This window comes from Cetorhinus maximus, chromosome 25 (genome assembly GCF_964194155.1).
Source record: "Cetorhinus maximus chromosome 25, sCetMax3.hap1.1, whole genome shotgun sequence".
Classification (NCBI taxonomy): domain Eukaryota; kingdom Metazoa; phylum Chordata; class Chondrichthyes; order Lamniformes; family Cetorhinidae; genus Cetorhinus; species Cetorhinus maximus.
The window spans coordinates 4,313,807-4,385,895 of record NC_135903.1 but is presented as its reverse complement, the minus strand read 5'-3'; the positions used below and the strand labels follow the sequence as shown (position 1 = coordinate 4,385,895).

Sequence of the window (72,089 nt, the reverse complement as noted above, 5' to 3'; positions counted from 1 at the left end):
CTGGGAACTGTTTAGAGCCCCTCGGGCTGTACAGATCAAAATGAAAGGCTGTAAATGATTGTAATATTGTTTGTACTGATGCACCTGGTGATACATTTTGTAAAAGTTTAACCTGGATTGTACCCTTGTAATGTTGTTTTTGAAATGGTTTTGAATGTGATTGAAGATATTTTATGAATAAAGTATATTTTTACAAAAAAAAAGTTAAAATGACTCATAGCAACCAGCAGACGACAGCGTGAGTTGGTACTGTTGGAGGAATTCAAAAATGACTTATCTTCCAACCTGCGAATATAACGGCCCCGCCGCATTTTACAGCCCCACCCCCGCTGAAACAGGGCCTTAAAATTCTGCCCCATGTGTGAAAGTCAGTGAGCTCAAGATTAACCCTTTCATTTGTCTGTAGGCTGCTGACACTGTTCACATTCATACACATGGATTGTCCACTTGGTTGAGTTATCTGGAGAGCTACCATCACCTGTGAAATCATGGGTGTATCTTCCGGCTGACGTGCGAGTGACGGAGCCCGCACATCAGCGCTTAAAATGTCGCCCGAGTGTCCCGACGTCAGTGCGCAGCATCGCGATGTTTAGGTCGGCGGGCGCACTATACAGCACGACGCACACCCACCATTAATTAAAGGCCTTATTCAGGCTATTAAGTGACCAATCGTCCAGGATTTTGAGGGGCCCGTGCGAACTTTGAGTCGGTGTACAGGCCCAACGGGCAGGCGGGAAAGTGATTTTTTTCACAAACCTCATCCAGTGGCGGGATGAGGCCTAATTTCAGTTTTTAAAATGTTTACTAAAGCGTTTGTGTATTATATTAACATGTCCCATCTCGTGTGACATTTTCACATGAGGGGGACATGTTAATGATTTTTTAATTTTTCTATTTTTAATGTCTCACAGCCTTTCAGCGATCTCCCCGAGACACCACTTAGCCTCAGGGAGATGTGCACTCTTTCGTGTGCATGCGTGAATAGCGCAGTCTCGCAGTTGGGGAATCCCTCCTCCCCCCACCCCCGGCACAGGGAGTGCATAGCGCTTCCCTTCGGGTGACACGCTGGGTGGGCCTTAATTGTCCTGCCCACTCAAAATGGCGGCAGGGCCCGTTTCGGTGGCAGTGATTGGCTGCCCGCCGGCCACCGACTCGGTCAGCCCCCCACCCCACCCCCCCCCCCCCCTCCCCCCCCCCCTCCCCCCCCGCCCATCAAGGGCAAAATTCTGCCCCATGTACCAGCAAAGGTCACGTCTGTCATGAGAGAAAATTGGGAACGTGAATTAGAACAAGAATTGGGAAACATGACACTGAGGTTTTGTAACAGACCAAAAAGTAAGACCTGCAAGGGCCGAATTTTGCCCTTGCCGGGCGGGCAAGCCCAGGAGCGGTCGCAAGGCCGGCCGCTGACCACGATCGGGCCTTGACATCGACCTCTCCCTGGCTGGCCAAGTAACGGACACCCAGCATGAAACATGCGCTCAGAGCCCCAGCGCTGCCCGGGTTGGGGGCGGGAGGAGCGCATGCCTGGGGTTGCGCACAGTGAAAGCTCCCTGAAGGCACAGAGCTGCCTCAGGGAGCTGGAGATTTTGAACAATAAAGATAAAGAATTAGAAAATCTGTCACATGAGCAGGGACACGTTAAATAGGAGTTTTAAAAGTTTTAATCTTTTTTGTCACTGGTCGAAACCTCATCCCATCCGTGGATGACGTTTCACCAAAAATGCAAAGGCCGCTTGGCCTATTTGCCCGCCCATCAACCGGACGGTTGGACAGGCAGCGAAAAATTCAATTTACTTAACCGATTAAAGGCATTAATAGGCCGCTTAATTGCCAGCGGGCGCACCACCGCCTCTCGCACACGCCCACAGAGCGAAATATCCGAGGGACACTAGCCTGACGTCATCTCGCACTATTTTACTCTCGTTCGGTCCGCCCGACAAGGGAAAGATTGTGCCCAAATGTATCAATTCTACAACGTCATGGCTATGCTTTAAGTTCAAAACTGAAGCATTTTCTGCACAGAATTCAGGAATGTACACAGTAAAGAAAGTATAAGTTTAGGGGAGCAAGAAATTAATTTACAATAACATGTTGACAAAGATGAACTATTAAGAATGGTAAAATCACAATAAGATCTCAGGCTCAGAAATTTTGGAAATTTAGCTTTTGGATTGGCACAAAATGTAATTCTGATTGCTCTTGGAAGAGACTGAGTGCAAAGCACTGAGGGGCTTGCATATACTTGAATATTATTCCTCTCATTGTAACAAGATAGCACCATGAATCATCTTATACAGGGAGGAGATTTGACAGTATGGTAATATCAGCAGATATAACAGTGCAGCCTGGTTTAACTGCAATTGTCTGTTTTTTTCTATATAATTACCGGAAATCGACCAAGTGACATTTACAGTTCTACCTTGCAATGCACTGTTAACCTCTGGTTTGTCAGCGAAGTAACTGTTTCATAGCATTGAAGGTAGTTTCAGAAATGCAAGCCTGCCACAGATTATTACAGTGTTTCCGCAGTGTGTGAAACTATGGTCTCTGTCATATGTCGGGTGCTCTCTTCGAAAAATGTATTCTAGTGAAGAGTAAACAGGGCTAGCACTCCCACTGGTACCTTCAGTTCAGCCAGTTTAAATAAATCATTGCTGTCATAGCCTAGGTTCCTAAAGTTGGCTGTCTCCCTCCTCTCACTACAGGATGATAAATGACCTTCCTCAGCTCCCATTTTCTTCAGCTTTTCTTTCACCCACGTTTACTCAATTCATGATCGGGTATTTGCGATGCTTATTCACACCACTTATTGAATTACGACCACCCATTTCGGAACGGGCACGAACAGAAACAGTGGCAAATAACCCCAGAACCACCAGCCTCCGTCACATCTGGGATTTTTGCCAGACCTTGACTACATCTGCCAATATTTGCTGATTCAAATTGCATTCAAATCTGTCATTAACCCGTCATTCAATTAATTCCTTGTCAACAAGATCTGAGCAAAGTCGAGCATCGTCAATGACTTGCATTTATATAGCACTTTAACATACATCCCAAGACTTTTTCAAACAAAATTTGACACAGGAGGAGATATTTTCCACAAGGAGGTATTAGAACAGGTAACTAAAACTTGGTCAAAGAAGTGGGTTTTTAAAGGTGTCTTAAAAGAGTAAAGGATTGAGAGTCGGAAAGGTTTAGGGAGGGAATTCTAGAGCTTAGGCAGCTAAAGGCAGCCACCGATGTTGGAGTGATGAAAATCAGGGATTTTAAGAGGACAGAATTGGAGGAACACAGAGCTCTTGGAGGATTGTAGGACTTGGGGAGGGGGGATGGGGGGAGGTAACAGAGTTAATGAGGGGCAAGACCGTGGAGGGATTTGAAAATAAAAAAGAGAATTTTAAAACTGAGGTGTTGCTGGGTCAGAAACCAATGCGGGTTCAGCAAGCTCAGGGGTGAAAGGTGAATAGGATCTAGTCAGAGTTAGGATATGGGCAGTAGAGTTCTGGATGAACTGAAATTCACAGCAGGTGCAAGTGTAGAAACCCGCCCCGCTGCTGTGTCCCACCCACATTGCAAAAGCAGCCGAAGGGAAATCTTAAAAACGAAAGGGTTGCATTGCCTATTGCAATATATCGCAGATCAAAGCAGGTAGTTGGAAGACGAATTGTTTTTCTTCTTCAGCTGGTACCCCAGTCACACCACAACATCAGCCATTTTCTCAACCATCGCTCCCACCAGCCCCCACCAAAACCCTGTGCAGCAACATGGTGGTAGTTGAAATACTGCTGGGCGCACAGGCAAGTACATGAAAATAAGGCCAAACTCGGAAGATCCACAGGGATCAAGGTGCTGGGAGATGGATCTGCAGAGCTCGATTCCCCTGGATTGGAAAATTTAGACTTGCATGTTTCAGTCTGGCTGGTAATGGGTGCCATTCCCAGTCTGGTATCCCTCACCAACAGTTTGGTTCACCATACTATGGGGAAGATCATCAAGGGACTGTAGAAGTTGCAGAAAAGATTTACTCGAATGATATCAGGACTGAGAAGTTAGACCTGTCAGGAAAGATTGAACAGGCTGGGGCTCTTTTCTCTAGAAAAGGGACTGAGGGGCGACCTGAAGGAGGTCTTTAAGATTATGAAGGGGTTTAATAGGGTAGGTGTGGGGAAGATGTTTTCACTTGCAGGTGAGACCAGAACTCAGGACCATATTTATAAAATAGTCACTATTGGGAATTCAGGAGAAGTGTCTTTACTCGTAAATTGGTGAGAAAGTGGAATTTGCTACAACAGGGAGTAATTGAGGCAATGGCATAGATACATTTCAGAGGATAAGCACATGAAGGAGAAAGGAGTAGAAGGATATATTGATGGGGCTGGTTGAAGAGGGGTGAGATAAGACTCATGTTGGACATTAACAGCAGCTTGGTTCCTTTCGGTCTTCTTTGGTGCTACTTCTATACCAAAGCAAGGAGGTTAAACTCGTATAGAACACTGGTTCAGCCTAAGCTGGAGTATTGTGTCCCGTTCTGGGCATTACACTTTAGGAAAGATGTGAACGCATGAGAGAGAGTGCAGAAAAGATTCACAAAAGTGACTCCAGAGATGAGGGGCTTCAGTTACGTAGATAGATTGGGAGAAGTCGGGACAGTTTTCCTCAGAGAAGAGGAGGTTGAGAGGAGATTTAATAGATGTATTCAAAATCATGAGGGGTTTGGGCAGAATAGATGGAGGAAAAGCTGTTTTCATTGGTGGTAGCTTTGAGAACAAGAGGGCAAAGATTTAAGGTAATGGAAACAACAGCGACATGAGGATAAACCTTTTCATACAGTGAGTGGTTGGGATCCGGAATCCACTGCCTGAGAGTGTGGTGGAGGGAGGGTCAATCAAGGCATTTAAGAAGGAATTGGATTATTGTCTGAAAAGGAAGAATATGCAAGGCTACAGCGAGATGGCTAGAGAGTGGCACTGGGTAAATTGGTCTTTTGGAGAGACAGTGCAGACATGATGGGCTGAATGGCCTCCTTCTGCACTGTAACCATTCCGTGATTCTGTGAAATACCTTGTAACTTTCTAACTCATGCAGTATAACAATCAATATTACTTTCCCCTGTTCTCTAAAAACTCAGTGTGGGGATGGCGCATTTCTCCATTTCATCCCTCTGTGTCGCAATGCACACAGGGCAACTCCCACACGTTGGTTTCATTCTTCCTTCATATTCAGAAAAAATTTTAACTACTTTTCCTACACAAGCTGGCCTGGCTGCCTTTGTGCAACACAAATAGAATTTCTGACCTTCCATCAAACTGAGATTCCCAATGGCAGCAGCTAAAATGATTGCACTTTAATTGAGTTTACTTTAAAAAGACATGTGCTTTGACAGTAGATTGCTGCTGCACAGTGGCTAACAGAGAAGCAATTTGCTCTAAGTATGGGGAAATTGCCAAAGCATAAATGGGATAGTTCATACATAAAAGAAAAATGTTTAAAATCCTGAGACAGTGCGTACTGGGATCAAAAGCTTCAGAGGCTCCCATGGCAAGAATTAAAACACACAATAAATGTAACATATCAAAGTTAAATCAGAAACAAGCACCTTAAGATGATAAAAATTAATAGGCCCTTTGTTCATTTCTATCTGTTTACTGAATATCATGGGAGGTTCTTTGGTGCAGTGGGCAGTACCCCTGTCTCTAAACCAGAAGCTCTGGGTTCGAGTTGTGCCCCAAGACTTTATGACCAAGGAAGGTGCGTTTGTAAAATGATCAAACAGGTGAGCCTCATCCTGCAAATCCTTCCAACACACACCATAGGCAGGTGGTAACAGTGGGAGAGATTCCTGGTCAGCCATGTGATGGAAAGGGTGTTGGGGCCTCCACCATGACTATCCATAGTATGTAAGATTATATGTTACCACAGCAGCTCATACTTCCTAAGTGAACTGTAACGCACACACTGAGCACTGTTCCCCACTCTGAAATCATGGACTTAGCCTCTCTCCAAAATTGTCACTGCCACCCCTTCCAGAAAGCCCACCTGACAATGAAACTTGTGTGTCTTGTCCTTCAAAGTGCTACATGGGTAGACAATACTCAATGGAAATGGTAGCATAATGGTCATGTTACTAATAATCCAGGGGTCTGACCTGAAGAAAGGAGTTCAAATATTACTGCAGTAGCCGGGCAATTATTATAAAAGCAAAATGCTGCAGCAGATGGAAATCTGAAGTAAAAACAGATGTAGAGGAAAAACTCAGCAGGTCTGGCAGCATCTGTGGAGAGAGAAACAGGGTTAATGTTTCAAGTCCAATATGACTCTCCTTTGGAACTGGAGAATTTAAATGCAGTTATTTAAATAAATCTGAAATTAAAAAGCTAGTATCAGTAATAGTGACCATACCACTATCAGATTGTTGTAAAAACCTAAATAGTTCACTAATGCCCTTTAGAGAAGGAGTTCTGCTTGCTAGCCTATAGGAGATTCTAAAGCCACAGCAATGTGGTTAACTCTTAACTGTCCTCTGAATCACTCTCAGGCAGTGCATTCCAGATCCCAACCACTCACTGTATGAAAAGGTTTATCCTCATGTCGCTGCTGTTTCCATTACCTTAAATCTGTGCCCTTTTGTTCTCAATGCTACCACCAATGAAAACAGCTATTCCCCCATCTATTCTGCCCAAACCCCTCATGATTTTGAAACATCTATTAAATCTCCTCTCAACCTTCTCTTCTCTGAGGAAAACTGTCCCGACTTCTCCCAATCTATCTGCGTAACTGAAGCCCCTCATCTCTGGAGTCACTTTTGTGAATCTTTTCTGCACCCTCTCTCACGCATTCACATCTTTCCGAAAGTGTAGTGCCCAGAACTGGACACAATACTCTAGCTTAGGCTGAACCAGTGGTCTATATGGGTTTAACCTCCTTGCTTTGGTATAGAAGTAGCACCAAAGAAGGCCGAGCAAACCATTCAGTTGTTAAGAAAAGGCAGCTCATCACCACCTTCTCAAGGACAATTACGCGTAGGCAATAAATAGAAACATGGGGCTGAATAATACAGGTGGGGGGGGGGCTGTGGATGGCTCACCCCACCCCCCCCAACCTGATTGGCTGGCAGCTCCATCAGTCTCGGCAGTGCTAAGAGTGCGTTAGTGGCCCTGCCGGGGCTGCAAGAGGAAGAGGAGGAGGCCCAATAGATCTCTGGAATCAGGTAAGTCCGGGGTCTTGGGCAGAGGGTTCGAGCAGGCCAAGGAGAGGGGTGGGTGATGGGGGTGGGTGGTGGGGAGGGGGGGGGTGGGTTTAAGGCTGCAGGCGAATAGGAAGAAATGTGGTGGGGGGTGGTGAAGTCTTTGGAGGGCTGACCCCAATCCACGTAGGACAGCCCCCAAAGATAGAACCCACTCCCTTCTTCACCATCCATTGACAAAATTATTTTAAAATTGAGCTGCCCAATCCCTCCCGACCGCCCAAACCAAACATTTTATGGCGTGGGCAGCATATTAAACAGGGTCGGTTAGCTTAGTAACAAGCCTAATTGACCTCTGATCACCCATTTAAATATGGCAGGCGGGCTGCCAATTTCAGCCCCCACCCACTCCCTGTATCATGGGGTGAGCTCGGGAGTGAGTGGGATGGGCAACTGCCCTATCTCACATTCCCCCCTCCCCACCGCCGAAAACACGCCTGCTGGGGGCACATAAAAACGCGGCCCATAAGAACAATTCTGGCACAGAACGAGGCCATTTGGCCCAGTGTGTTCATACCAGCAACAGCCACACCCCTGAACAGATTAAAAAAAACAAATCATTAAAAACATTTTTTTTTTAACTGCTGTCCTATTTCTGCAACCTGACTTTTTAAATCGGAGATTTTAAGTTGCGAAATATGGAAGACCTGAAATCAACTTGGTAATGGGATGTATGGTTGCACAAGGTAAACTATATTGTTCTCAGGCCATTTTCACCAGTACTCATTGCCTTACACCATGAATGTATCTAAGCTGGGCACGTGCTTTATCTTCAATCACCCAGTCCGTGTTTTATAACAAAGCGTAGATACAGCTGTTCATACTGTATTCCTAATTACAATCTTAATCTTGAGGTGTGGCAGGCTTGCTGAGTGTCCTCCTCCTTTCTTTTGCCCCTGTAGCTGACCTCTGGTTGTCAGGATGAGGTTTGCCTGACAACTAGACTGATGAGAACTTGTTAGTCAGTTACGAGTTTCTGATTCCACGGTGAGTGTGAAATAAAAATTGCCCCTCTCAGATTTTACTATCAAGACGATTCATAAGCAACCGGCTCCCTCTGCTGTACATCGACAGCATTAGAAGTAAGATTTCCATTTTATCATACCTTTCACAATCTCAGGACACCCCAAAGCACATTACAACCAATAAAGTGTTTTTTGAATTATAGTCACTGTTGCAATGTGGGAAATGAAAACTTGCAGTTTATGCACAGCAAGATCCCACAAACTGCAATATGATAATGATCAGATGATCTGTTTTACTGATGTTGGTTGAGGAATAAATATTGCCCAGGACACTGGGGAACAGCACTTCATCTTTAGAATAATGGCATGGGATAATTACATTCACCTAAGAGGTTTAATATCCATCCCAAAGACTACACCTGTGACAGTGCAGTAGTTCCTCAGTTCCGTACTAGATTCGTTCAGACTAGATTTGTGCTCAGTTCCACGGAATGGGACTGAGAGGTGAGAGTGTTACCACTGTACTACAGCCATTACACTTAACCCAAAAACATGCTCATTGAACTGAAAATCTATAGCTTCAAAGTGCTGGGACTACAGTTTAGAAAGAGCAGTGCATACTCTGCACGATGAGGTTGCGATTGTCTGAAACTGTTGAACTTAATGGAAACTTTCTAAATTTGGCATAAAATTATACATTGAATCATATAAGTGACAACTGTATATGAAAATAACACTAGTTCTAAAATATACAGGTGGGGAAAGGAAATAGGAGACTTGGAATATGAGGGGAGCTGGTGTTGTAGTGGAAACATCACTGGGCTAGTAATCCCGAGGCCCAGGCTAATGCTCTGTGGACAATGGGTTAAAATCCCACCATGGAGTTTGAATTTAATCACTGACTGTCATAAAAACCTGCCAGGTTCACTAAAGGGAGGGAAATTGGCCATCTTTACCTGGTCTGGCCTACATGAGGCTCCAGACTCACAGCACTTTTGTTGACTTTTAACTGGCCTTTGAAATGTTCAGTCCAAGAGCAATTAGGGATAGGCAACAAATGCTGGCTTTGCCAGTGAGGCCCACGCACCATAAGATCATAAGACATAGGAGCAGAAATCAGGCCATTTGGCCCATCGGGTCTGCTCTGCCATTCAATCATGGCTGATAAGTTCCTCAACTACATTCTCCCGCCTTCTCCCTGTAACCTTTGATCCCCTTACCAATCAAGAACCTATCTATCTCGGTATTAAATACACTCAATGACCTGGCCTCCACAGCCTTCAGTGGCAATGAATTCCATAGATTCACCACCCACTGGCTAAATAAGTTTCTCCTCATCTCTGTTCTAAAAGGTCTTCCCTTTACTCTGAGGCTGTGCCCTCGGGTCCTAGTCTCTCCTACTAATGGAAACATCTTCCCCACGTCCACTCTATCCAGGCCTTTCAGTATTCTGTAAGTTTCAATCAGATCCCCCCTCATCCTTCTAAACTCCATCGAGTATAGACCCAGAGTCCTCAAACATTTCCCATATGTTAAGCCTTTCATTCCTGGGATCGTTCTCGTGAACCTCCTCTGGACCCTCTCCAGGGCCAGCACATCCTTCCTGAGATACAGGGCCCAAAATTGCTCACAATATTCTAAATGTGGTCTGACCAGAGCCTTATAAAGCCTCAGCAGCACATCTCTGCTTTTATATTCTAGTCCTCTCGAAATAAATGCCAACATTGCATTTGCCTTCCTAACTACTGACTCAACCTGCAAGTTAACCTTAAGAGAATCCTGGACTAGGACTCCCAAGTCCCTTTGCACTCCAGATTTCTGAATTCTCTCCCCATTTAGAAAATAGTCTATGCCCCTATTCTTCCTACCAAAGTGCATGACCTCACACTTCCCCACGTTGTATTCCATCTGCCACTTCTTTGCCCATTCTCCTAACCTGTCTAAATCCTTCTGCAGCCTCCCCGCCTCCTCAATACTACCTCTCCCTCCACCTATCTTTGTATCATCTGCAAACTTAGCCAGAATGCCCTCGGTTCCTTCATCTAGATCATTAATGTATAAAGTGAAAAGTTGTGGTCCCAACACTGACCCCTGCGGAACTCCACTAGTCACCGGCTGCCATCCTGAGAAGGACCCCCTTATCCCCACTTTCTGCCTCCTGCCAGACAGCCAATCTTCTATCCATGCTAGTACCTTGCCTCTAACACCATGGGCTCTTATCTTACTGAGCAGCCTCCTGTGCGGCACCTTGTCAAAGGCCTTCTGGAAGTCCAAGTAGATAACATCCATTGGCTCTCCTTTGTCTAACCTACTCGTTACCTCCTCAAAGAATTCTAACAGATTTGTCAGGCATGACCTCCCCTTGATGAAACCATGCTGACTTTGCCCGATTTTACCATGCACTTCCAAGTATTCTGAAATCTCATCCTTAGTAATGGACTCTAAAATCTTACCACCGACCCAGGTCAGGCTAATCGGCCTGTAATTTCTCGTCTTTTGCCTCACTCCCTTCTTAAACAGAAAGAATAAATTTTTTAAAATTAGATTGAGGGGGGGTTGGTGTGGAGTGTACACCATTGCCATCGGCCCGACCATCTTCAGCTGCCTCATCAATGACCTTCCTTCCATCATAAGGTCAGAAGTGGGGATATTCGCTGATGATTGCACAATGTTCAGCACCATTCATGACTCCTCAGATACTGAAGCAGTCCATGTCCAAATGCAACAAGACCTGGACAATATCCAGGCTTGGGCTGACATGTGGCAAGTAACATTCACATCACACAAGTGTCAGGCAATGACCATCTCCAACAAGAGAGAATCCAACCATCGCCTCTTGATGTTCAATAGCATTACCAACACTGAATCCCCCACCATCAACATCCTGAGGGTTACCATTGACCAGAAACTGAACTGGACTGCTATATAAATACTGTGGCTACAAGAGCAGGTCAGAGGCTAGGAACCATACCACGAGTAACTCACCTCCTGACTCCCCAAAGCCTGTCCACTATCTACAAGGAACAAGTTAGGAGTGCGATGGAATACTCCCCACTTGCCTGGATGAGTGCAGCTCCCACAACACTCAAGAAGCTTGACTCTGTCTGGGACAAAGCAGCCCCGCTTTATTGGCACCACATCCACAAACATTCACTCCCTCCACTAATGACACACAGTAGCAGCAGTGTGTACCATCTACAAGATGCACTGCAGGATTTCACCAAGGCTCCTTCAAAAGCACCTTCCAAACCCTCCACCACTACGGTCTAGAAGGACACATCAGTAGATAGATGGGGACATGACCACTTGGAAGTTCTCCTCCAAGTCACGCAGCATCCTGATTTGGAAATATATCACCATTCCTTCACTGTCGCTGAGTCAAAATCGTGGAATTCCCTCCCTAACAGCGCTGTGGGTGCACCTACACCACATGGACTGCAGCGGTTCAAGAAGGCAGCTCACCACCACCTTCTCAAGGGCAACTAGGGATGGGCAATAAATGCTGGCCCAGCCAGTGAAGCCCACATCCCGTGAATGAATAAAAAAATACACTAGCATAGTCCAATTGGGCTGAATTGCCTACAAGTTCTACGTAAACACCAAGAATTGGTCTTACCTCAACCATTATTTACTTTTACTTTCTCTCACACATTCTTTTCAAAATATTACTTAATAAAAGAAGACTTACATTTAGATAGCACCTTTCACAGTCACAGGCCATCTAAAAGCACTTTACAGCCAATGAAGTACATTTTGAATCGTAGTCACTGTCTTAATGTAGGACACAGGACGGGCAATTTGTGCACAGCAAGCTCCCACAAATAGCAATATAGTATGATAATGGCAAGATAATCCGTTTTTGTGATGTTGATTGAGAAATTAATATTGGCCAGGACACCAGGGATAACTCCCCTGCTCTCCTTCAAAATAATGTCATAGGATCTCTTACATCCACCTGATCTCATCCCAGCGACAGCATCTCCAACAATGCAGCACTTCCTCAGTACTGATATGTTAGTCATGATTTTGGTGCGCAAGTCCTGGAGTGGGAATTGAACCCACAACCTTCTGATTCTGAGGCAAATACTGACACTAATATAATAAGTAACATAAATAAGATGTTACCAGGGGTGAGGGACAGCAGCAGCGAAGAGAAGTTGTAAAAGTTAGCTCTGAAGAAGAGCCATACGGATTCGAAGTGTTAACTCTGTTTTTCTCTCCACAGATGCTGTTAGACCTGCTGAGTTTTTACCACATTTTCTGTTTTTGTTGTATAAGTTAGAACTATTTTCCTTGTAACAGAGAAGGTTAAGAGGCGATCTAATAGAGGTTATCAATATGAGAGACAAAACAAAGACAAAAATACTTGGAAAAACTCAGCAGGTCTGGCAGCATCTGCGGAGAGGAGCACAGTTAACGTTTCAAGTCCGTATGACTCTTCAACAGAACTAAGGAACAATAGAAAAGGGGTGAAATATAAGCTGGTTTAAGGGGGGAGTGGGACAGGTAGAGCCAGTGATAGGTGGAGATAACCAAAAAATGTCACAGACAAAAGGACAAAGAGGTGTTGAAGGTGGTGATATTATCTAAGGAATGTGCTAAAAAAGGGTAGAAAACAGGACGAGCAAGGTACAGATAGCCCTAGTGGGGGTGGGGCGGGGTGAAGGAATCGAAAAAGGCTAAAAGGTAGAGGTAAAACAATGGATGGAAATACATTTAAAAATAATGGAAATAGGTGGGAAAAGAAAAATCTATATAAATTATTGGAAAAAACAAAAAGGAGGGGGAAAATCGGAAAGGGGGTGGGGATGGAGGAGAGAGTTCATGATCTAAAATTGTTGAACTCAATATTCAGTCCGGAAGGCTGTAAAGTGCATAGTCGGAAGATGAGGTGCTGTTCCTCCAGTTTGCGTTGAGCTTCACTGGAACAATGCAGCAGGCCAAGGACGGACATGTGGGCATGGGAGCAGGGTGGAGTGTTGAAATGGCAAGCGACAGGGAGGTCTGGATAATGCTTGCGGACAGACCGAAGGTGTTCTGCAAAACGGTCACCCAGTCTGCGTTTGGTCTTTCCAATGTAGAGGAAACCGCATTGGGAGCGACGAATGCAGTAGACTAAGTTGAGGGAAGTGCAAGTGAAATGCTGCTTCACTTGAAATGAGTGTTTGGGCCCTTGGACGGTGAGGAGAGAGGAAGTAAAGGGGCAGGTGTTGAACCGCAGAAGATGCAACACCTGCCCCTTCACTTCCTCTCTCCTCACCATCCAAGGGCCGAAACACTCATTTCAAGTGAAGCAGCATTTCACTTGCACTTCCCTCAACTTAGTCTACTGCATTCGTCGCTCCCAATGCGGTTTCCTCTACATTGGAGAGACCAAACACAGACTGGGTGACCGCTTTGCGGAACACCTTCGGTCTGTCTGCAAGCATGACCCAGACCTCCCTGTCGCTTGCCATTTCAACACTCCACCCTGCTCTCATGTCCACATGTCCATCCTTGGCCTGCTGCATTGTTCCAGTGAAGCACAACACAAACTGGAGGAACAGCACCTCATCTTCCAACTATGCACTTTACAGCCTTCCGGACTGAATATTGAGTTCAACAATTTTAGATCATGAACTCTCTCCTCCATCCCCACCCCCTTTCCGATTTTCCCCCTCCTTTTTGTTTTTTCCAATAATTTATATAGAATTTTCTTTTCCCACCTATTTCCATTATTTTTAAATGTATTTCCATCCATTGTTCTATCTCTACCTTTTAGCCTTTTTCGATTCCTTCACCCCACCCCACCCCCACTCTGTACCTTGCTCGTCCTGCTTTCTACCCTTAATTAGCACATTCCTTTAGATAATATCACCACCTTCAACACCTCTTTGTCCTTTTGTCTGTGACATCTTTTGGTTATCTCCACCTATCACTGGCCCTCTATCCAGCTCTCCTTGTCCCACCACCCCCCCTTAAACCAGCTTATATTTCACCCCTTTTCTATTTTTCCTTAGGTCTGTTGAAGAGTCATACGGACTCGAAACATTAACTGTGTTCCTCTCCACAGATGCTGCCAGACCTGCTGAGTTTTTCCAGCTATTTTTGTTTTTGTTTTGGATTTCCAGCATCCGCAGTTTTTTTGCTTTTATCAATATGAGAGGTTTGATAGAGAAGACAGAGAAAAAATATTCCCTTTGGCATGTGGGTCAATAGCTAGAGGTTAAAATCATTTGGCAAAAGATCTAGCAGGGAAATTAGGAGAACTTTTTCATTAAGTTGTTATGATTTGGAATGTTCTATCTAAAAAGGTGGTGGAAGCTGGTTCCATAAATAATTTGGAAGGTCGGACAGGTACTTGAGGATGAAAAATTTACAGGATTACAGGGAAAAACAGGTGTGTGGGACTGAAGAAGAGTCATACAGACTCGAAACGTTAACTCTGACTTCCTCTCCACAGATGCTGTCAGACCTACTGAGCTTTTCCAGCCATTTTTGTTTTTGAGTGGGACTAAGGGTGGTTGTTCTTTCAAAACCCCAGCGCAGGCATAATGAGCCAAATGGCCTCCTTCTCTACTTCTATTATTCCAATATGACCATGATAGATATCTTACATTTTCAGTTGAGCTTGCACAGCAACAGAAAAGCAAAATACAGCAGATTTTGGAAATCTGAATTTAAAATAGAAAACTTGCTGGCAGAATCTATGGAGAGAGAAATAGAGCCAACAATTCATAGAGTCATTGCAGCACAGGAGGCCATTCAGTCTATCGAGTCCATGTTGGCTCTCTGTGGAGCAATCCAATCGTTCTTCATTCCTGCAGAAAGACTTGCATTTATATAGCACTTTTTATGACCACTGGATGTCTCAAAGGGCTTTACAGCCAGTGAGGTACTTCTGAAGTGTAGCCACAGTTGTAATGTAGGAAATGTGGCACGCAATTTGCACGCAGCACGCTTCCGCAAATAGCCCAGTGATAATTTAATGAACAGATAATCTATACTTTTTTTGTGATGTTGATTGAGGGATAAATATTGCCAGGACACCAGGGATAATTCCCGTGCTCTTCAAAATAGTGCAATGGCCATTTTTTACATCCACCCGAGAGAGCAAATGAGGCCTGTTTAACATCCTTCTCAAGGGCAACAACTGATGGACAATAAATGCTGGCCCAGCCAGCAAAGCCTACATCTCATCAATGCATGGAAAAAAAAACCTGACTTGGAAATATATCGCCATTCCTTCACTGTTGCTGGATCAAAATCCTGGAACTCCCTTCCAAACAGTACTGTGGGTGCACCTACCTCCACCACATGGCCTGCAGCGGTTCAAGAAAGCGGATCACCACCACCTTCTCAAGGGCAATTAGGGGATGGGTAATAAATGCTGGCCTAGCCAGTGACACCCACATCCTGTAAAAATCTTATCCAAAAGACAGCACCTCCAACAGTGCGAGATAGATAGACAGATAGGTAAGTAGTTGGGTAGATAGATAATTGATTTATTTAAAAGTCATCATGGCGACAGCCAAATTGTTTCGACGATGCAAAGAAAGCAAGCAATCATAATTCATAACATAGTTATAGACAATTGTTAATAGAAAAATAAAGTATAAAATAATAAAACGATTGTACAATTCTGAACATTCCAGTGTAAAATTACAATACATTGCAAAATTATGCTAAGATTGTCAACCTAAATTCATACACTCAGGTTCTGCAGTGGGTCTTGAACCTACAACCTTGTAGTTTTTGTGTTAGTGGCTGAGCCACAGCGGGACGAAAGATGGCTTAACAGCCACGGCGAACAAACTACAACTCCCATGAGGGATTGCCGTGTGATGACGTCACATCCCTCGCCTATCACCGCCCAATCAGATTCAAACCTGAAAGCCAGGCGGCTGGGATTGGCTGGGATTCTGGCGGGCTGCGATGTGATTGGTGGAGTTGGAGTTTCATTGACGGATCGGCGCGAGCAGCGAGCGTTAGTCTGAGCGCGATCGGAGGGAGTTAAGCAAGGGGGGGGGTGGGGAAAGCGCCAAGTGTTCGGATCCCTTCACCTCAGCATCTTTCCACCGAAAAGAACAATACCACGGAGATCGAGAGAAAAGACTTTGAATTTCTCCTTTGTTTCCCGCAGCCCCGTTTGAAACCATGGCGGCGGATCTCGTGTCGAGCCCCTTAAGAGTGAGTAAAGTTTTTAATTTCCCCCCCGTCAAACTTTTAATCATTGGCTTCAAATTGGCGCCGTTTGCCTCATCAAAATTGCACTAAAATTTGCTGAGGCGCAAAGTTCGACGAAAGTGGCCGATTAGATTTTAAAATGAAGTGGAAAAATGAGGAAATTGAATTGGAAAAATGAAAAATTATTTTTTTTCTCTCTCTCTTTAAATGAGAGAGTGAAGACGTTCGTTGTGGAAAATCTAAATCCAGCCTTTACCTCAAAGATCAAGGGAGCAAATATTTTTTTTTTGTTGTTGTTATTGATAAAAAAAAAATGACCCTAATTTTGCAAAAAGCCTTTGTAATCTGGCACCTCTTTCCACCAGTTGTCTGTCTGGTTGAAGATGTCAGCCCATTATTGTAACTGGCAGAACTGATCAGGGAATTGAAACCAGAGGAAGATTGGCCAGAATTATTGAGGGGGGATTTGGAGGAACTTGGATTGTTCTCCTTGAGAGCAGAGAAAGTTTAAAGTGGGGGGTTTAATAAGGTGCACATAATTACTCAGGGATTTATTTTTCTCTCTCTCTTGTACAGTGTGGTTCAACTGTTTCTTAAATCCACATCAAATGACCTCTTCTCATTTCTCCTCTTGTTAGGAACCAGGTCTGGAGATGTGCACGTATCTCACCTGATGTCAACGTGACCTGCAACGGTACATCATGCACTGAAATCAGGAGGCGATGCTTATTATGCACCTCTGGACCTGGATTCTTAATAATAAAATAGGAGGATACTTCGGTGGTGTTCTCAGTGTGTGGTTAGGGGTGGAGGGGGGAAGGTGCGGGGTTTTTTTTGCCAGTGGGGAAGAAATCCAGGTATTTATCAGTGAGTCACTCTAGATGGCATGACATCCAGGATTGAGAGGACGCACAAAAGTCCAGTGAAAATGGACAAAACACTACGAAGGAGCTCGATGTTCTTGCAATTTGCGTAAACTATGCTGTTTGCCGGGTTGCCAACTGTGATTAAATGTATTTCTGCAGGTTTCATCCAGCCCTTAGTTGGCCAACACATCCATCCTTGTGACGCACTTGGCTTCCTAAGCCAAATTGGGAAGCAAAATGATGCATTACCCAATTGGATGACACTTGACTGTCAGCCAACCAGCCTTTCCCACCCCCCATTTTCAATGTTTATATCTGGTAAAGAGAAATGTTCAAAGAAAATAACACAAAATAATCTTTTTTTAATATCCTGATGATTTTTCTCCAGGGTTGCACACAGCAATGACCTGGAGATTGATCTTCAATCCTTGGAGACTCCAAACCAACCCTGGAGGCTTCGCAATTCTACGGGTGTGTGTGTGTGGGCTTCTGTACTCTGATGACCTGGCCTGTGGAAAACCCCCAATAGCATAATAAATATAGATTGGTCCTTCAAGACTTGAGTTGTGTATCGAGAGAGCATTTGAGCCATGTAACACAAAAATATAGTTGTGGTTATGGCTCATGTCATCCATGGCAGCATGTTTAGATGAAAATCTATTTGCATGGCATTAAAGCATTTTTGCTTTACTATAATTTCTCTCCTGACAACCCCCATCCCACCCTCAAAAAAAAAGTTTGGTACTAATTGCCTAAAATAAATCAGCCAACAATGTTGAAGTATTTTAGCAATGTGATACATATTTTGACAAATGCTTTATAACTAATAGTGTGTGATCCATATACCATTGTTTTGTATCAATTTGTTGTATGTTTTACTACAGGGTGTAAGATCGGTGGGGTGGGGCATAAACAGCTAGTATGTGGATCAGATTAATACCAACAGCATGGGGTTTGATGCCAGCTCTGGCTGAGGTAGACTTGGGGCCTGTCTCTGATCCCTGTGTGTGTAGATAAAAATGATGGCACTTTGCCACTTTGGTTCAGTCAATAATTGCCAAGGACTTGCCTTCAGGCAGATAACTCAAGAAAAGAACATCCATGTTAATTTTATTTTCATTTTTACACAGCCTTTGTTTCCCAATCAAGTAAGTAAGGTGAAGAAAGGCAATAATGATGACAAGTTGTCTGTTGAGAGAATCTACCAGAAAAAGACGCAGCTGGAGCACATTTTGCTCCGTCCTGACAGTTACATCGGCTCTGTGGAGCCAGTTGTACAAGTGAGTATTGATTTTTGCATTGTAAGTATAACGTGCTAATCTAAACTCATTGTTTGTTAAGAATATGGCAGGGGGGACAATCTCATGTTGCATGCTACTTCCTTTTCACTAAATTATCAGGGGGTGAAGTGAACAGCAAAGGATGGTAATCACCCATCCCTAAGGAAAAAAATGATTTCTCTGTAATTTTGTTTGTTACTATTTTGAGTGTTTTATTTCAAGTTTGTGATTTGCTTTACAAAATAATGTCACCATTAAAAGGTTTTGATAGCATAACCTCAAGAAATTCTTTTAAATGGGGAAATTAATTTTTTTTGGCACTCCACTCACTCCCTAATCCAGATTGAGGCCAGTTGTAACACATCTACTGCTGGGGTCGTGCTCTTAGTAATATTTAGAATGCAACATTGGGGAGGATTAATTTGCCTAAAGTTTATTGAATACCTTTGAAAACACAAATACTGTATGTGATCTCCAATTGCATGAAACCACGATCTATCTATTCTTTTATAGCAAATGTGGGTGTTTGATGAAGAAATTGGCCTTACTTGGAGAGAAGTGACCTTTGTTCCTGGTTTGTACAAGATATTTGATGAAATTCTAGGTACGTGGAAACAAAAATCTTAAATAATCTTTCTGTATTTTGGAATGTATGAACTAAATTGCTAAACTAATTCTCTATTTTTTTTAAATAGTGAATGCAGCTGATAACAAGCAGCGGGATAAAAACATGTCCTGCATCAAAATCAATATTGACCCGTAAGTGTTTTTAAAATCTATTTAGAAATCCTTTATGGATTCCTAAACATTTATGAAGGAGGAAAAACTTTTTAAAGTGAATATTAGTGACATTTAATTCAAAGTTTTTAAAGCTTACTCCACGTGCAAGTTGACTTTTACGGTAATCTTATTTATGTAAGTGAACTGTGTCACATGATGTGAAAAATTATATGCTGTGTGCAATCATATTTATAAGTTACGTTTCAGTGAGACCCAGGTGACATCTTGTGAAAAAGAATGCCAGACTTTGGTTTAACATTTATTGTAAATATGATTTGTTCAAATGCCCACTAGTCCAGTTATTGAGCACAGCTTGATGAGCTCTGACCTGTTGGCATTTTTCTAAGCTTTGTCCAACAAAATGGCGAACCACAATTGTGGGATGAGTCTGAAAACTTTATTTGATCCCAATAATTTAAAAATAAAATGCTAGAAATAGGAGTACAGTATTTGCACATTTTTTAGCATAATCAAGTTTCCTTCATATTATTTGTATTGTTACATTTACTGCCAAGCACCTGAAGAATCAGAGGATCAATTTAATCAGTCTTTGGAACTATTAATACCATAACCAGCTCAATGTTAAATAATTTAACGCCACACAGTTTAATGTAGCCCCACAACTGCCATTGGCATCACCAGAGGTATGGCTAAATCGTTCAGCATAAATTAAAATGTGACAAAGCCATGCCTGGTGATGAACAAAATGATCTGTGATGTGAATGTCACTAGCAAGGCCAGCATTTGTTGCCCATCCCAAATTGAGAAGATAGCAGTGAACTATCTTCTTGAACCGCTGCAGTCCACGTAGTGTAGGTTCAACTACAGTGTTGCTAGGGAGGGAGTTCTAGATTTTTGACCCGATAGTGAAGAAACTGGTATAATTCCAAGTCAGGGTGGTGTATGTCTTGGAGTGGAATTTGCAGGTGGTGGTGTTCCCAAGCGTCTGCTGCCTTTGTCCAGATGGTAGGGATCATGCGTTTGGAAGGTGCTGTTGGTAGGGGCTAAGTGAGTTGCTGCAGTGCATTTACAAATTGTACACACTGTTGCCCCTATGTTCATGGCAGAGGGAGTGAGTGTTTAAAGTGCTAAGTGGGGTGCCAATCAAGTGTGCTGCTTTGTCCTGGATGGTGTTGAGCTCCTTGAGCATTGGAACTGCACCCATCCGGGCTTGTTTGTGCCTTGTAGTTGGTGGACAGGGTTTGAGGAATTGTGTATAAAATGAAGAAAGTGAAATTGTTATGTTTTTTACTCGCAGTGAGAACAACACCATTACAGTGTGGAACAATGGAAAGGGAATTCCAGTTGTGGAGCATAAAATAGAGAAGGTTTTTGTTCCTAATCTCATTTTTGGCCAGTTACTGACCTCCAGCAACTATGATGATGACCAGAAGAAAGTTACTGGTATGTTTGTGTTATTCATTATTATTTAGCATTCAGCTACTTAAAAGTATTAGATTTAAATAGCTTGCAGATATTAGTGTCTGCCATAAGACAAAGCACTTTGCATGTGACATTGAAGCTCAAGAAAAATCTCAAATGGTCATTCTACATTACAAATGAAAGAGTGACCAGTCATGGACTAAATTGTTAGATGCCATGGCGTCTTGGGTGTTACATGTATTATTTATAGTTAAATAGCAAAATGTATGAAAGTTTGAGAAATAAGTTTGAAATATAGGAGTTTCTTTGTGGTACAATTTGAGGAACTGGGAGAGGCAAAACTGAGATGTAGTGACATCGCTTGTGGGAGGGTTTAATTACAGAATGACAGGTTGACCTAAGCAATTTTATTATAAATGGACCAGAAAAGTAAGACCGTATGCAAAACCTTGCTTTCATTGTACAAACAGAAATACAGTGCACATTTTAAGATCCTTAATATAGATAGATAATGCTTATCTGCTCATAATGTTTTGTTTCTTCATGATAATTGAATTTCACTCTTTCTGACTCAGGCAATGTGTAAAGTTTTGAATACTATATAAAAAAAAGTTACAGATTTGCTGCCATCAGTTTTTGTTTTGTAACCTACCAAACAAAGAATAATCTTTATTTGTTTCTTTCAGGTGGTCGAAACGGTTATGGTGCAAAACTCTGCAACATTTTCAGCACAAAATTTACAGTGGAAACTGCTTGCAGGGAGTACAAGAAATCTTTCAAACAGGTGCACTGAACTGATAACTCTAGGTTGAAATAAGCCTTTTTGGTCTAGCTTGGGTTCAAAAGAACCTTAATATTAACCTTTGCTCAGAGCAGTTTGCAATGTGAGATAGTTCTTAGGCTGGTATCTACAAAGCACCCTGTACCTTTAGCAAGTGCTGCAGTCTTGAAGAATTACTGAGAAAAAAAATCATCCTGCATCTGCATCAATTTTTGGACTTTTTCATAACAAATCTATTTTGAATCATGTTGGTATTCTTGTTTTCCAAGTTTTCAAGAAATACATTCTAGTTGAAGTGTAATGCAGGTAGCATATTTGCTTTAGTTAATTAAGTTCCTAAATAAAATCTTTTTAGATAATTTTTAGGATTATATGAAATTTAATTGAGGCCGGTTTTCTTTAATTTTATTGTGCTTTTCTTTGCAGACTTGGATGAACAATATGGGAGATGCACAAGAAGCTAAAATCAAGCCCTTCGATGGTGATGACTATACTTGCATCACTTTTCGACCTGATCTCCCTAAATTCAAGATGCAGATCCTTGACAAAGATATTGTGGCGATAATGTCACGGAGAGCATATGATATTGCTGGTACCTGCAAAGGAGTCAAAGTATTCCTAAATGGCAAGAAATTACCCGTACGTTTTTTCAAAAATGCTGTTGGGGTGATTTGGGAGAGGTGTTTTGGTACATGGCTGTATCTGACTGCCACAGTGTTTATAAAAAGTGGCGAGTTGAAGTTACTTTAAGGAACTTGTTTCATTTTAGTGTATAGTTTTAAAATAAATATAGTGATTTACTGTAATTTTAGTGTCCAATATTAAATAATGACTAACCCAAAACAACTTACATTTATATCTTAGAAAGAAAAATGAAAATAATGTAACAATGTTGCTGCAGCTTATTTTCAAGGTGAAAATGAAACATCCAGTTGTACATTCAGAATTACTGATCCCAGAAAAGTTTTTATGCATTTCATATCCATGTAAGATTTGTACCTAGCATTTCTTGGACAAGAAGGCAAATAGGCCATGTGTTTCTTGGTCCATGGATTCTCCTGAGTTGACCCACTATTTAGATTTACTTTTATGCATAGCATTCCCCTTCCCTTCTTCTGTTCTCCAGTTTCAGTGGGAGGGTAAAGAAGGTTTTGTGTAATCTCTGCAAATCTCAATTTAAGTGCACTTGAACAGAATTGATAAGTAAATTAGGTAACTGCCTGGATTTTGCAGTCAGCAGTGTAGCAACAGTGTTTGCTACTAACCCCGAAGAAAGCTACCCACAAAAAACTTTGTGTAATCTTTGGCATGCATTTCCCCTTTCCTGATGTTAGTTTGAATCTGGCGCCAAGCCAAGGGGATCTCCAGGTGTCCAGCAATCACGTCATCAAGCAAGTAAACTGCCAATTACATTGAAAGTATTCTGACAGCCAACCAGGGAGAGAAATGCACTGAGTATCCTTCACTTGTAATTCAGTTTTACAGAGTTTGAAATAAATGATGGGGAGATACGCATAAGATTAAGGTAGCAGTAGAAATAGCACAAAGGGAAAATATATTTTAAACATATGTGAATTATTTATCATACTGGAGAAATTTGACATCCACAGATGTTGAATTAGTTTTTCAGGGCCAGAAAGGCTTTTCAGCAATACTTATTACATTGCTGAACACAGTTATGCCTCATTCAGTAATGTGTGACTTTTTCAAGGGGTTTTACAATGAGACTAATAGCTTAAAAGGGAAAGTTCTCATCAGTTCAGTGATTTCTAATTGTTTGCAGTCTAGGGGCACTTCAGTGGTGTACCCTTTGGAAAAGCACACAATCACTGACAGCAACTTCTGGATTTGACTGTGCATGTGGGGACTCTGATGTCAGTTTCAGAAGAGTAATGATGGCAAGCGCTGACATCATAATACTGTAAAATCCAGTGCAGTGTCCAAAACTGGTACCTCATCTTGTCTTTCTGCTTATAGGTTTCTGGATTCCGTAGCTATGTGGACCTTTATGTAAAAGACAAAGTGGATGAAACAGGCAGCCAACTAAAAATAATCCACGAAGTTGTAAATGAACGGTGGGAAGTCTGTATGACTATGAGCGAGAAAGGCTTCCAACAGATAAGCTTTGCAAATAGCATTGCTACCACAAAGGTAAGCTAATGTTTCTTTTTAGTAGCTACAGGTTTTTGGCCAAATAGATTTGCCTTGGAGGACATGACCTGAAAAGAAATAGTTCTCTTGACTAGTTTGTTCAGGGTGTAGCTAAGCTGTGTACAGACCACAGAGGTGCATATTTTAATCTGTAAGTTGGCTGATCTGAACCAAGACAGTGGTTTACAGAGCTATCATGTGAGGTGTTTTGCAGGACGATTGTTCAGGGATCAGAAAGTTTAGGTTGAGGACTGCATGGAACATTGGGTGGAATCATTCCACTAGGTGCGGTAGTGGGCGGTAAAAAGGACAATCTACCCGCCTGCCACAGTGGCAGGTTTTCGCACTATTGTCCGCTTCCTGCCTCATTAATTATGCAGACATGGAAACACGCTGTCTTGCTGGTGGGTGGTCTCTGAATCGCCACCACACCGTTGCCTCACTGTTTCCTCACTCCAGGTGCCATGTCTAAACTGCAGTTGCCCACAGAGTTCTCAATGCTTGCAGCCCAGGACTGTTCCAGTGAAGACATGACCCTCAAAGCCAAGAAGGGTTCAGTGACTGGAATGCCTTTCAGAGGCCCGCCGTGATATCCCCCACCCTCCTGCTCTGGCCACAGGAGGTCCAGCAATCTCACCACTCCGGCTTGGGAGGTGGTGGTTGGTGCCAATGCTGCACAGAGGAGGTTGGCCATCGAGTGCAGAAAGAGGATGAATGAACTCATCCATGCTGCCAGGGTGCAGCAACCATCTCATCACTCTAAACATACACTCACAAGGCCATCACATGTTTACTGGCATCTCATTCACTGCCAGTTCAAGGGACGTCACCACTCACTCTCTCACACACGCCCTCACATCTCCATCTGGCTTCCTCTCCTCTGGAGATTGTCTTCTCAGCCCTCACCATCTTGAGACCACTTGTACAGATCAACATGTGCCCCCACACACACACCCTGGGATACACCCCCCTCCCTAGCACAGCCCTCACCCTGCAGCCTCTTCCCTTGCCTGAGGCCACTTCTCCCCCTTCCCCAAGCAAGCCCTAGCCCAGCGGCTGTTGAAAAGCCAGCCCGCCTTACGGCTGGCCTGATAGATAGAGACCTGCCTGTGAGCCCCCTAAAAGCAACGTTGGTGCCACCTGTGAAGTCTGGCACTGATGACCATAACTGCTGCACAAAGCAAGATAGGGAAACAAACCTCAAAGTTCTGAGTGAAGTGCAGCTCGTTAGGTGCACGCTGCTTATGTACAGTTGTGAAAACATCGGCATGCAATCACGCAGGTGTGCCCGGATGATCCTGCATGGAGGGATTGTTGTGGCAAGCAGGGCTTATGATGAGATGCAGATTTATTAAAATGAAGTTAGGCAGCCCACCATTGATGGAGCAGTCAATTGCACGCTGGTTTCACAACGGCATGAAACTGATTTTTGGCCTTCCCACTTTAAAGTCTGCTCACGCCTGCCATGACGCTCGATGCTAACAGGCACAGAAAATTCCGCCCATTGTGTAATTTTATTTGTGCCGTCAGTGAGTTTGAATCCACGCTTGACTTTTTTGAGCAGTATCATTTCAATTTGTAACAAGTCCAAGTAGACAGCACATATTCCCATAATTGAGTTTTTCAAAGAAAGAAATTGACACTGAATTGTCAATCTTGGAGAATCTATCAGGATGGCTGTTGTGGCAAATGGAAAATTCACTTGGGACTCTGTAGAAACTTCCATCCAGATAACAAGGGTGTGCTTATTAAACTAGGCTGCAAATATATTAAGCATTCTGTCATCTTTTTCTGCAATCCCAACCTTGATGGATACAAAATAAAAAGAATGAAAATGTAATTTTACAATTACGAAGTTGAATGCCTTTTCTAAATAATATTGGATTAACTGAAAGTCTGATTCATTGTACCTTTTTATAAGTACAACTTACACTTATATAGGATCTTTAATGTAGAAAAAAAATGCCAAGTTGCTTCTCAAAATTGTAATTCAACATAAATCAACATTGAACCAAAGGAGATGGTACGTATGGTGACTAAAAGCTTGGCCAAAAAGATGGGGTTTAAAGAGGTTTGCAAATTATTTGGTGAGACAGATTAGTTTGAGCAAAGAATTTCAGAGCTTGGAGCCTAGATGTTTGAATGCACCACCATCAATAGTGGATCAATTGAAGTGAGAGGATGGCACTTGAGATATTTTAATACCTAATATAACAATTTCTTTTTACAGGGTGGTAGACATGTTGACTATGTCACTGACCAATTAGTGAACAAACTAATTGAAGTTGTTAAGAAGAAAAATAAAGGAGGGGTTGCAGTGAAGCCATTTCAGGTAAGGTTTGCATAAAATGCAGCTTGACAGTGTCACAGATGTCTGAAAATGGAATTTATCTTTTTGACATAATTGACAGCCTGATATGTGGATATGCAATAGAAGATGGATTTTAAATGAGAAGGAATGTAACTCCCAGTGATTTTCTGTGTGGGTATCCATTTCAAATAATGACCACTGGAGGGATCCCCTGTACTAACAAGAGTACAAACTAAAACATCACCAGTTTCTCTCATTTCTGAAATAGAAAGTGCAGTCTTTTCAAGAAAAACAGTAATGTTGTTATTTAGTTATATTGTCAGTCTGACCCAGCCTAATGTTTGTCATCTGAATGCCTTATTTTTTAAAGAAAATTGACTTGTTGATCATAGGAAATAAATTTTAATCTATTTTTTTTAAGGGTTTCTGTATAATAGTTTGCTTTGCTGTTTATGACACAACTATTATTCTCTGTTGCCTGTTTGTGTATTATTGACAGTTGTAAATTTGGATTTATGACAGATCAAGAATCACCTTTGGATCTTTGTGAACAGTTTGATTGAAAACCCAACATTTGACTCCCAGACCAAAGAGAACATGACCCTTCAAGCAAAGAGCTTTGGGTCACAATGTGTGTTGTCCGAGAAGTTCATCAAAGCGGTATGTTTGGTTTTTGACTTTTTCAGTTTTGAGTAACACCCTTGACTAGATTTTTGGTGTTTCAAATGCAAGGTATGTTATATCTGAGTAATTCACAAGAATTTCATAGGATCATTGAAATTACAACATAGAAAGAAGCCATTTGCTTCATTGTATCTGTGCCAATATTAGCCTTTAGCTGGCTTATCCACTTTAAATCATGTTCTTTCCCTGTATCCTTTTTTGTGTTACTTTTGAAATATTTTGTCTAGTTCCCTTGAGAGTGATGGAATCACTGGCTCAGTAGTTATTGTGCTAAAACATTTTAAGTTCTACTCACAGTGAAAAGACCTTCTAACATTCACCATCATTTAACAGTCCTCATGAGTTTGTCCTTTTGGTACTGCAACTACGCTACTATCATAATCTTGAGAATTTGTTATGTTCATTATTTCAGCTTGTTTAAGAAAATAAAACAAAAGCCGCTATGTTTGAAGTAGTTTTTCAGAACTGTTGCCTCTCATTCTTGGTATTGTTCTGCAGGTAGTGAGTGAATCCATAATGTTTTATGTATAACAATGTGCAAAGCTGTACACCCTGCTCTGACCTTATGCCTAATCTGTTCAAAATTATCTTGCCTTTTCATTGAATGCCAATGTATAAATCTCATTTACATTTTTATGGCTTTGTTTGTCTACTATCAACATCCTGGGGGTTACCATTGACCTGAAACTGAACTGGACTAGCCATATAAAATACTGTGGCTACAAGAGCAAGTCAGAGGCTAAGAATCCTGTGGCGAGGAACTCACCTCCTGACTTCCCAAAGCCTGTCCACCATCTACAAAGTTAGGAGTGTGATGGAATACTCTTCACTTGCCTGGATGAGTGCAGCTCCAACCACACTCAAGAAGCTTGACACCATCCAGGACAAAGCAGCCTGCTTGATTGACACCCCATCCACAAACATTTATTCACTCCACTATCCCCACCCACAAACATTCACTCCCACCACTATTCCCACCCACAAATATTCCACTCCCTCCACCATCGATGTGCAGTGGCAGCAATGCGTCTAATATCTACTAGATGCACTGCAGGAATTCACCAAGGCTCCTTAGACAGCACCTTCCAAACCCATGACCACTACTATCTAGAAGGACAAGCAGCCACATGGGAACACCACCACCTGGAAGTTCTCCAAGTCACTCACCATCCTGACTTGGAAATATATTGCCATTCCTTCACTGTCACTGGATCAAAATCCTGGAACTCCCTCCCTTACAGCACTGGGTGTACCTACACCACAAGGACTGGAGTGGTTCAAGAAGGCAGCTCTTCACCACCTTTTGAAGAACAATTAAGGATGGGCAATAAATGCTGGCCTAGCCAGCGACGCCTACGTCCCATGAATACATTTTTAAAAAACTCAGTTTTGCACCTACACTGGACTAGCCATATAAATACTGTGGCTACAACAGCAGGTCAGAGGCTAGGACTCCTGTGGCAAGTAACTCACCTCCTGACTTCCCAAAGCCTGTCCACCATCTACAAGGCAAGGTCAGGTGTGTGATGGAATACTCTCCACTTGCCTGGATGGGTGCAACTCCAACAACACTCAGGAAGCTTGACACTGTCCAGGACATAGCAGCCTGCTTGATTGACACACCATCCACAAACGTTCACTTCCTCCACCACCAAGAGTTGTGCATCTCTGTCCCTCCAGTCTTTTATAAATTTTATTATTAAGGCCTGCTTACATTATTTTTCTCAAAGTATACTTAACACTTCTCTATATCTGCCCTGTACCCATCTACTCTGCAAAAGCATCTGTTAACGCTTTGTATTCTTCTGCCATATTTTGGTTCTTTTGCCCCCTACCCTTGCTTCCTGATTACTAGGGGCAGAATTCTCCCCCCACTGGGGTGTTTGGGGGGTGGGGGGGGACGGTTTAAGAACGGGCAGGTGGAGGCATGAGAAAAAAAATTCCCTGACGTGTCCCCTCATGTGACACTGTCACCTGAGTTGGGACATGTCCATAACTTTTAAATACGCTTTAATTACATTTTTTAAAACTTACACGAAACCTCATCCCGCCCGTGGATGGGGTTTCATGCTTTTTCTAATGCCCGCCCGGGCTCCTGGCCTGCCCGCCCAGTCCATTACTTAGTTTAATGACTGTCAATGGCCTCAATTGGCCATTGACAGGTCGGCGGGCGCACAGTTGATTCTGCTGAGCCCCCGCCTACCTGAAAATTTAAATGGGGTGGGGTGATGTCGGGAGTTCCGCCCAACGTCATCCCACGTCATTTTAGGTGTCGGCGAGTGGGCCCCGGCCCCCCCCCGCTCATCGACCGGAAAATCCTGGCCTAGGTATGTCACTATCTGTCCTGGCAGGGGCACTGGTATGATTTTCACATTTATACCCAATTTTAGTCGCCAGTGCTTTTCCACTGTTCAGAAGGCAGGTGCCTTAATGCAGAATATTTTAAATAATGTTTGCTTGTGGAATGCATAATAGCTTCAACATACTGGCATTAAGTAATAGAAGTCAAAAACACAAATGCAATTTTCTGTAATACTAGTTCCTTTTCTCTGCTATGCCCTTATTGGGGAAGTGATAACAGAGACCAAAAACTTCCAAAGAGAAAGGAGTCAGCAAAGATGCTTTCCTTGTAGCTACAACTTTAAACATCTATTTCATGAACCCTATTGATTTATACTACAGTGTTACTTAAGTGCTGATTTTGAATATTTATATGTTTATGGTTTTTTAAAAATTGCTTTATTGCTTGGACCAGGACTATAAAAACAACTGTGAAACTGTGCTTCACTTGAGTATTCTTCTGTTTTTGTTGTAGGCAATTAACTGTGGTGTCGTTGAAAGCATCATGAACTGGGTTAAGTTTAAAGCTCAGAATATGCTTAATAAGAAATGCTCAGGATTAAAACAAACAAAAATCAAAGGAATTCCTAAACTGGATGATGCTAACGATGCTGGTATGTTGAAATTTCTGGCATTTGTCACTAACTAATGTTTTGGGGAAGACCAACTGTGTCGGAGTAGTAAAGTATAGGTTTTCAATTCTCATTGTTAGATTCAGCTAGCTACTGCCCATGTAACAGTTTATGCATGAAGTGATCATGAAATGGTTTTCAGTTGGCGTTTTGGGTGCAGTTACAGATAACAACAGGATAAATCCAGCCTGTGCGATTTGTGGCCTTATTTTGTTCAAGGCAATTTGGAGGGCTATGTATCAGACATGCTGGCAACTGCACCCAGTGATTTGATTTGCCTTCCTATCAAGCACTGGGAGTAGTGAGTAAAATTTATCCAGTTGGAATGGTTCTTTTTGTGACTGTTAATACGGCATTGGGGCTTTGATTTTACTGGGTTTTTGGTCAAAACTTAGCCTCGTTTATTAAATTTAATGCTCTCAAACTAAATTTTCATATATTGCAAGGATCTTGACATTTGGAAGAACATAAGTAACAATTAGATGTGCATTTGTTTGTACAGTTACAGATATTTGGCTGCTTTAGATAAGGACACAATAATAGCTCAAACCTTGGGATTCATAATTCACTGGGCCATCAGCAGCAGAATTGCATTCAGCCGCTGTAACAGTCTGTAATCACATGGCCCAGCTTATCCCTCACTCTACCATGCCATCAAGCCAGGAACCAACGCTGGTTTATTGAGGCTTGTTGGAAAGCATGCCAGGAGAAGCATCAGACATACCTAAAAATGAGGTGCCAACCTGGTGAAGTCACAACAGAACTTTCTTCTATTTATTTGTTCATGGGATGTGAGCGTAGCTTGCAAGGCCAGCATTTGTTGGCCGTTCCTCATTGTCCTTAAGAGTCGACCACATTGCTGTAGGCCTGGAGTCACACGTAGGGCAGACCAGGCCAGATTGGCTGACTTACTTCTATAAAGGACAGGTTGACACCATCCAGGACAAAACAGCTCCCTTGATTGGCATACCATCCAACACCTTAAACATTCACTCCCACCACCACCAATGCGCAGTGGCTTCAAAATGCACTGCAGGAACTCGCCAAGGCTCTTTCGAAAGCACCTTCCAAACCTCTGCATTCTACTCCTTAGAAGAACAGGGGCAGCTGGCATATGGGAACACCAACATTTGAAAGCTCCCTTCTATGCCACACACCATTCTGTCTTGGAAATAAATTGGCATTTGTTCACTGTCACTGGGTCAAAATCCTGGAACTCACTCCCTAGCATCACTTTGGGTGTACCTACAAAATACGGACTGAAAGGGTTTCAAGAATGTGGCTCACCACCACCTTGTCAAGGGCAATTAGAGATTAACATTAAATGCTAGTCTTGCCAGTGATGTCACATCACTTGAACAGGAAAAAACATATAGATGTAGATCTAGATATAGATTGTTATGTGACCATAAAGTTGAAACTTTTTCTTTCAGGGACAAAACATTCTCATGGCTGTACCCTCATCCTGACAGAGGGAGATTCAGCCAAGACCTTGGCTGTATCCGGTCTAGGAATAGTTGGACGAGATAGATATGGTGTGTTTCCTCTTAGAGGGAAAATTCTCAATGTACGAGAAGCTACTCACAAACAGGTAGGTCGATGTAAAGTGTAAATTGTCCTTTAGTGATGGAATAAAACTTTTATTTTTCATGCTAAGTGTTGAAAAATGCCCCAAAGCACTTCACAAAGGTAACATTTAAATGGCAAGTCTGTTAATGGAGGGAACAAGGGGTGCACAAGAGGTTAGATTTGGAGAAATCAGTGATAGGTGTCTGTAGCACCAGAAAAAGTTACTCCTCACCTAGGAAGGGGTGAGGCCAGGAAAGGATTCAATCAATAATTTTAAGTTTGAGGCATTGAGGGGACCAGGAAGCAATGTAGGTTAATGTGAACACAGGTGATGGGCAAATGGAATGGGATTTGCCAGCAAGAGTTTTTGATGCTTAAGGAAGGTGGGAGACCAGCAGAAAAGCCTTGGAATAGTCAAGTCTGGAGGTAATGTTTCCAGAAGAAGGCATTCTGGGGCAAGTGTAGAGATGGAAGTGAGTGAGTTTTGTGATGCAGAGGGTATGGATTTTTAAGCTATGCCTCAGGGTACCTAGGATGCTGAGTTTGTGAATAGTCTGGTCCAGCCTGAGATGATACCCAAAGGGGGGCTGGAATCAGCGCCATGGATGCAGTTTGTGGTGAAAGCTGAGATGTTGGTTTTGGTATTTCAAAGACTAGATGTTGGACAAGATATCTAATTGCGCACGGACAGTAGAGGAATAAAGCTCAGTGTTATCATTGTACATGTGAAAGCTACTCCCATGTAGTTGACATCATTATGGGCACTGTAGATGAAAAAATAACTGTGTTGAAGGCTGAGGGATATTATTCCTTGATATCCATCGGCCAGGGAAGAATACTTTTGGATCAGACAGTGCAGACTGTTTACATGGGCAGAATTCTCTGGTCGGCGAGTGGGGGGGCGGGGCCTATTAAGGCCATTTAAAACCTAATTAATTCAATTTATGAGCTGCCCGTCCAACTTTAAGGTTGGCGGGCAGGATGGGGTTTCATGAAGTGTTTTAAAATCTAATAAAAATTTATAGATTTATTCTTTGACATGTCCCAGCTGATGTGATAGTGTCACATGAGGGGACATGTTTTAAAAGTGTTAAAAACCTTTATTTAAAACTTTAGCACCGAAACAAATCTCCCTGAGGCATCTCTGTGCCTCAGGGAGATCTCCACTCTTTTGCACGCATGCGCGAAAGAGCGCAGGGAACCTCTCAGGGAATCTCCCGTCCCCGCCCGCACAGGGAGCGCTCAGCGCTTCCAGGCAAGCGTCACACTGGGTGGGCCTTAATTGGCCCGCCCACGTAAAATGGCAGCGCATCCCCGATCAGGTTCACGCCTGCCCCCGCACAACCCCCCCAATGGGGGGAAATTCTGGCCCATGTTACTTTTGTGTCTAAATTTAAACTTGAGAAGCTTGACCCTATTGTGCATTCCTGAAAGTTGTGCTGTTGCATGGAGTGGCCTATTGATAATTATGCCAGAATGTGCATTGTTTCTCATCAATAAACCTGGGCAGGTAGTGAGAGTGGGCTAGTTGACATGCAACATTGCTTGTTGCTCTACAGAAATCAATGTTAGCTCCTTCTTTAATTCCTTCTACACCCTCTTCCTTCTTAGCCTAGAGTCCCTGAGGAGAGCTGTAGCATCCTGAAAGAGCTTTTCTAGCTGATTCTGGGATCTAATTATTCCAGCATTCATTTAGAACCAAAATATGGATTTGTGGCTTCTCATTGAACTGCATTCATGTCATCAAGTTCCCTGAGCTGGGGCATTTAATGCACTATATAAATGCAAGTTGCTTGTTGCTGTCTTGGTGGATAGTTAATGACAGGTGGACCACATGCATTGCATTGCAGTGCTAGTTCATTTTTAAAATCTTGCAATACCTGTGATACAAAGGCTCATGTTTGTAACATTTTTAAATTCTTTCTTTATGTTTTTAAAATTCTGCAGCTCCCTGAGGCAGCTCTGTGCACCCGCGCACATGCATAAACTTCTGCGCTCACCCTTCTCCCGCACCCCAACCCCGCAGCACTCAGTGTTGCAGGATGCGATTCACGCTGGCTGGCCGATAATTGGCCAGCCAGCATGAAATTGTGGCCAGTGGGTAAAAATCCTGCCCGATATGTAACTGGCATTTATATATTGCAGGAGTGTCCAACCTTTTCACGTGAGGGGCCACATTTCAAGGTGATACACTTTGGAAGGAGTAATTTGACAAGGAAGTATTTAATGAACGGCATGGTACTAGGAAGTTCTGAGGAACAAAGGGACCTTGGCGTGCGTGTCCATAGATCTCTGAAGGCAGAGGGGCATGTTAGTGGGGTGGTGAAAAAGGCATATGGGACACTTGCCTTTATCAATCGAGGCATAGATTACAAAAGTAGGGAGGTCATGTTGGAGTTGTATAGAACCTTGGTGAGGCCACAGCTGGAGTACTGTGTGCAGTTCTGGTCGCCACATTATAGGAAGGATGTGATTGCACTGGAGGGAGTGCAGAAGAGATTCACCAGGATGTTGCCTGGGATGAAACATTTAAGTTATGAAGAGAGGTTGGATAGACTTGGGTTGTTTTTGTTGGAGCAGAGAAGACTGAGGGGCGACCTGATTGAGGTGTACAAGATTATGAGGGGCATGGACAGGGTGGATAGGGAGCAGCTGTTCCCCTTAGTTGAAGGGTCAGTCACAAGGGGGCATAAGTTCAAGGTGAGGGGCAAGAGGTTTGGGGGGAATGTGAGGAAAAACGTTTTTACCCAGAGGGTGGTGACGGTCTGGAATGCACTGCCTGGGAGGGTGGTGGAGGTGAGTTGCCTCACATCCTTTAAAAAGTACCTGGATGAGCACTTGGCACGTCATAAAGTTCAAGGCTGTGTGCCAAGTGCTGGTAAATGGGATTAGGTAGGTAGGTCAGGTGTTTATTCTCACATGTCAGTGCAGACTTGATGGGCCGAAGGGCCTCTTCTGCACTGTGATTCAGTTTTCTTTCCACTCAAGGGGCAAATGAGCAAATTTCAGAAAGATAGGCCTGAATCTTCCAATTGGCGTGCGGGGGCGGGCCCTGCCCACCGACGCATAAAATGACACGCGGTGACGCCAGGACTTACACCCGATGACACCACACGTCATCCCAATTGAGACCAATGACAGGGCAGTTAAACCAATTAAAGGCCCTGCCCGTCCAACCTTAAGGCTGGAGCCCCAGCAGGCTTCTGAAAAAACATGAAACCTCATCCACCAGCGGGATGAAGTTTCATGTCTGTTTTTAAAAAGTTTAATAAAGTTTTTGTGATATTTAGTAATATGTCCCATCTTGTGTGACCTTGTCACATGAGGGGAACATGTTAATAATTTTTTTAATTTTCTATTTTTAAAGTTTCAAACACTGTCAGCGCTCTCCCTGAGGCAGCACTTAGTCTCAGGGAGATGTGCGCGAAAGAGCGCAGTCTCACAGTTGGGGAACACCCCCCCTCCACATAGGAAGCGCATAGTGCTTCCCGCTGGGCAGGCCTTAATTGGCCCGCCCACTTAAAATGGCAGCGGTGATCGACTGCCCACCCGCCTATCAAGGGCAAAATTCTGCCCCTCTTTGCTCCCCCAATCATAAGCTGTTTATCTCACATGTGAGCCTATTAACAGCAGACGTGGGAGAGAAATAGCCTATGATTGGAGGAGCAGCCCCTTGTAGATCTGTCACTTCTGCTTACCTGTATTTTGAACAGTGAGTCCATAGGCTGGATAGAGAGACATGGCAGTCCAGATTCTGGCCCGTGGACCATAGGTTGGACAACCCTGATGTAGTGCATTTCCACATTTTTAAGTTGCCACAGAGTGCTTTTCAACTAATATATTATTAGACGATTCACTAAGGTAGTTCTGATGGTGGCTGTGCTTGTTGGACTGTCCTCACTATAAATGTAAAGCAGCATCATGTTCTTCTGTGGTAACATCTTTTTCTAAAACGAGAATGTGCAGTGCTCCATTCTCCTCTGTTTCTTCCCACACTTCTGTGCTTTCTGCAGTGAGGATGTGTCCCCAGCACTCAGGCCACCAATAGCTCTGCTTTGATTAACCACAATGGGTCAGATCAGGAAGGGGAGTGCTGCCCAATCTGAGTAGGACTTCAGCAAATGAACCATTCTGTTCATTGAAGATTTCAATGGATAATACAATGGGTTGCTCCTTTAGTAGGCAATCAGAAACATTTGGGTTGCGTGTCAATGGTATTTTTGTTTTTGCAGATTATGGAAAATGCTGAGATCAACAATGTGATAAAAATCATTGGTCTTCAGTACAAGAAGAATTATGATGATGAGGAGTCTCTGAGGACACTCCGTTATGGAAAACTGATGATTATGACAGATCAGGTTGGTCTAATTGACTTGTAGTGTTGAAAAAATAGTTCATCTTTTCTAGCAGTTTGTAAAAGTTCAGGCCATGAATATCCAGGTTGTCACACATGAATTTGCAGCAATACTGCAAATCACCCTCTCCTCCCTATGCCATCTCTCCCAACTCCACAAAAAGTTGTAATCTATTCAAATTGCACTCTATTGCTAGTGAATGCCTGTAGGTAAACAAGATATAAATTGCTAATAAAAACAAAGTGCTGGAAATACTCAGTGGCTCTGGCAGCATCTGTGGAGAGATAAATAGAGTTAACATTTTCAGTCGAACCTGACCCTTCAGTCCTGAAGAGTTCAGTTCAGAAGCTGAGTATTTCCAGCACTTTCTGTTTTCATTTCACATTTCCAGCATCCACCGTATTTTGCATTTATTTTAAGGTAAAAAATGCTGTACCTGCTGAAGGTAATCTTATAATTTAGTATGTTATTAAGTGAATCGTAGGAAAATTTATTTACAGTACTAACAGCTTGAGCAATTTTGATTTGTATGGCAGCAGTTATGAAGACAAATGGAATATGATAAATTAATTCTGTGGATAATACAAAGAGGAATCTTTTTGAGATCTTATTTATAAAATTCTTTCTGTCCTAATGCATTCCATTATGCGGGCTTGTGGAAAATATTCCATGTGAATCCTAATTCCACTGAATTATTCTTTTGCAGGATCAAGATGGTTCACACATCAAGGGCTTGTTGATCAATTTCATTCATCACAACTGGCCTTCACTGCTCAGGCATAACTTTATTGAGGAGTTTATTACTCCAATTGTGAAGGTTTGTTCATATATTTTTGAATAGTGTTAAATGAAATAATAATTGTGGAAAGGTCCATCATGTAAAAGATGAATAATCAGACTTAATTTTATGTTAAAACTACTTTAGTGCTCTGTGAACTAATGCAGCAGAAGCAGGCGATAGCCTATGTAAACTCAGAATGTGATTTTTCCAGGTGTCAAAAAACAAGCAGGAACTGGCATTTTACAGTATCCCTGAATTTGAAGAATGGAAAACTAACACGGACAACAGCAAAACTTGGAGAATAAAGTACTACAAAGGTCTGTTTAAAAACCCTGTGTGGTGGTACTCTTAACTCTGTAAGAACCTAATTTAATTTATTATAAAAGTTTACTCTGCTAGCTAAAAAAAGCATGTTTAGCATCACTTCGTTTTTCTTGTAAATGGATCAGATTAGAATCTGCTCTTCATTCTTGTAGGACTGCTTTCTGACTCCATTAAAATAAAATTTACAGTTTTCTTTTCCCTTTGCCTGTACCTTATATCATTTTTGATTGACAGGCAAACAGTTTGAATTTCCACTCTTAACTGTCCAGAAGTGTCTCACGTGACTTTCCTTGTGATATTCTAGTTCTGTGTATTCAGGTATTTGGTTTAACATCTAACCATTGAATTTAAATCATCTAGGTTTGGGTACGAGCACTGCAAAGGAGGCTAAGGAATATTTTGCTGAAATGCAGAGGCATCGAATCCCCTTTAAATATAGCGGACCAGAAGATGATGCTGCGATCACCCTGGTGAGAACTGAATGCTACAATGTGTTGTCAAAATCAGAGTTTTGTTACCTAAACTGCTTCAATTAATAATCCTTTTAATTCTTCAGGCATTTAGTCGGAAAAAAATCGACGAACGTAAAGAATGGCTGACTAACTTCATGGTTGACAGGAGACAGAGAAAAATACATGGATTACCAGATGTATTGTATCAAAATTCATTTACCATAAATCACAACGTATTTCTTTGAAGTAGTAATGTTATAAACTAGCATTCTGAATATGCCACATGGAAGCTGAATAATATAATTTGTGTATCGACAAAACTACCAAGTATGTAAACCCTTGGCTATTATGAAGGACAAATTTCCAATTGGCATTATCAAATTGTGTGTTGAGGAGCAGGGCATAGCCTGCTCTACTGTAAGAATATTCCAGGAGATACTTCCATAAACTCATTTTTACATTTTTACAGCAATACTTGTATGGGAAAGAAACAAAACATTTGACATACAATGATTTCATCAATAAGGAACTGGTGCTCTTCTCAAACTCTGACAATGAGAGGTCAATTCCTTCAATCGTGGATGGTGAGTCTTAGCTGTAATAAATGCGTTGTTTTATTTGTTAGTCTATAGCATAACCTTAATTCTCTAACTAAATGTTTTAAACATTTAAAATTGTCTAAAGATTGATTAATTATCACTCTTCTTCCTTACTTGTGAATGTGCCTGGTCTTCATGATAAATTGTAGATAGCAAACAGGCTAAAAGTTGGCTGCTTTATTTCATCTCTTGTACGTTTTGTTATTTAATTGGATATGTAGATTTGTTGCTAATCAATTATAGACAATAGGAAATAGAATACTGCAACAGAGTAGCCATTCAGCCCATCATGCCTGTACCAACCCGTTGGCATACTCCTGCTCCTAGTTCTTATGTTCTTTCATTCAGCCCTTTGAGCCCGCTCAGCCATTCAAAGAGATCTTGGCTAATCTTCTACTTCAACGCCATTTTCCTGCACTATCCCTGTATCCCTTTCATGTTTTTAATATGTAGAAATCTATTGATCTCAGTCTTGAACACACTCAACAACTGAGCCTCCACAGCCCTCTGGGGCAGAGAGTTCCAAAAATTCACCACCCTCTGAGTGAAGAGCTATCGAACTAACCCTGTTCTGCTCTATCCATGTAGCTTTGCAATTTTTTCTTTTCAGGTATGTACACAATTCACTTTTGAAAGTTACCATTGAATTTGCTTCCTCCACCCTTTCAGGCAGTGCATTTCAGACTATTAACAAGCTGTTTCATTAAAAGATTCTCATCTCCCCTCTGGTTCTTGTTCCAGTTATCTTGAATTGCTATCCTCGTTATCGACCCTCCAGCCACTGTCCCTATACATTCAATGAAAATACTTCATAATTTTGACCACCTCTATCAAATTTCTGCAAAGTCTTCTCTGCTCTAAGTCAAACAAATCTCAGCTTTTCTAGTCTTTCCATTGAAGTTGCTCATCCTTGACACCATTGTAATAAATTTCCTCTGCACCTTCTCTTTCTTGCACTATGTTGCCCAAAATTAGACACAATATTCCAGCTGAGGCTTCACCAGTTATTTATAATGATATAGCATATGATAGAAATGATGCAACAAAATCCAAACTTTCTAATATCCTGAAAAAACCTGGGGCATGTGGATAAATGATTTCCTTTAGTTCTCTTAAATGAGTTTCATGAATATAGGTTAATAGGAACAGAGATGGGATTTTATAAGTTGTAACATCTGCATGTGAATGTAAATGAGAAAGTGGTCAGTTTGACTAAAATATGTGTTCAGCCATTTAAGTTCAGATTTTCTGATATGACATTTCTTGGTAGATGTGTTTAAATATACCGTGCATTGTTCTACTGAGCCATGTCACCTTGGAAATACGCCTCTAGCTTCTGCTGGATTTGCTAATCTCCATCAGGATGGCAGTAGATATCAAAGTTCGAATTTCACTTTGAGAGTGCACTGTAGTTTAGAATATTTGTCTTAACATTTCTTTCATTCAACATATTCATTAATCAAGGACTGAAACCTGGTCAGCGCAAGGTTTTATTCACCTGTTTTAAGCGAAATGATAAACGTGAAGTCAAAGTTGCCCAATTGGCTGGTTCTGTTGCTGAGATTTCAGCCTATCATCATGGTGAGGTAAGACTTTATTGGTTAACTGCTATTAATTTTTCTCTTATATTTTTTTTTAAAGATTTGTTTAGCTTGGAAACTATTAATGATAATTGCAGAATTCATGCTTAAGTGAATTTTGTGGCATATATCAAATTCCTCTTGGGGAAGGGACAAAGCTTTTAGTTACAAACGTGGATTTTCAGTACAGTACTTGTGTTGGTTATGGGTGATTTATTAATTTTTTTCTGTAATTGATAATCAGCGGTAGCCCTGCATTATGAAGCTGAAACACAATTTTTTTAAAACTAATATTAACAGATGTTGCTCACAATGAGTTATGGTATTTAAGAGCACTGAGCTATGCGAAGTCGTCTACTCTGAGAGTCTGGAATCTCTCAGTATTGAGATCAGGGATTAGCAGCTTCATAGCAAAAGGCCCAAGAGAATGGGCCTCGAACTGCCTATGGCCTCTTTGAAACCATCAGATTCCACTGCATTTCTGTCTGGAAGCCTCTCCTCCCCGTCCCATCTTCAAGTACCACAACCATAGACCTACCTTTCAGTGCGCTATTGATAATTCAGCACTGTATCGTTACTGGACTAGCAACTTGGATGTCATAAATGCAAATGCCATTTGGAAGGTCATTAAATTGAATCACAAAAAATTGCTATTATTATCAAAACATTGAATAAAGGAGGGTGCCCTCTCTGCACATAGTTGCAGTCATGCACTAGGCTCCCCCTAACATCATTGTGCGAGTATCGTTGGCTGAAGAACTGCAGCAGTTCAAGAGAAAGCACACCACCTTCTCATGACAACTCAGTGTGAATAAATGTGACTATGGTAGCATTGCCTACATTCTTGAACTAAACAAAGAGCTTACTGACTAACAGTTATTAATAACAATTTCTATAAACACAAATTACTCAATGCTCAACAGGTTATTGCGTAATTTTTGTATTTAAAAAAATCACTTGAGTGTTAAAAATGGCTCAGAAGGTACTTTGCAAATGAATTTTCAACAACAATAAAGAGGGAAGTGACTAAGATTAATTCTCAGTAAACAGTCTTTTTTTCTAACCATTGGCCTTGACATTCAATGGCATTACCATCACTGAATCCCCCACTTTCAACATCCTGGAGGGTTACCATTGACCAGAAACTGAAGTGGACTAGCCATATAAATACTGTGGCTACAAAAGCAGGTCAGAGGCTTGGAATCTTGCAACGAGTAACTCACCTCCTGACTCCCCCAAGCCTGTTCACCATCTACAAGGCACAAGTCAGGAGTGATGGAATAATCCCCGCTTGCCTGGATGAGTGCAGCTCCCACAACACTCAAGAAGCTTGACACCGTCCAGGACAAAGCGGCCCACTTGATTGGTACCACATCTACAAACATTCACTCCCTCCACCACTGAAGCACAGTAGCAGCAGTGTGTACCATTTACAAGATGAACTGCAGGAATTCACCAAGGCTTCTTAGACAGCACCTTCCAAATCCAAGAGCATCATCTAGAAGGACAAGGGCAGCAGATAAATGGGAACACAACCATCTGGAAGTTTCCCTCCAAACCACTGGCCATCCTGATTTGGAAATATATCACCGTTCCTTCACTGTCGCTGAGTCAAAATCCTGGAACTCATTTCCTAACAGCACTGTGGGTGTACCTACACCACAGGGACTGCAGCGGTTTGAGAAGGCAGCTCACCACCACTTTCTCAAGGGCAACTAGGGATGGGCAATAAATGCTGGCCCAGCCAGGAAGCCCACATCCCATGAATGAATAAAAATAATTGCACAAAATGTGAGAATAGGACGTGCTATACACATTTACTTCATTCACTTCGGCAGGACCAGAAGACCCCACCAGCAGGAGGGGTCGGAAAATTCCACCCATAGAAATTGTTACATTTTAATTGAATTATGAAGTTGGAAGTGTAGCTCCATCACCAATTATTAAAGTATGTCTACTCGGTCTTTAATTATCTGAATTGTAGATTTGTTTTTGGAAGAGAGGTGAAAGCTGTGTGTCCTAAAATTTAGGACTACTAAAATATTGCCCATAATTATTGTTTGTCGCCTGATAAAATGTAAGTAGATACCATTGTAGCATAAATGGAGCACTCTGGCAGCATAAAGAATTCCTGATTTTACTTTAACGAATGAACATCCAATCAAATCATTTGCTACATTGAAGCTCTAATGCATTTTGTTAACTACTGCTTTAACTGATGTTTTCAGGGATCTCTTATGATGACAATTGTTGGATTAGCTCAGAACTTTGTGGGCAGCAATAATATCAATCTTCTGCAGCCAATTGGTCAATTTGGTACAAGGCTTAATGGAGGCAAAGATGCAGCAAGTCCTCGATACATTTTCACTATGCTCAGGTGGGTGCCATTACAACGCTTAAGCTATAATTGGTAGCAGCTAGAAATTGTTTTGGAGGGATTTATTTTACTGACCCATTTTGAAGGCTACTTTTAAAGGAAGACTTTAAAAATTATTTATTAGTGATCAACTTCTTTTTTGTCAACCACTAAAATGATATTCCCAGATTTCATTGTTCTTCTGCTTCCCAATGCTCATGCTGGCTAAGTTGTACTGTAAATTGTTATTAGATGAATGTCGAGTGTATTTTGTGGTTTTCTTTCAATGAAACCAGATCTCCTCTCATCTTAGTGTCCTGAAATGCTTTTTTTTGAGATGTCTGAGCCGCAAATTCGGAACAGACGGGAATTATTTAAGATACCAAATTTTTATTTGTTCCAGTTGTTACTTATTGCAGGTAAGGAATTGACCTCTGAAAGTTAAACCATATCACCAAGTTTTAATTTGAGGACACCTGGACTAGTACAATTATCTTTTCTAACGAATAAGAGTATACCATGTTGGAAGATTTCTTTTTTTCAGAAATGTTTGATCTAATTCTTGATGGGTGAAGATTTTATGGATAATAAATACTAATGGTACAGTGACTCAATGGATTTGACATATATTTGGAGAGAACTGAATGTCAGTATGGAGTCATTAGCTACATCCCTTCTGGATCAGAGCAGTCTCACCACTGGCAGGAATATGGGGTTTGAATATGGATTAGGGAGACATCTCAGGACCATGAGCCTAGCAGCTGAATGATGGTGCAAACAGGATACCAAGGGAACCTTGCAAACAGATGATAGATTTCTAGGGTGAGGGGAGGAGAAAGGGCATGATCTTTTTACACCGTGTGACTACAGCCTGAAAATGGACAATGATGAAAAGACAGAAATTGATTGCAGAGGGCGTGGGAAAATTTGTGGTCTGATTTTTTGAGTCGGGGCACTGAAATATAAACGTGGTTCTGAGATATAGATTTTTAAGGAATTATGTTGGAAGCCTGCTTTTTTTTTTAACGTTTATAGGTTCTAGTTTTTATAGAAGTTAATACACTCATACTTCAATCAAACTAAAGGTCCTGCTTTTGGAACTTTGAGAAAGCCTCAATATTTATGAAGAACTACAAGCCCTGAATTTCAAACATAGTTACTTCAATATTATTCACCATTTTATGCTAGGTCCTAATTTTTTTCAACATTTTTCTACTCCTCATAGTATTTCACGTTTTATTGTTATGCAGTCAGGTAAAATTATCTTTACTGTTTACTTTTACACTTGCAAATTACAGATGCAATTTCAGTAGATTAAATTGGTGGGCCACACCTACATTTTTTGATACATAAACTGTCAAAATTGTAATTGAGCTAGCTTCCATGAATTGCAGTAGTGATCACAATTTGTTTCCTTTAGTACTTTGACTCGCCGCTTATTCCCCTCATCGGATGATGCTCTCCTGAAATACCAGGATGATGATAATCAGCGAGTGGAGCCGGAGTGGTATATCCCTATTATTCCTATGGTGCTAGTGAATGGTGCAGATGGTATTGGCACAGGATGGGCATGCAAAATCCCAAATTATGACATAAGAGAAATTGTTAATAATGTCAGACGTATGCTGGATGGAGATGATCCAGTGCCCATGGTAAGTTAATTGTTTCCATTTGTATTAACTTGAGTTCCTTAAGGCAGAGATTCTCAAAATCTTTTAGTTGAAGAACCCTTTTTCAAATGGATTAGTAATCATGGATTCATGAACCCCACCCCCTATCCTCAATCTAATTTGCAACATCACATAATATTAAAATCCTGCATATAAAGACTGATGCCCACCACCCACCATGCTGATTGTGGGTCTACTTGGCAATCTTCTTCTCAGTGCTCCTCCATTCATATTCCCGTTGTAGGTGAGATGCTGCACATGTGTTGGCTGTACTCTGCTCCCACCTCCCAATTACATCTGGCTTACCTCATTTGCTTACTGTTGACCGCAGTAACATCTGACCAAGGCGCATTGAACCGTCATCCCGCTGAATAAACACTTTCACAACTAGCATTTCATTCCACATTTATTAATTAATTGAATTTAAATTCCCCCAGCCATTGTGGTGGGATTTGAAATGCCGAGAATCCTGGAATCAGGTCCTAGCCACCATTTTTAAAAGTCTCCAGAGTCTCCCCAACTCAGAAAATCCAGTCCCATGTCTGAAGCATTAGCCTGGGCCTCTCGATTACTAACCCAATAACATTACTGCTATGCTCCTGTCCCAGTTTAGAACAATTGCCATAAGATCATCCTCCTTTGTATTAACACACTATTAAGAAATTTGTTGGAAAGAATCTTGTAATCTGGGTAAATTAATTTTAATCAATAACTGATGAAATTGATTTGCTGCGCGGTAGCACAAATTGTTTATATTAAACATGGTATTCATTTTTACTGAACTTTTGAATGTAAATTCTGATGTGCATGTTGGATTTTTTTATCAATAGCTTCCTAATTACAAGAACTTCAAGGGTACAATTTTTGAATTGGGTGCCAATCAGTTCATGATTAATGGTGAAATCTCAGTGTTGAATACCACCACAGTCGAAATTTCTGAACTCCCAGTCAAGACATGGACTCAGGTAAGTTGGGCTTTCATACCTTGTTAAACTACAGATGTTGTATAAAAGTAGCACAGGAAAGATTTTAAACAGGCATTTACTGTTAATGTCTGCCTCAGAGTGAAGTGTTTTGTAGTTGCTTTTCAGCTGCATCAGTTTTACACGGGTTTTGTAACAGGGTTTGGCTTGCGATCCACTGGAGAATGGTTAAGTCGAACTTCCACGCTTACCCATGGTTTCTAATTCTAGTGCTGTTTGGCTATGTCAGCATTGTTTTGAGGTACAGGGCAGAATTTTGCCCTCGGATGACGTGCGGGCGCCACCGGCTTGGTGGCCAGCCGACCCCCGCCACTGAAATGGGGCCCATCGCCATTGTAAGTGGGCGGGCCCGATGGGAAGCGCTATGTGCTTCCTGTTTTGGGGGGTGGTGGGGGGGTGGAATCCCCATCTGTCAAAGAGCGCACTTCTCCCTGAGACAAAGTGCTGTCTCAGGGAGACCAGTGACAGTCCGAAAAAACTTTAAAAATACTAAAATTAATTATTACCATGTCCCCCTCATGTGACAATGGGACATGTTAATAAAAAAACACATAAACTTTATAACTTTTTTACAAAACGGACATGAAACTTCATCCTGCCAGTGGATGAAGTTTCATGAATAATCAGAAGCCCGCTGGGGCTCCTGGCCTGCCCCTCAGCCTGGGCAGGTCGTTAATTACTTTAATTAGCCTATCAATGGCTTCAATCGGCCATTGACAGGTCGGCAGGCGGTCAGCTGATTTCGCTGTCCGCCCGCCTTCCTAAAAATTTAAAGGGACCGGGATGACGTCGGGGATTTCTCCCGGCGTCATTTTCCCCTCGGCGAGCGGGCCCTGTCTCCAAATCACCGAGGGGAACATCCTGGCCACTATATTTGAGCAAGGTGTGTACCTCAGCTCCCAGGATTGATAAAGCCTTTATACATTTTTCTCATCAAACTAACTTAACTGACCATTTATCATTGCCACTATATCTTATGCAGACTTACAAGGAGCAGGTACTAGAACCAATGTTGAATGGAACAGAGAAGACTCCATCATTGATCACTGGTTACAAAGAGTACCACACTGATACCACTGTACGTTTCACAATAACAATGACTGAACAGAAACTGGCTGAGGCAGAAGCAGCAGGACTGCACAAAGTCTTCAAACTAAATGTCCCTCTTACATGCAATTCAATGGTACAGTAATTTACAATTATTACATTTTCTATGTATATTGCAGTTTTGTTTGTTTTCAAAACCTCAAACAGTTACTTCAGCATATATATGCCTGCACCCATTGTTCCCTGTAAGCCACACAGCAACCTGCGAGTTCCTCTACAGGTTGTGCATAAGTCAGCTCCTTTAAGTTACTTCATAACCAGCTGCACACTTAAAGAAATCATTTGTACACTCCAAAACAAAATAAAGGTTTGCTGCTTGTACCACTAGCTGAAGCTTCAAAAGCTCCAGAATCTGTAGACTCTTTCACCGATATCTACAACAGCATTAATTAGACAGTCCCAGCCCACACCATTTTACGGGCCTTAATTGGCCCACCCAGCGTGACATCCGCCAGGAAGCGCTATGCAGTCCCTGTGCGGGCGGGGAGGGGTTTCCCTCAGCGCGCGAAAGAGCACACTAATCTCCCTGAGGCTAAGTGCTGCTTCAGGGAGATGAAATCTAAAAATGTTAAAGAAACGATATCAAAATTTCCCTGACACATCCCCTCATGTGATATTGTCACATGAGTTGGGACATGTCCATCAATTTTACTGAAACCTTTATTAAATATTTAAAAACCCTCATGAAACCTCATCCTGCCTGTGGATGAGGTCTCATGCTTTTTCTTAAGCCCACCAGGGCTCCCGGCCTGTCCGCCAACCCTAAGGTTGGACGGGCAGGTCCATTAATTATGTTAAGTACTTTTTAAATGGCCTCGGTAGGCCGTTGATAGGTCGGCAGGCACAGAGCTGATTTGGCTGCGCCCCCGCCGACCTGAAAATGGAAATAATGCGGGGTGATGTCGGGAATTCCGCTCGACGTCATCCCGCGTCGGCGAGCGGGCCCCACCCCACACTCGCCAACCGGAAGATCCTCTCCCATATTTCACGGGAAACTGTTTAAGTTTAGATAAATTACTCACCAGTTTCTTCTTCCTTTGTTTCCCTGACTGTCTTTGACAGTATGCAAAGTTTTTTTTCACTGCCCCTAATGATCATTTTTCACCACTTCTCATGTTCAGAAAGGCCTACATAATCGTTAATGCCTCGAGGGAATTTTTTGTCCTGAACTCATTGGCAAAACCAAAAGCGATCCTTCAGTCTCCTGAGTCTGGCCACTGTGTTAGTTTGAAACACGTGCATTGATATGCAATGGACACTCATATTTGTGATAGAGCTGCACCTCTGTTGGCTCTAAACTACAGAAGTAGAAAGCTTAAATCCTAGCTTTATTAGTAGCTAAAATTAAGTTGCCCTGATCTCCCTGTGATTATGTCTTTATATTCTAACTTTATTTTCTTTCTACCTGGTATACATCCTTTTTCTTCCATAAACATTGAAATACCTATTTATCTCTTGTTTTGTAACCTGACTATACCAATTAAAATTATCCCTCTCTGTTCATGCTGCCTTCCTGGCAATGTCTCATGTTAACCTCTATTGGCCAGGATATTCGACATTATATCTGCTCTCCCTTTAAAACCTGGGCCATGACTTCAGAAGTTGATATCTACAGAATCACTAATGCTTTCAAAGAAATGTGCCATGTCCTGAACTTGGAGAAATAAAATAAATAGGAAGTTGGCAAAAATTTGATTTGAAACAGTGCAATTTCCAATTTCAAATGGATGATTAGTATAATGGATCAGCACACTAGATTTTTAAGAGCTGGTTTAAATAAAGACCAAGCTGATCAGTTAGAAGTCATCTTGATTTGGTTTTCTAACTGCCTTTTTTTAGGTGTTGTTTGACCATGCCGGCTGTCTGAAGAAGTATGAAAATGTACAAGACATACTGAAAGAGTTTTTTGAATTGCGTACGAAATACTATGGTTTAAGAAAAGATTGGCTTGAGGGAATACTGGGAGCAGAATTTAGCAAATTAAGCAACCAGGCTCGTTTTATCTTGGAGAAGATTGAAGGCACATTGGTCATTGGTATGTCTTTTTAAAATTACCTAAGAGTTTACATAGCTTGCGTTTTGGTCCTGTCTGTATCCAAATGTGAGTGCACGTCAAAATATTTGAAGGCAATATCGGGTTTATTTTCTATCATTGGATATTCCAGCATATGTATCTAATTTTAATACCCAATGAAGTTAAAATACAAAATTCTATTTGAAGTTCAGGCCATTAAATGTGTAAAGTTACCTCTTCCTCTGGTGATCTTTGTCTTAATATCCAATTTATATTTTTCATCCCTCCACAGAAAACAAACCAAAACGTGAATTGATCCAGTTACTGCTCGACCGAGGTTATGACTCAGATCCTGTGAAAAGCTGGAAAGAATCTCAGGAAAAGGTGATATGTCAGCAAGATCAGTTGTGACTTGAGCTGTACCAATGATACGCTTACAATTTCACACTGATTTTTTTTTAATAATGATTTTACAAATGGATCGATTAAGTTAAAATGTATCATGAATAATAACAAGAACTTGCATTTTAGTAGTGGCTTTAACAAAATAAAATATCCAGGGCACTTCGCAAGTAGCGCTATTAAACTAAATTTGACATTGGGTATTAGGACAGGTGACAAAGCTTAGCCAGAGAAGTAGGTTTTAAGCAACACCATAAAAGAGGTGAAGAGGTTTGATGGGCAATTCCAGAGCTTGGGACCTAGGCAACTAGGGACATGGTTGCCAATGATCGAGTGATCAACATTTAGGATGCACAAGAGGCCAGAACTGGAGGAGCACAGAGATCCAGGAGGGTTGTAGAGTTTCAGGAGGCTACAGAGATGGGGAGGAGCAAAGCTGTGGAAGGACCTGAAAATAAGGGGAAATTTAAAATTGCTGAAGCAGGAATCAGCAACGTTTAGGTGGTGGACAAACGGAGCTTGGTATGAATTAGGATATGGACAGTGGAGTTTTGGATGAGCTGAGTTTATGGGGGGTGCATTGTGGAAGACCAGCCAGAAGAGCAATGAAACAGTCAAGTCAAGAGATGGCAAAATGTGAATGAGGGTTTCAACAGCAAATTAATAATGCAGGGGTAGAGATGGATGATAATACAGAAGTAGAAGTATGCATTCTAGGTGATAGAGATGATATGGTATCAGAATCTTGGCCCAGGGTCAAAAAGGATGCAAGTTTGGAAGTAATGGCAATTAGGACACTGAACTGCTGTAAACCTTTTTGATTTTTTTTTAAGAACTGCTCGATCTAAACTACTTGGAACCATAAAAGCTGCACTCCATATACAATCAACATGTCCTAGTATGACAGATGATGTCAAATGCTAGAAGCACTATTAAAATGCAGTGGAATCAAGTTGCAGTAGTTGAAATTTTCACTAAAAATGCAGATTTATGTATGTGTATGTTAAAAGGAACCTTTGTAGCACAATGTGGACGTTGTATTTGTTTTGAACTCAAAATATTTCAAAATTATTCATCAGTATGTATAAATTCTTGCTACAATAGGTATATACCTTTTCAAGCTATTCTGAAGGAATTGGTGATAACACTGTGGGGTTAATAGAATCTTTACAAAGCAGGTGGTGGTGCTATATATTTACAGCATCAGATCTTAACAGTAATCTATTACAGCACAAACATATTTGCTTGCTGGCAACCCTCTCATTTTTGGGAATCTAGCAAACTGGTATTCTTTCCTGTCCTGGACAGTGTCCAGGGTGGGGAACTTGAGCATTTACAAAGTATAGAGGTGTGAATTTGTGAATTCCCAAACTTCATTTATCTACTTTAAGATAGGAGTTTAGACCTCAGCTGGATTTAAGGAGATATTTTATATTTAAATATACTCTCTATATTTGTTTTGTTTTTCCTTGAATGACCATTTTTAACTGCATCCTGACAGGAGCAAGAATCTGAGCTGGAGAATACTGAGGAAGAGGAAACCACCACTTCATCTGGGGCAGATTTCAACTATCTTTTGAATATGCCCTTGTGGTATCTCACCAAGGAAAAGAAGGATGAATTGCTTAAGCAGAGAGATGTCAAAGTAGGTTTATGTAGATTAATGGAGACTGACTTTAAATGTGAAGAAAATTTTTTTTGTACTTGGGAATGGTATTGTCTCTAACCTGTATCTGTCTCCCGGGCAGAACTTTTCACTTGGCGTGCGGGCATGTGCCTGACACACTTGAGGGTAAAATAGCGTGCGATATTTCGCTTGGTGGGCATGCACTAAACTCTGAAGCGTGCCCACTGACAATTAAGAGGGCCATTAAGCCCTTTTTTTTTTAATATTCATTCACGGGATGTGGGCTTCACTGGCTGGGCCAGCATTTATTGACTGTCACTAGTTGCCCTTGAGAAGGTGGTGGTGAGCTGCCTTCTTGAACTACTGCGGTGTAGGTGAACCCACAATGCTGTTAGGAAGGGAGTTCCAGGATTTTGACCTAGTGACAGTGAAGGAACGGCAATATATTTCCAAGTCAGGATGGCGAGTGGCTTGGAGGGAAACCATCAGGTGGTGGTGTTCCCATCCATTTGCTGCCCTTGTCCTTCGAGATGGTAGTGATCGTGGGTTTGGAAGGTGCCGTTGAAGGAGCCTTGGTGAATTCCTGCAATGCACCTTGTAGATGGTACACACTGCTGCTACTGTGCATCGGTGGTGGAGGCAGTGAATGTGGATGTGGTGCCAATCAAGCGGGTTGCTTTGTCCTGGATGGTGACAAGCTTCTTGAGTGTTGCGGGAACTGCACTCATCCAGGCAAGTGGAAAGTACTCCATCATGGCGCGTTCCATTAATGGCGCAATTAACTGGGTTTTTTTGCTGCCTGTCCAACTTTACGGGTGGGCGAATCGGCCAGGTGGCGTTTGCATTTTCATGAAACCTCATCCGAGGGCAGGTGAGGTTTCCATCATTAAATTAAAAAAAAGAAAATAATTGCATAGGATTTTCATGTTGTATATGTTCACATAGAACCATAGAGCACTACAGCACAGAAAACAGGCCATTCGGCCCTTCTAGTCTGTGCCGAAATATTATTCCGCTAGTCCCATTGACCTGCACCTAGTCCATAACCCTCCAGACATCTCCCATCCATGTATCTATCTAATTTATTCTTAAAACTTAAGAGTGAGCCCGCATTTACCACGTCAGATGGTAGCTCGTTCCACACTCTCACCACTCTCTGAGTGAAGATGTTCCCCCTAAACCTTTCCCCTTTCACCCTAAAGCTATATCCTCTCATGTTTATTTCTCCTAATGATGACTGTTTCTGATGCGTGGGCATTTTTTCCGGATTTTAAAATCTGTTTTTATTTGATTTGAATTATTCAGCTCCCTGGGGCAGCTCTCTGCTTTCAGGGAGTTTTCTGTGAGCGCTCCTCCACGCCCACGCTGACTTCAGCACTTGCCCTCCTCCTGCCCCCACCTCGACAGCACTGAGCATTTCAGTGTGTCTTTCACATTGGTTAGCCATTAATTGGCCAGCCAGCATAAAGTCATGGTCATAGGCCGATCACAGGTGGCGGCCCGTTCCCGGGATGCTGACCGCGCCCGCCTGCCAACCTCAAAATTCTGGCCCAAGTGTATGTGTAATGTTTCAACTATCATGACACCATTGCATTTGTTTCTGAATTAATATGTTGATATTGGGCATTTTTGTGCTATGATATAGCAGATGGTCCCAATATGACAGGAAGGAAACATGAAATCGTTTTCAGTCACATTGGGGTAAGGACAAACAAGAGGTATCCTTTGTCTATGCCTGAAGCAGATGTTGGATCTTTTGCATTGGCAAATAAGGGACCTAACAGCCATTTAAGGACCCCTTCTGTAAGATTAATTTTCCATGAGGCAGCCTGTGCCATGCAGGGAAACTTGCAGGAACATCGCTCACAGCTTCATATTAAAGGACATGTTCTGCTTTCCTGACATACCTACCTAATCACCACCGCACCTGGCACTGATCTTCCCACTGTTCCCAACACCTGATAACACTAGCAGCAGTGCCAACTTGGAAACCTCTTCACCACTGGGACCTTGATGCTCCATTGACCCTTTTAAAATAAGGATTGAGTCACAACTGAGATAAGTGACTCAGTTTGCACCATTCCCACATTGTGCAAGCCACACAGCCCACTCTCTGCATCCATATCTCTGCTATGGTCCCAATTTGGAAGTGAGGAATCTACTGTGTATGACTCAGAAAATGGGGGTTAATTTTGTTTCTTGATTGTAATTCCAATCTCTTTTATGTTAGGAAAAAGAATTAAAAGATCTGAAAAGAAAAAGCCCGTCAGATATATGGAAGGAAGACCTGGCAGCCTTCGTTGAGGAGCTTGAGGTACAAAAATAGTTTCTGCTTGATTGGAGACATGATTAAATTAATGGGGTATACCTACACTTTATAAATTGGGATTACCCAGTAATTTTCTCTCATCCCTACCCTCTTCCTTTTGGTACAGACTTTTGTAACGGTGTTGAATGTGCTGCAAGTTTTCTTTAAATATTTGCCATTAAGTAATTTGCCAGTGCATAGTAAAGAAAGAAACACATTACTCCTTAGCACAGACCTACAAACAGCAATGAATGTATTTTTAGTTGATCTAGTTAAGGAAAGGAAATTTGCAGGGCGCACTGCGGACCCAATTCTTTAAGCGCTACTCTGGGATCAAGCAGGCGGGATCTATAGTAAATATCTCTGATACAGCAAATCACTATGCTAGCAGTGGAAAAATTGAGTGTTGTCACATAGCTAGACTTATTCTTTACTTGCTCAGGTACATCATGTGAATTCGTCTAAAATTTGTACTTTCTTGACTTTTTTAATGCTGAGGTGTTATTGCTAAAGTTTGTATTGCATGTGCTCTGCTGATCGCTAATTATTTCAGCAAAGGAACCTAAAACTGATGTTGAGTACCTCATTTTCATATGCATGGTGCCTGTGACTTGTTTTAGGCGCTGCCTGGGGATAGGCACTGTTTGTGCATGGAGCACAGCCACAAAACTGGCCCTTTGTGTCCCATTTTATGCACAGAAAAGGGTTCAACAAGGACCAGTTTAATGGTTTTTAGGTGCTTTTTCCCCCTCTAACGTTAGCTGACCCTTGCCAACACAGCTGTTGAGTTTGCTGGTTAACTTTGCATTATGTCAGGTGAAAGGATACAGAATTAATTGAACAGGGTTGGAATATTGCTACTACACAGCTAAAAGCATAATGAAATATGTCATTTTAAAGTCATACAGTTAATCAGCACAGAAGCAGGCCCTTCGACTCTTTTGTTGTGATATAGTATATAATGTGATGTGATTTAATTTTCTTCCATTCATTGCACAGTGCAAAAAACTTTGTAGGGAATACAAATCTTCACCTCACTGAACAGACCAGTGTATTTTCGCTTTTCAAAGTAATTTCCTTTTTTTTATTCAGCGTGTGGAGATGCAGGAAAAAGATGATGAGTTGGCTCACATTTCTAAGGCTGTCAAAGGGAAAGGTGGTAAGGGTAAAATGAAGAAGCTGCAGTTGGAAGAAACCATGCCATCTCCTCAAGGCAGAAGGGTTGTCCCCAGAATTACCACTGCCATGAAGATGGAGGCCACCAGGAAAAATATCAAGAAAAAGGGAAAGGTGAGAATATCTGCTTCCAAGGCCATTGCTGAAGGCAAATGTGAAGCTTTTTAAATTGCAATTAAGTGATTCAAACAAACAACAAGTATAGTCAACAATACAAAAATAGCTTTGCTATTGTGATTGGGTCTTGGTGCTGACGTTAACATACTGTACGAAAAGTTCCTGAATCAAAGAAATGTTGTCTTAACAATGAATACTATGGGTGGGATTTTCTGGCCCAGCCATCGGGATCATCCGGTCCCGCCAAAAGTCAATTGACTTTTGGCTGGGCCGCTGAATCTCCCGCAACAATGGGGCTGGAAAATCCCAGCCTATGTTTTTACAATATTAATTGCTGTATGTAAAAATTATAGTCAATGAAATTGCTGGCTTAAATTTCGAATGTTGATGTTAACCTAACGTGTGCTGCTTGTTATTGACAGCATAGTGCATGCTAATTAATGAGAAAATTTAGGCTTGGAACTACTTCGGTATTTACCCAACTTCTTTTGATTTTCATTGACCTTCACCACAAAACAAAAAAATGAGAACTGAAAAGGAAAGCTCTGTAATACAGTGGGTGGAATTTTCCATTAATGAGACTAAGTGCAGTGGCGGGCGGTTTTGGCAGCACCCACCCTGCTGGCCAGAATGGCGGGAACTCCCGTCTGGTTCTGTGCTTGGAGGGTCATTCATTATTCACAGTCGCATATCGGTCCAAATCATCTGGCCGGTCAGGAGCTGATTCGTCCACCTGCCATCAGCTGGCAGGGTCGAAGGTCCAGGCGCCATATTTAAAGGCCAGTCCAACACAATCTCACTCTTTCCAGCCCACCAGAGATGTCTTGCAGCCAGAAGAAGGCCGAGAGCCGCGAGAAGAAAGCAGCACCCCACTTCACCCACCAGGCCCTCCAGACTTTGATCAGAGGAATTCAGGCACACAGGCAAGTGCTCTATCCCAGAGATGGCTGCAGGAAGTGCAGCAGCCTCACCTCTCAAGTATGGGATGCCGTCACAGAGCAGGTCAGCATGGCCCGCGCGTTCTGTCTGATGCAGTGACTCTGACATGCAAGTGCCTTGAGGTCATCATGGGAAGGCTGCCGACCACCATGGAGACCTTGGTCCACCAAGTCTTGTTGGATTTGCGTTCAGCCCTGCACTCCATGGTGAAACACCCTGGTGGGCGCCATCAACATGTAGGTGACATGGGGACAAGGCACCTTGACCTCCCTCCAGTTGCACCATTTCCTGCAGGAGTCCTGGGGCCCTCGGGCACCCACAGGGAGGATGAGTGTCAACCAGACACCCCAGTGACCTCCTCTTAGGACATTCCAAGGGTGTGCAGCTGCTCACAGCCCCCTCTGCCTGTGACCCCATCCACTCCAGCTTCTCAGGCTTTTGAGGGCACGTCTGCCTCTGAGTAGGTCACCCTTATCAGACCAGGGCCCTCCAGGTTTTTGGCCACCAGAGGACGTCCGCCAAGGTCATCACAGACATCAGGACATAGCAATCAGCAGGTTGCCTCCACCTCTGCTGCGGATCTTCAAAGCAAACCTGGCATAATGATGGGCCTTCCTGTAAAGGGCATCTGTGACCTCCTTTATGCATCAATGTGTTACGGACTAAGAGATGCTGCACAGGTCCCCTGTTGATCCTTGGAAGGAACCAGAGGCCAAGAAATTTAGTGCTGCGGTCACCTTCAAAACTGCTGGCAGAGTATACCCTCCAACTGCACATGGCGTCAGGTCTTGAGGAAGAATTTTGGCATATGTGATGTACCAGAGCGACAAGCGCAGACGTGCACGGCATTGCCTCTTACTTATTTGTAAATAGAAAACTCTTCTACGATAAACCTTAAGTCTGGTGAGTTGCCCCAGTTGTCTGGGTCGCTCCGCTTGACCTTGTCCCTCCTGCTGGAGCTGCGTGCAGAGTCGCCTCTCCGTCCTTCGCCTCCCCCATTGCATTAGGATCTTGACAAAGGCAGCATTGAGCCCTTGATCCATATGTGCTGTTACTTTCTCTCTGAAAGGAAACATTGTAGACACTAATGATTCAAGGCGCAAGAAAGTGAAGGTCACAAGATGACATGTTTGAAAACTAAGGGTCTATAGTTTTTCCTGACTTACTTGCATGGTGGCTGATGTCACCTTGTCCCTGAGACATTAGCACACACATTGAGGTGACCAAGGTGACATCACAGATATGTAACATCTTGAGCCCTGCGTGGGATGCTCAAGTTTAATTGAGATGAGTGACCCAACTTAGCTCTGTGCTCCAATCTCTGATGTGGCATATTAATGACCAATCAGTTGCTCATGGTCAGATGCCCTTTGGCCTGTTAGGAGTGTCAATTCTGGTGACCACTGCCTTCATTGATGGAATGCCACGTATGATACAGCTGTGCCTCCTTCACTACTGCCTGCATTCTCAAATTCTACATTCCTATGTGTTACTCTTGAGATGCAGCAATGTGATGTGAAGCCACTGAGCTCTGAGTAGCCCTTACATTGGCTTTCAGTGGCTTTCATCACAAGGAGGTCTTCCTCCTTTCTTTCTAAGCAGATTCCTGTTCACTCCTGTGCAACAAAAGTTAGAGGGTGACCCCAGAAAGGCCCACTTGTGTTTGCCCTTTCCCCTCACTGCCATTACACAGCCTTCCCTCCCCGATACCCTCCTTGTGTTCATCAACCCCACCCTTGCCTCCTTACAGCGCACCCCCAGTTGAAGTACTAGTTTCTGAAAGTGGAGGCATGCATGCATGCCACAGCACAGTAGTGTTCTTTGGGACAATGTAGACAAAGAGCAAGAGCAGATAAACCCTACAGCCCCAGCAGTGTGGCTTTCATTGCAACAAGACTGGCTCAGCGCTATGACAGGTAGGCTATGTATGTCCTACTCACCTTGAAGTTACCAACGAACTGAGGTCCGACTTGTGCATGCCGCCCCTTTTCAAACGGGCTTGATGCTGACATGATTTACTGCTGGATTGGAAGGCCTGACAAGATTCCGGTGAGCAGCTGTTTTAATGAACATTCATGACATGTTAGTGAATGCAAATGGCGTTCACACCAATTGTCAGCGGCACCATCAGCAGAATTGCAAACTGTTTTTAGGCCAGCGGATTTCCACCTTTTTGCCTGCCACTGGATTCTCCTCTCCTGCCCGCCACAAAACCTGCCTTGGGAGGGATGGGAACATTCCACCCAGTTTGTTGTGCTCTGAATGGGGTGTGGTTCTTTAAAAGGTCCATTGGGTTTTATGGCTAAATGTAATACTCATATATTTGTGAAGAGGGAGGAAGCATACAACTGATTTGATTACAATTTGATCATCCTTCTGCATATGTTAGTATTTTCAGATGAACCCTTAAGCCTGATTCACTGCTTGCAATTTGCAAGCAATCTTGTATTTAAATAGTTGTTTGGTAGTACAGAACTTGAGTACCGCTGAAGAAAGAGACATGTCTAAGTTAATCTTGTATTTTTTTTCTTGTTAACGGAAATGGCTTTGACAATGTTGGTTTTATTTGCTTATTGTGATATAAGACTCTTCAGACTATCAGACTATGAATTATTCAAAATTCCACTTGTTTCAGATCTATTTTTGATCTTGTGGAACTGCAATGTAAGATCACTACTATTTGTCAAGGCTGTAATGTGAATTTTAGGCTTGAGTTTTTAAAAATATTTGTTACACCACAGGGCGAAACAGATTCTCTTGCTGTTAAGATTGAATTTGATGACAAAGAGGGAAGTTCTCCTGAAAATGGAAGTCTTGCAGAACGACTTTCCAAGAAAGTGAAAACTGAAGCAGGTACGTACACAGTGTCATTTAACCAAAAAATGGATGAGTTTCTCTAAACAGGAACTGGCATATGGAAACACCAGCATGTGCAACTATTGTACACATATATGTTTAATTTCTTCCACTTCACTTGAACTGAATGCTCAATTGCAGCCACCTTGTGTCAAATGTTCCCTTGGGGAGGGGAGAGGAAAATAACTTTGGTGGACCTTCTGGGGATTGAGCACAATCCCTAGATCATATTGTATTTTCCAGCAGAGCTATATAACCATAGTGTATTGCAACAGAAATAAGTTGAAGAAAAGGAGAGTCTCTCTCTATAAATGACATTTTATTATTTTTTTTAATGACATGTTTAATGGAGCAAGTAGAACATATTCAATACATCACCATACATAGACTGACTTGGAAATTATAACATGGGAACAGACAGTTTAGATCAACCAGTATATGTTGGGGGTTTTTTTCTCCAAGAATAGTAGTCCTAATCATAGCTGCCCGCTCTCTTCCATATCACTTTACTCTCCTTTCCTTCTTTTGTAACACATTCTTAAACATTGACATAGTCTCTGCTTCAATCACCAACTCCAGTACTGTGTACCATAGCCACTTAACCCCTGTGTTCATTTACTCCTGCATCTAAGTTACCTTATTTGGGGATTCGACACTAGCTCATGTAACAGATACTAGACAGTGTAAATGATTTTGGCTGTATTACAATTCATTGTTTGTATTTGTGCACTTTCACATTTTCCTTCATGCCACCTACTGTCTCCCACAGAAAGGATAGGTTGTTGATCTTTGCCATCTGTACATTAGGATGAATGCATTAAAGACCTGTTGTGCTTTTTAATTACCATTGCCACATTAGCAAAGATGTCTTACCTCCTATTGACTGCCTGCTGTGCTGGCACTACCAGGTTGACACTTGATGTGTGGTGATTGTGTATGTGAATCTTTTTTCTCCCCACCCCATAATATACATTAATCTCAACCCAGTTGGATAGAATGCTGGGATATTCAAAGAACTAGATCAAATGATATTTGTTATGGTGCACACCATTTAATAACCTGCTACTAACTGATTTTAGATAGACATAATCCATTTGAATGAGCTTATTACACTATTTCTATTGTGTTAACGAATAGTTGCTAATTTTATTTAAGGGACCAGGACTAAGCCAACAGCTCAGAAACAGACTAAACTTCAATTTAAACCTCTTGCAAAGAAAAAGGACCCCTGGTCAGATTCAGGTTCAGCATCGGAATCGGACGATGACATGGAGATTGTTGAACTTCCTCCCAGACAGAAACCACAAAGGGTGGCAGGTAGTGCTTTTGAATCAATATTTGTGCTAAATATTTTAATGGAGGGGGCAGCTTTTTAAGGATTTTAAAAGATGGTTTGTAAACACTGGTCTTGTGAATACATAAGAGGAAATATACTAACAAAAATCTATTATGCAGAGTTGAATTAATAAATTATCTATACATAGTATACAATAAGTCATGGTTAGCTTCAATGGATTAGCTGGGAAAAACAACATGAATCATACAGATTGAAAGGTCCGAGGTCTCTAACAACTAGATCTCAGGAGTGGCTGGGATGCTAGCAAAGTTGGAATTGGGCATGGTTTTTGCAACAGATTGCTATTCAGTGACCCTTGCTCTAAAGTGCACCTATTGGAAAAAGATCAGAATAGAGATTGGCTGTGGCACCATTAACATTCAAAGTTAGTAGAAAAAATGGCCATTTGACCTAGATTTTGGAAAATGGCTGACATCCATGGAACTACACCACAGCAAGAGAAGCTGCCATCAATGTTAAGGCAATATTTGACCGAATGTGATGTTAAGGATCCCTAGTAAAACTAAAATCAGTAGGAATCGGGGAAAACTCCACTGGCTGAAGTCATACCTAGCACAAAGGAGATGGTTGTGGTTATTGGAGACCAATCAACTCAGCTACAGGAGTTTGTCAGAGCAGTCTCTTAGGCCCAACTTGGCAGCTTCAGTGACCTTCCCTCTATCATTAGGTGAGAAGTAGGTTGCCCACCGACAATTACAATGTTTTTGTTCCATTCACCTGCATGCAGAAAGACCTGGACAACATTCAGGCTTGGACTGACAAGTGGCGAGTAACATTTGTGCCAGGCAGTGATCATCTCCAACAAGGCAGAATCTAACCATTTCTCCTTGATATTGAATGGCATGACCATTGCTGAATTTCCCAAGATCCTGGTGTTGCCATTGACTAGAAATTTAACTGAACCATTTACATAAATACTGTGGGTATAAGAGCAGGCCAGAGGCTGGGAATTCTGTGGCAAGTAACTCACTTGCTGACTCCCCAAAGCTTATTTACCACCTACAAGGCACAAGTCAAAAGTTGATTGAATGTTGTCCACTTGCCTGGATGAGTGCAGTTCCAACAACACTCAAGAAGCTTGACAACCATCCAGGACAAAGCAGCCCCCTTGACTGGCAAACCATCACCATGTTAAGCATTCACTTCCTCCACCACCAATACACTGGCAGCAATCTGTACAAGATGCACTGCAACAACTCGCCAGGGCTCCTTCGACAGAAACTTCCAAATCCATGACCTCTACCACCTAGAACAACAAGAGTAGCAGGTGCACGGGAATACTACCACTTGCAACTACCCCTCTAAATCACACATCATCCTGACTTGGAACTATATTGCTGCACCTTCATTGTCACTGGGTCAGAATGCTCAAACTCCCTTCCTAACAGCACCATATGATATCAATGTCTTCAACAGAGTTGAAAATTGACAAAAAGATAAAGTGCTTGTGAGTCTTCCCTGTACTGATGTATATTTCCAGCACTTTGTTTTCAGATTTCAATTATTAGTCATTTTTTCTTTTGTCTATATTAGCTTTAAAAAGCTAAAAGCATTACCTTGTTTTAAAGCTATTTCATCCTTCAGTTGTCACCATAGAATCAATTGGTAGTAAATTAAAATGATCACTGTAAACTTTATCGAATTTGATAAGGTAGAAAAATTTACTTCTCAAAATTTACTTTACAGAAGACTCTTTACAGAAGACTGTTCACCTTCGAAGAACAGTAGTGTATAGTGTAACATTTCGATGAACCTTGCACAGCTTTTAATTTGCTTGTTTGCAAAATTAATTCTTGTACAATTTTAATAGCCAAATTATATTTTCCTGGAAAAATTCAGGAAAGCTGTTACTCATACTAGATGGTATCTTTTAGGGCCTTAGATTCTTTCAATATCACCTTTTGGAGATTTCAAATAAAAGATGATGGGTGGAATTTTCCACTCAAGGGCAAGTCCTGTGGCGGGAGCTGGGAGTGTTTCTCGCTGCATAGACTGGTTGGAATTTGTGTCATATCTCACGATGCTGGCCACATGAATTGTTCATTCGGAAGTTTCCTGACTCTTTTCATGGTGGGGTGGGCTGGGTGGTGCACGTCCCGCTGTCAAATCCGGGCACCATATTTAAAAGGCGCCCAGATATCAGCCCGCCGTTGAAGGAGGAGATGACCCACCGATCACAGGGACCTCCGGCCCCCAGATTCAGTGACGTGTCCTTGGAAGTCCTTTTCGATGGAGGCCAGGAGGGCCATCCTCTACCCAGAGGATATAAGGAGGAGACCAAGCTTTCACACCAATCCAGCATGGGAGGAAGTCTCCAGGGAGGTCAGTGCCCAGGACCTCCACCAGAGGACTGCCCTACAATGCTGCAAATCCACGAATGACCTCATCTGCTCCACCAGGATAAGTGAACTCTCAACACTCACCTCAGTGAGGGACATGGGCCTTAGTGGCAAGGGCACCATCCATGCGGCCCATGCATAAAAGAGCAGCACCACATTGAGGCGATGCCTCAGCCCCACTGCAGTCCATTTAGTCTGCAGGTGGAGAGGCTACTCTTAGGTCCCTGACCTTTCCATACAGAGAGCTCAGATGCTGCCTGGGAGGTAGGGGGTTAGGCATTGAGAGCACCAGCAAACACCACTAATGAAATGCCTCTCAGCCTTATCCCTCTATCTACATGGGCTCACTGCACTGGAGGGTGCTGCACCAGAACCCTCTGGACAACTTGCAGTGTATGTCACATGGCACACAGTCCAGTTAGTTATTTGTAAGACTGGAAGCACAAGAAAGATACATGAAACCTGATTGCTCTCGGCCCCATCTTCTCTCTTTACACAGGAAAAGTTGAGGCACAACAGGCGGGAGAGAGAGAAGATGGGAGAGGCCAACCTGACCTCTAGAACCTCGCTGAATGCGAGGAGTGGGCAGCCCAGCTGCCTAGGGAGGAACCAGGCCGAGCCTGTAGTGATGGTGAGGTCGACAGGTGACCTCCATCCAGTAAGGATCCATGCATACCACGTAGCAACCCAAGGGTCATGCGTTCCTCCATGTCAGAGCCAGCTCATGGAGTCACTCACTCTCTCACTTACAGATGCCGGCAGGAAGAGGCGAAGGGAACAAGAGGAGAACCCTGTCCAGCAGTTCCTCCAGCCCACAGAGGATGGAGGACATGGGGGAGGAGGAAGAAAGTACACCTGTAGAGGCACATCACAGCAGCCACCTGCAACCTCCAGTAGCGCAGAGTCACACCTTGATGGGTACTAGATGTTGTTCAGGCAGGGTCTTGATTTCTGGTGGTCACCACACGGACATGTGCCCACAGCAGCAGGAGGAGGAGGCAGGGTCAGCGAAGCTCACCGGTACTCGGAGGACTGTTTGGAAGAGGCATCTGCAACATCCAAGTTGGATGACGAGACTCTGAGATGCTGGGGAAGCTGCAAGAGGCAGGGGAACATCAGGCAGAGGTGTTGGAAGCCATCAGCAGATTGCCATGTGAGGTAGAGGAGTTCATCCGCCTGCCCTCTGATGAAGTGCCGACATGTGCATGCATCGAGCTCTCCAAGCACAGCGTGGCGGACGCCATGGAGAACCTGATCTAAGAGAATACCTAGTTTCTGCCGGAGATGCGTACAAACCTGCACTTTATAACTGTAGTCATGGGTGAGTTTTTGCAATGCCTATGCGAGAAGGGGATGGGGCACCTCAACCTCCCTCCAGGTGCCCCCTCTGCTCAAGAAGTCAGACAGGGGCCTTCGGGCACCAAAAGGGTGGAGGAGCGGCTGTTGGACACTCCTGGGTCTTCAGCTTTGTCCTCTGACTGCAGAGGGAGCAAACAAAGTAAACCAGGCTCTCCAGTCTTGGGTCCCCAGAGGACAGTCACCATGGTCATCCAAGACAACAGGGCAGACTGGTCAGCAGGCTGCCTCCACGCCTGCTGCAGATGTTGGGGGAGCACCTAGAAGGGACTGATAGGAACACAAGATTAAGAAGTTTTGATTTCACATGTGGTTGCATGGGTGCACTATAGTTGTTAATCTTAGACACCTTCTGTAAATATAGTCCACTTGCACTTTAATGGAGTCTGATGTGGAAGAAGTCTCTCGTGCACAGTGAGCCTTTGCCCTTCACACATTCATCTGTCCCAATGCCCTAACATTGTAAGTACTATATGCTGGGGTTCCCCTTCATTTGTCCAACTGAGGCCAACCAGCATCTCTGCCCAACCCTAATGACCCAACTCCCATGCAGTATCTCGAGATCTCCACCATGAGGCTCTGCATAGTTTGGAACAGCCATGGTTGTCGCGACCTTCAACATTGAGTTGAATACCTTTACCTCCACTTCCTTCCTCCGTCCCACCCCCACACACAATCATCCTCCGTCCTGTGCAGGGGAATATCGAAGTTCCCTAACTTCCTGAGGAGCCCACCGCCGTGACTGGATCTGCCAAGCCCCCAGAATCCACATCTCCTTCCGCATCCTCTCGAACAATCTTCAGCACCCCTTTTACCCACCGTTGCTGAACCCTCATCCTACTGGCTTCCACTGTCCCCTTTAATCCTCAACATCCTTTCCTATCACCAATTCCCTGAGTATGCCCCCCAGGACTCCTCAGTTGATATTAAAGACCCCTTCCCCTGAACCCGTTTCCCTACCCCACCATGCCCATTCAAACCGGCACAGCCCCCATGTCCATTCACGCCTGCAAACCCCCTCCCCAACCGCACCCTGGCACAATCTTTCTCATCCTCCTGCTCTGTACCAGCTCGCCCATTCGACGACCCCTGCAGCGTCTCTCTTTTTTCAACCTTCACCACCCCCTGCAAGCCTCCACACCAACCCACGTCTTCATTTCTCTCCTCCTTGTCTAATTTCCTCCCTTCCAGCACAGACCATTGCTGCTAACAGTACCTCCTACAGCCTTCCATGTGCAGCTTAAGATCCGCCTCCTGGGAGAAGCTGCTGCTTGACAATCCATCTGGAAGTTGTTGCAGCTAGACAATCCGCGAGGTTGAAGCTCCACCCACCCACTGCTGCATATGGTGTTCCAGGGTCCATGGTTGCTTGTGGCCTCCATCTTGACCCTTGCAGGCTGCCCCAAGCCTCCTTTAGGTAAGTGCCGACATTTGCATGCCACGTTGGGCCAGGCGTGTTCTGGACCGGCATGAAAACCCACCAGGCAGTGCGGATGATTGGGCGGGCAGGGAGGGGGGCAATTCTGGTTGTGCCCTCATCTGCATCCCATTAACCGGATACAAAACGGTTTCGTGCCGGCCCCTGGCGGGAATGCCGACCTGCCATAACGGGCGGGACTGCACATTCCCACCTCATTGCCGTGCCTGCCGCTAAACCCGCTGGTGGGGGGGACTGGAAAATTCCACCTGATAACTTATGTTTGTTAACACTTTTGGAAAAAATATCAAAACTATGTTTAACTATGCATCCTTTTCTACCTCCACTGAAATCAATGCTTATTGTAGTCTCTAATTTATTCTTTTCCAGGAACTTCAAAAATATAAAACGCTTTGCCTCAGTTTTTCTTTCTTTGTTTAATCTTCATGTTTATAATTCCCAAATTTGATAGCACCAAAACTTTGGCATTTTATGCAAGATTTTTAGTCCTTTAATTGGATTTCCCAAAAGAAAACATGCTAAATTAGAACTTCAAACCTGAAATCACATCTGCATACTAACATTTTTGACCATGTTTTTATTCTCTCCAGGCTCATTTGTGATGTTTTCTCAAGCACTGCTCACATTTTTAATTTAATACATCCTAAGTGGAAAGGTAAAGTATTTTCTTTTAATAAGTTCTCTCTTCCCCATTTACAATAGCTTCGAAGGCCAAATATGTGCTTGGATCATCTGATGAGGACGATGACAAAATGACGAGTGATCAGGAAAGTGATGATGAATTTCATATTTCTGACAGTGATACTGAGTTCTCAGCTCCAAAGGCAAAATGTGCCCTTAAGTAAGTGTCAAAATTAGATTTAAAATCATTGATGAATGTATTCAAGTGGAACGAAAATTCCTACATTTGCTTATAATAAATGTAATCTGTTTCATACAGGAAAGTTCAGACAAAGGCTTCGGAAAAATCTGTTCCCTGTGAGAATGCAATTTTGCAATCATCACAGACGTCTTCCAAAACATGTAAGTGAATCTGCGTTTCCAGTGGTAGCAGCTTTAAGGAATTATCATTATGATAAAAAATGTGAAGCAGCACTATTGGTTCAGTGATTTTTATCAAGAAAATGAATGAATCATACAAACTAGTTGATCTTGGGTTTGATCTCTAAACTGTGCTGTGCATTTCAGCCAGCTGGTTGCGGGTGGAAAATTAACATTTGTGCACTTAGAAACTGCCATCCACTTATACATGTATGGGCAAATTGGGCTCTGGCATTCGCCTATGGTAAAATACTGATGAAACCAAGGCTGATCAAAACTGGTGGAACCCTATTCCAACAAGATTATACCTTCATGAGTGAGATGGGGTAGAACAAAATGTTCCCCTGTACCGAGTTGTTGGACATGGTGTTGCATCTGTAAAGTGCATGTATACCAATAGATGCAAGTTCAGAATTTGCCTCTTTTCAGTAATCCATGTTATAATTACATTGTGCATGAAATGAGCTGCCTACCCATCACATGGTATGATTGTGCATTGAAACAATAGTCAATACCATACCAACGATAGCCAATTTTTTTTCTCTTGTTCTGGACTTGTTATAAATGTCCAGTTTAAATCAATGCACTGGACCACAGTTTGATAGATATTTGGCTCCAGCATTCCTTGTATGCTTTATTTGCTTAGGTGTGCCACCTACTGGTTTGTTGCCAAGCACTAGGGTTTTTTTGCAGCAGATTCAATGTTAGGTGAGCAAAAGGATTTTCAGAAGCTGACTCGTAATTAAGCCACATTTTCTGCATATAATACCTTGAATTTAGTGGAGTATTATGAAAGAGAGCCCAAATTTGATATGAAGAGCTTTGAGTAACATTTTTTAACCCATGGTGCTTTTGAGATTGGGTTGCATTTTGGTGTGACACATCCAAAATGCTGCATGTGTGCCTTGCTAAATGTGACTGTCTAGATCAATCCCATACAACGTAATTAGATATTTCAAGGAACTCTAAATATTTTTGTAATTCTACAAAATGGTACCAAAATTGCTTTGATGATTGTAGCACAGGCATAGGTTTTTTTAAGGTGCTATTTTTCTCCCATTCAGTAAAATATTGGTGCTACCTGTTTAGAAAATGTAATTAATATGCAAGCAGTATTTTTCAAGATTTGAGATCTCGATATGAGTATAAAAAAAACTTTTTTCCTAACTGCAAAACCTATTCTTGTTTATCACAGCCATAGAGGACATTCAAAAGAATATTCCCGTAGTTGATGATTCTTTATCCCCCTCCGATTCTGTTGATGAACCTGAAGCTCCCACAATCAATTCCACCACATCTAAGCCTACAGCCAAAAAACCAGCAGCCAAACCTACTGGAGAAAAAGCAGCTCCAAAAAAACGTGCTCTTGGCAAAAAAACCACTGCTGCTTCTAAGAAAGGCAAGTGAATAAAGATCTGGTATGGATTGTAATCTGCACAGTTCTTGAATCTCTGGTAAAAAATTACTGCCCCTAATTGGGGAGAAATACAAGTCTTTCTTTCTAAAGTCCTTCCCAGTCATATCATCAAATCTACTTTAGATAGAATTTTTAAAGCCTTTTTTTCTTTCCTTCTCCCTACCGGTGACAAGGGCTTGGGGGGTGGTGGGCAGGGGGTCACTGAGAAGCTTTCCTTTTGACCACTCATGAGAACTGCCTACTTGAACAGCTTTGAGGAAGACCGGGATTTCCCAGTCAGGGAAGAGGGGCATTTGCTGTAAATTTATTTTCATTTCATTTGTGTTTCAAGGTAAATTATATCTACTGCAAAGTTATAGAACAGTAACGAATAGTGACTTTGAAAAGCTGAACATTAGGTCTAATCTAAAATATAATTATTTCCAGATGAAAACCAACCTTCCATTTTTGATGCTCTCACCAAACAAAAGGCTGCTCCAAAATCTTCCAAGACTGCTACAAAAACAAAAAACAAAATATCTTCTGATGAAGACAATGTTCCAAAGAAAGTTGCTAAGGCTAAAAAACCTAAAAGGAAAAAGGACACTGACTCAGATTCTGAATCTGACTTTGGATCAAAGCCTGCAAAAGCAACTACAAACAAAGTGAGTGCTTTTTCATTTAAAATTCTGAATCAGTTTGTTGGATCTTTCACTTTCTGCTGTATAAAATAGCCAATGCATTTCTTTAAAGTTAGTAATAAGATCTCCACAGTCTAATGTGACTTTTTCTAGATTAAGGTAATATAGTTATAGCCAGCGTGTGCTCCCTATCTAATCTGTAAATTTAGTGTGATGGTAAGAAACACTTATGTTTAGCGAAATGCAAGTAGTGAACTGAATGGTACATTTTGGGATAATATAGCATCCAATAGTTAAATTTAACATGGTTTCTATAATGAGTAGTATGTTCCTATAGGGTATGGGGAGAAAGCAGGAGCAGGCTATTGGGTTGGATGATCAGCCATGATCATAATGAATGGCAGAGCAGGCTCGAAGGGCCGAATGGCCTACTCCTGCTCCTAGTTTCTGTTTCTAAGTGGAACTAAGTGTTGTTAATAGAGAGAGCTGCCTGGAGCAGATGATTAGCATCCTTTCATCTCTGAGACCTGGTTCAAGACCAGCCATGACTGATGGAATTCTCTTTTTGGAATTTTAATAATTTATTCAAATGTGCACTGTAATTTTAAACTGAGATCTGCACAAAGCACAGATCAACACACGAACTGCCAATGGCGGGAGGTGGGGTGGGTGGGGGTACGTTGCATAATAAATGAGAATGAGGCACACTTCATGTAAATTGACATAATGGGGCAGGATTTTATGGAAGCATCGGGGGGTCTCGTCTGCTGACTGGAGAGCTGGCAGAAGACCCGCCTCCCCCAAGAAGGCCTGCCAGTATTATGAGCTGCTGCTAGGCCTTTCCCAGGATCAAGGACCCTGGGGCAGAAATCTCACCTACTGAGAACTGTTGGCCAATCAGAGGCTCTTTTGAACAGCTGCTGCTGGAACAACACTTACCAGAAGCCCAGGATCAAGGAGCAATACCTAGGCCACAAGTAAGTAATGGCGAGAGAGGTGAGCAGCAAGAGCAGTGGTGGGGCTCTTCGCAGGCATCCCCTTCTCGTTGTCATGTTCTTTAATCAGGTACTGAGTGCCTTTGAATGAAGGCTCCCCCTCCCCCGCAGGAGTCCACAAGCTGGTCACACAGTTTTACCTGTTGTGCATGCTATATGTTGACAGGCCCGCCTGCCACTGGGTTAGGAAAAGAAGTGGTGGGGAGGTTGATGCCCTTAAGTGGGTCATTAATTGGTCACTTTAGGGCCTCAATTGGTGATCACGGGCCTCGCTGCCCCAACTTAATTCTGGTGGAAGCGGGAAAGCGGCAGGGTTCTGGTATGCCACCATCCTGTCTAATTTAATTCCCTACCTGCCTCCAAACATGCCACGAGAGAGGCATTAAAATCCCCCCTCCCAATGTGTCACTTGAACTTTTTTTAAAAATTTCAGTCATTTGATAGTAACTAATGAAATTGTTTTTAGGTACCATATTTAGCTAGGTCAGTGTCGCCCAATAGAAATTACTGACTAACCATAAGCATGGCTATAACATCATCATTTTCGCCACATGTTAATTTTAATTTGCACATTATCGCACAATCTAGTATATCTTAATGTGCACATTTATCTGTTCATGATACATTGCAAACTTTACAATTGTTCAAATTCTGGCATGAAGTTACTGGATACAGCACATCTTCATCCAGCTTCTAAGTTTCTGTCTGCCAGTTTCAAGCAGTACTTTATCAATGATTGCTAAAGATGTTGATTCATGTAGCAAGATGTGGTCTGCTCTCCATCCAAAACGTGGTTTGATGCTGCTTGCCCGATACCATACATACCCTTTTGGAGCTGCTAGTTATTAAGCTTTGCTTTCTTCTGCTGGTCTGATTATTTCAATTGTCCAAGCTGACAGTGATATTTGCCCTCCATACAGAATTGTTGGCCTTTTTGTGACACATTTCCACCTGTTACACTCGATTTTATCAGATAATCAAGGAAGTAATGCACTTTGATCAAAAATGGTCACAAACACTACTTTTTAATCAAAACATTTTGCCAGCAAATTCTTGAAAAGATTAAAGCTCACTTGCATATGCTGTATGGATACAAGTATTGCCATCATATACCCAACAATGATGTCTATTGCTCATTTTTTAACTAATCAAGTTGTTTTGCAAGACATTCAACTCACTCAGGTGAGGATGGTTTGCTGTTCGTGCTCTCTCTCAGCTGGTTTAGCTGATCTTAGGTGGAGCAGCAGAGGGGTGCTAGTACTCCTGAGTTAAGAAGAGTAAAATTAGCCTGAGTTCTCCTATTGCTATTCAGCAGTGCCTGTTGAAAATGTGTGAATGTGAACATTGGCAAGGACCTGAGGAGCGGTGATGCCCCTGCCCTCTACTACATGCTTGTGATGATTATACATTAATGATGTTTTGGTTACAGCATTAGGTGATTAACACTTGTAGATATACATAGAGCACCACTTAGACTTTGGAAATCCATATTGGCCACTACATTTTTCATTTTGCTTCTTTACTTGCATAATCATTTGAAACACAGTCAGAGTCCTCAAACATTTTATTTAATCGTGGTTCTCCTTCAGAAATGCAAGATGTTGGACGATGACAGTTTCCAAATCGATATTGCTGAAGACTCCAATTCGAGTGTTGATCTAAGTGGAGCACCTAGAATGACCAGCCGTGCGAAAAAGCCTGTTCAGTATTTGGAGGACTCTGATGATGATGATTTGTTTTAAATTTTTAAATATCTGGACCCAGTTGATATGTGCACTGCCAATTTTGGCATTGGGCTGTATAGACCAAGGAAGTTCCAGTATAGCTTTATAATGTTATCTGTTATATTGGATAATACTGGGGACAAGAGTCTTCCTTGGTGTGGTTTGAGGAGGGGAGGGGGGTAATGGATGGAAATTGAACCAGATTCCTGCTTCTAACCACTGCTGAGGAAAAGTGCATATGTTATAGACTTTGGGTGGATACAGGATTGAATAACCTTTGTCTATTTTCTAACCGTCTGTATGAGGAATGATCTAATAGGCTGCAATGCCAGTGAAATATCCCATGAAATGAAATATTTTGGAATGATGCTGGCTAATTTTTAGTTTTAATTTTTATCTGTCTGTTGTAAATATTTGCTAGCAACTGATTCTTATACTCTCACTTACCTGTTCTCTTGCACTTCACTTTCTGAAACTTTTTCAAATTTCTGAAATAAAGTTTTCCTACAAGGTACCAGCATTGTCTTGAGCATTATTTCAGTGGAAACGTGCTTTTGGAAAAATATAGCCTACTGTTTAATGTTGCACTTTAAATTAACAGCTAAGTTAAATAAAGTAATTGCACAAAAATAACTCCTTTGGAAAATGTATAAATTTATTAATTAATTTTCACATTAGTTCAATATCCCACCACAAAAAGTACGATCAATGAACTCTGCTGCATAATGTGAATTCAACGCTATAATCAACATAAGGACTCAAGTAGAAGATTAATGGGTGGTCTGATTGGCATGTTTACCATGATTAAATAGGATAGTTTGAGAGAAACTTTTCTCTGGAGGTTGGGCAGCCTTATAATTAGAACTAGGCTGAATAGGGCTGATTGTCAGGAAACACTTTTTACACAGAGCAGTCTGGAATGTTTGCCCCAAAAAGCTGCTGAGGCTGGGGATCAATTGAAAATTTCAATGCTGGGATTGCTGGAATTTTCTTACCCAAGGGTATGGATCCAAGGTGGGTAAATAGATTATTTAAATATACCTGCAATTTAATTGAAAGGCAGGACAGGTTCAAGGGATGAATAGCTCCTGCCTAACACCTGAGCGTCAGGTATAATATGAAGCCAACATTTCATTGGACAAGATATAAAACTGTAACATGAAAATGCATTTCAACTTAGCAATTAGCTTTGCTGCATTGGTTCAAGCAGGTCAAAGTAGTTCATTTTGTTGCCTCGCTATTAAAGATTAGTAAAAGCACCAATAAATTTGGAGTCAAACATAATGGCATCACAATTCCAGGTCCATATAGGGAAACAGGCCAAAATCTCAAGGGTCAATGCCAGGTACGAAAGTTTCCTGTAGTTGTGAACCACAGGCCACTCAGCTCCTGACCTCCAACCTAACTAATACTGTAAACTACCCTGCCCCCAAAATATATTTGACCTTGCAAATTTCCAAATTCTCTTGCCTCCCAAAATTCCTTGCAGGTACCTGCAAATTTGGTCCTGTCCCACCATCTATAAAGATTACTAATTACTCACAAATAACATTTTTTGCCTCGATTTTAAAATTTTCATATTCAAATTTCTCTGCAGCCTGGTCCTGTTTACCATCCACATACTACTCAGTGATATCAGTACAAATGATATCTGGTTCTACACATACTGACAGCTCTACCTGGTCACCACATCTCAGCCCCCTGTGTGTGTGTCAAGATTGTTTTTCTGATATTCTAGCTTTAAGCCACAATTTGTTTCACTTAAAAAAATTGGGGAAACCATTGTCTTTACCCCAGCCAGGACGAACTCCAGTCCCACCCTGGCCACTGCCTCAGCCTTATATGCTGCGAAAACGCTCAACGACAGTGTTATTTCCAGATACGACTATTCCAATGTCGGGAGTCCCAAATTCCCCACCCCATAATCTCAAATTCATTCAAAACCACTGCCCGTATTGTAGTCCACAACAAACCCCTTTCACGGATCACCCATGTGCACCTTGGTCCACCAATGACTCATTCTTATCTGAAAAGCCTCCCTACCTCGGACCACCTCCAAAGCTCAAAAAGAACTGTGTGTTCTTCCAACCTGGCTTCTTTGCCGCCTGCCCCGCTCGCCATTGGTGGGCTTAGTCTTCAACTGTCGAGGCCCTAAGCACTGGAATTCCCTCTTACAAACTACCTCGACCAAGCGTTTAGTCATATGCCCTAATGACTCTCAACTTGGCTCGGAGTGAGTCCATTTTTGCCATGTTCCTGTGAAGCGTCCTGGGACATTTTCCTATGTTGAAGGCACTATGTAAACGCAATTTGTTTTAAGGAGGGAGTTTCAACATAAGTGCGCCCTTACGAAGAATGAAACGGTCTGGATTTCAGTTTATTTTTAAACTAATTTAGGAGGGACTGATTGGGAGGCGTTACTGAGCCCAAGGATAGATGGCTTCACATTAAAACGGGATGATGGCTCGTTACTACCGTCATTCAACACGTGAAAACAGCTCTCGCAGCGCGGACTTGATATTTCTTGAAAACTCGATAACATCTGCAAACTTGCCGTTTCAAAACAAGCGAAGATGTTGGTTAGCTGTGTCGTTAAACACGCTAAGGCGAGGCAGGACACCAGAGTCACTCCGGCAGAAGACCCAGCAGCAGCCCTGAAGTTTCACAGACTTTACAAAAGGGGAAGAAAACCATCTTTTTGAAGCGAAGACGTTTTCTGTTGTAGCGCGCTGACATTTGGGACTGAGCTGTTGATTTCAGTGACAAGTGAAGGAAAAGTGGATTTGTGGAGTTTCCCAAAGAGGGGGAGGGAGGGGGGTTCAGGCGGGGAGTCAGAGACAGTTCTCAGACACATTAAAAAAAAAAGTTTGCTGCTTGAAGGTTACAGAATCATCCAACACTGGTCGAATTGAAAATATACATGGGGGGGGAAACATTGTTATCGTGATCTTGGCCACAGCTAGAGGGAGTGCCAAAACTTCTCAAGGTGGGTTCTGCTA

General features: G+C 42.4%; 1 protein-coding gene across 1 annotated transcript; it reads left to right on the top strand.

Annotated features, from left to right (window-relative positions):
• The first annotated feature begins 16,202 nt into the window (after positions 1-16,202).
• Positions 16,203-69,604, top strand: top2a (DNA topoisomerase II alpha). Its single transcript, XM_078529299.1, has 35 exons — positions 16,203-16,383; positions 18,377-18,526; positions 19,040-19,130; positions 19,222-19,285; positions 20,565-20,710; positions 21,376-21,473; positions 21,897-22,109; positions 23,448-23,621; positions 25,852-25,953; positions 26,455-26,592; positions 29,432-29,570; positions 31,022-31,179; positions 35,390-35,515; positions 36,219-36,329; positions 36,505-36,610; positions 36,978-37,087; positions 37,174-37,266; positions 37,539-37,653; positions 39,133-39,254; positions 41,477-41,625; positions 43,025-43,256; positions 44,105-44,239; positions 45,240-45,440; positions 47,204-47,399; positions 47,671-47,762; positions 49,282-49,425; positions 51,638-51,721; positions 52,808-53,005; positions 56,689-56,800; positions 57,959-58,120; positions 63,996-64,134; positions 64,234-64,316; positions 65,530-65,733; positions 66,178-66,395; positions 68,956-69,604. The coding sequence occupies exons 1-35, from the start codon at positions 16,351-16,353 to the stop codon at positions 69,106-69,108; spliced, it is 4,791 nt and encodes a 1,596-aa protein (XP_078385425.1). The 5' UTR covers positions 16,203-16,350; the 3' UTR covers positions 69,109-69,604.
• The last annotated feature ends 2,485 nt before the right edge of the window (positions 69,605-72,089 follow it).

Bases quoted from the DNA above. Each gene is read 5' to 3' on its own strand.
- top2a (XM_078529299.1), top strand. From the start codon at position 16,351: ATGGCGGCGGATCTCGTGTCGAGCCCCTTAAGA. The intron at 64,317-65,529 runs GTAAGTGAATCT...TGTTTATCACAG, and splicing joins ACAGACGTCTTCCAAAACAT to CCATAGAGGACATTCAAAAG. The intron at 65,734-66,177 runs GCAAGTGAATAA...AATTATTTCCAG, and splicing joins CACTGCTGCTTCTAAGAAAG to ATGAAAACCAACCTTCCATT.